Source organism: Moschus berezovskii, chromosome 20 (genome assembly GCF_049115385.1).
Source record: "Moschus berezovskii isolate FMDL1 chromosome 20, NW_MosBer_1.0, whole genome shotgun sequence".
In the NCBI taxonomy this organism is placed as follows: domain Eukaryota; kingdom Metazoa; phylum Chordata; class Mammalia; order Artiodactyla; family Moschidae; genus Moschus; species Moschus berezovskii.
In genome coordinates, this window is record NC_142479.1 from 17470015 (window position 1) to 17542103 (window position 72089).

The following is a 72089-nucleotide window of genomic DNA, read 5'->3' on the forward strand; positions in this document are numbered from 1 at the left end:
AATGTGACACAAAGGAATTTGCAAAAATCCCTCATTATGGAAGGAGGGAGAAAGGCAATTCCAGATGCTGTATTTCATTCCTCTTGGAGTTCACCATCTTGGAACCTATAGCTTGACTCATCAGTTTCTATTTTCTTCATTTCTGAGCTACCATCAGTTGGACAATGTGTGGTGATAGATCTGTGATACATTTTTAATGCATCTTTGCGTCCCTAGTATGTGGAAAGAAAGTGAGGACTTTCACATAGGTAGTTCTTCAAGGTAGTAGAGGAAGCACCCACAGGTCTGCTCAAGTGAAAAGCAATAGTCTCGAGATCACAGTCTTGATAATGTCAGAGGTGCCAATGGCTGGAAGCCAAAGTTCAGGGATTTCCTTAAGGGGCAAGTTCTTCTGCCTACATCCAAGCCACTGAATTCTGTAATGTAAGCACTTTTGTTTTAATCTCAAGGCAATTCTCAAGTTAATTAGATGCAATCATTAGCTCTCCTGCATGAGAATGCACAGTTACAGAAGCGGGAAATGAGGTCATCAGGGAGCTGCCCTTAGGTGTTCTGAGACAGCGAAGGGAGGAACTGCAGCTGACCACACTGACCAATTTAAGTCTCAGAAAACAAAAACCTACAACGAAAACCTACTCCCCAGTCCTCAGGAGCCAAAGAAGTGCAACATATAAGACAGATGCTGTACTTTCACAGTGTTCCTTCTTATATCTGCCTGCCTCCTGCAGCAGCGTCCCTGACGATGGTTCAGCGGGCAGAAAGAACAGTGGGGCTTGTCAGAAGCTCTGCATTTAAGGGCGTGCTTGCCTTTATCAGCTGTGGGATTTGGGGCCAGCCAGTTCCATCACCTGTTGCAGATAGAGATACCAATCTTTTAGGGTGTTGGGAGCCTTGTGGGTGAAGCACCTATGACCATACATAGAGTTTGACAAATGCAGATTGAGTTCATGCTGGTCTCCGCCGTAGTTTGGCTTTCTGACTGAGCTAGCATGGGATTTGCATGGCCCTACCTTTGTGCCTTCAAGAAGATACTACTATTTTCCAGGATCGTCTTCACTATTCTAGCAATGTTCCTAGCTACATGTCTAAATTTGCATGCTTTCAGGGAGCATTGTAAGAGGGTGTATAAGGGTTTGGGAGTTCTATTTGTTTTTTAGGGCTGCTGTAACAAAGTACCAAAACCTGGATGGCTTGAAACAACAGACGTTTATTGTTTCATATTTCTAGCTGCTCGAAGTCTGACATTAAGGTGCCACCTGACGGTGCTCTCTATGATGGCTCTAGGACACGATCTCTTCTTACCTCTTTTATCTTCTGGGGTTTGCTATTAGCCCTTGCCATTCTCTGGCTGTAGACATATCATTTCAGCCACGTGGCTGTCTGCTCTCTCTGGGTCTCCATATCATCTTCCCTTTGTGTTGTCTTCCTCTGGTTTCAAAGTTTCCCTTCTTATAAGGATATTAGTCATGTTGGATTAGGGACCACTCTAATGAGGTTATTTTAACTTGATTACCTGTATAAAAATCCTATTTCTATATAAGCTGAGATAGTGGGGATTCGGACCTTAACATAACTTTTGGGAGGCATGCAATTCAACCTGTGATAGGAGCCATGGATACCTGTGTTCAAACCTTGGTCCTGCCATCTATTAGATATGATCTTGGTCGAGTTATTTATCCCACTAAGTCTTGTTTCCTCATCTGTGAAATCAGGACTATATTATTAACCACCTCATGAGGTTGTTTTGCTGCTGCTGCTGCTAAGTCGCTTCAGTCGTGTCCCAAATAGAAAAGCGCTTTTCAAGCATATTTCTTAGCATGGAATTCCTTTTTCAAGTAGATGCTTACAAAGAAGGCTAATATATAAAACATATTTCAGCCATAAAAAAAGTTGAGCACCAAAGCTGGAGAATACTCTTGAGAATCCCTTGGACTGCAAGGAGATCCAACCAATCCATTCTAGAGGAGATCAATCCTGGGTGTTCATTGAAAGGACTGATGCTAAAGCTGAAACTCCAATACTTTGGCCACCTCATGCGACGAGTTGACTCACTGGAAAAGACTCTGATGCTGGGAGGGATTGGGGGCAGGAGGAGATGGGGACGACAGAGAATGAGATGGCTGGATGGCATCACTGACTCAATGGAGGTGAGTTTGAGTGAACTCCGGGAGTTGGTGATGCACAGGGAGGCCTGGCGTGCTGTGATTCATGGGGTCACAAAGAGTTGGACACGACTGAGCGACTGAACTGAACTGAAAAAGAAATTACCTATTTTTTTATTGAAGGATAATTGCTTTATAGAATTTTGTTGTTTTCTATCAAACCTCAACATGAGTCAGCCATAGGTATACATGTATCCCCTGCCTTTTGAACCTCCCTCCCATATCCCTCCCCATCCTACTCCTCTAGGTTGATACGGAGCCCCATTAGAGTTTCCTGAGCCGTACAGCAAATTCTTGTTGGCTATCTATTTACATATGGTAATGTAAGTTTCCATGTATTCTTTCCATATATCTCACCCTCTCCTCATGTCAGTAAGTCTATTCTCTATGTCTGTTTCTCCATTGCTGCCCTTTCAATAAATTCTTCAGTACCACTTTTCTAGATTCTGTATATATGCGTTAGAATACGATATTTATCTTTCTCTTTCTGACTTACTTCACTCTGTATAAGAGGTTCTAGGTTCATCCACCTCATCAGAACTGACTCAAATGTGTTCCATTTTATGGCTGAGTAATATTCCATGTGTACGTGTACCACAACTTCTTTATCCATGCATCTGTCACTGGACATCTAGGTTGCTTCCATGTTCTAGCTATTGTAAATAGTGCTGCAACGAACAATGGGATACATGTGTCTTTTTCAATTTTGGTTTCCTCAGGGTATATGCCTAGGAGTGGGTCATATGGTAGTTTTATTCCTAGTTTTTAAAGGAATCTCAATATAGTCTTCCATAGAGGCTGTATCAATTTACATTCCCACCAACAATGCGAGAGTGTTCCCTTTTCTGCACACCCTCTCCAGCATTTGTTGTTTGCAGACTTTTTGATGATGGCCATTCTCACCGTTGTGAGTTGATATCTCATTGTAGTTTTGATTTGCATTTCTCTGATAAGGAGTGATGTTGAGCAACTTTTCATGTGTTTGCTAGCCATCTGTATGTCTTCTTTAGGGAAATGTCTGTTTAGATCTTTTCCCCATTTTTGATTGGGTTGTTTGTTTTTCTAGTATTGAGTTGTATGAGCTGTTTGTATGTTTTGGAAATTAATCCTTTGTAAATTGTTTCATTTGCTACTATTTTCTCCCATTCAGAAGGTTATCTTTTCACCTTGTTTGTAGTTTCCTTTGCTGTGCAAAAGCTTTTAAGTTTAATCAGGTCCCACTTGTTTGCTTTTGTTTTTATTTCCATTAGTCTAGGAGGTGGGTCATAGAGGATCTTGCTTTGATTTATGTCACTGAGTGTTCTGCCTATGTTTTCCTCTAAGAGTTTGATAGTTTCTGGTCTTACATTTAGGTCTTTAATCCATTCAGTTTATCTTTGTGCATGGTGTTAGGAAGTGTCCTAATTTCATTCTTTTACATGTAACTGTCTGGTCTTCCCAGCACCATTTATTGACGAGGCTGAACTGATGCTTTTGAATTGTGGTGTTGGGGAATACTCTTGGGAGTCTCTTGAACTGAAAGGAGATAAAACCAGTCAATCCTAAAGGAAATCAACCCTGAATATTCTTTGGAAGGACTGATGCTGAAGCTCAAATACTTTGGCCACCTGATGGAAAGTACTAACTCATTAGAAAAGACCCTGATGCTGGGAAAGATTGAAGGCAGGAAGAGAAGGGGACGACAGAGGATGAGATGGTTGGATGGCATCACCGACTCGATGGACATCAGTTTGAGCAAGTTCCAGAAGTTGGTGACAGACGGAAGCCTGGTTTGCTGCAGTCCATGAGGTTGCACATGACTGAGCGACTGAACTGAATTGATTCTGCTTGAAATGGGTTAGTTGAGAAGACCATCATGTCTGATGCATTTGCCTTATTCTTTTGCAGTGTCTTTTAAGACAGCTTTTTGGAAGTACTCAGCCACCTTGAAAGTTCAAAAACCATTGGGTTAAATATTCATTGGTGAGGATGTTACTTTCACCAAGAGTACATACTGGAATAGGTGTTTTTGTGCATATCACCTCATTTAAAGTTACGATGGGAATACTAATAACCCTATTTATTATAGAATGAAACTAAGGCTGAGAAGTAATTTGTCCAATTTGTACAGCTAGAAAGAGGCAAAACTGTGTTCAAAATCAGCATAGCAAGTGTAGGGTCTTGCTCCCAGCCAATAGGCTACATTGGCACACAACCAGATTTGTGCCGGAATGTGATCTGTATACACATCTAGATGTTGCAAGGATCCGAATGCCTGCCTGTGGTTCTAAGCAATGCTATGGAGAAGGTCAGTTCTGTTCATATGCCTTCGGGTGTTGTATGGATACAGAATCCTGTGGGAACACTGTCTGGAAGCTTTGTCTATGCATCAGAAGACCAGGAAGTCTCTGTTCCCTGAAGTTAGTGCAGGATCTGCAATTGACTCAATGTCTAGGAGTAATGTGGGGACCCTGCTATTCCACTGGGAACAGAGAGTGCCTCTCTTTGGGGAAATGGAGCAGGTTAGAATTCAGAAGAAATCACAGAGAAGGAGGCTGCCCACTGGTCTGCAGGCCCTGGAGGACTGGCCTGTGGGCTTCCTTTTTACTATAGAAAGGTTCCATTTTCCTTCCCAGACTCAAGATCAGATAAAGTCATTGGGGGAAGGGTTGAAAGCAGCATCCTCACCAATGAACATTTAACCCTGTGGTTCTTTGACTTCCAAGGTGGCTGAGTACTTCCACAAAGGTGTCCTAAGAGACACTGCAAAGGAATAAGGTACATGCACCAGCAGGTGGGCCTTCAACCCCATCATATACTTTGAGTTCCTAGCTGAATCACTGACATAATTTTTACTGTAAGCCTTACCCTCGACCTTTTGACCCTTCTTTCAAAAACATGATCATTGCTGAAAACTTCTTGACTTTTCCTGTGAGGCAGGGCCTGGCTAGTGGGAATGTCCTATAGTAACCTCATCACCGTGTCCAACTGAGCACAGCAAGCAGAGGGAGAACAGAAAGAAACTGGGCGGGATCTCGGGCCTGCCTAGACTGTCTGTTGTTTTGGCATCAGCACGGGTGAAGGGGCTGAGAAGTACACAGTGAGCTGCACAGGAAAGGCAGGGGCAGGAAGAAGGATGTGCTGGGAAAAGAACAATGACCTGAAGACTATCTACAGCCCAGCCTGAGAGCTAAATGTTTGGGAACACAAAGGCAGTTTGGGTTTCTCATAAAATCAAAACCCACTGGAATAATGGTATTGTTGCTCTTATGGAGTTGGATTTAAGGGGGAAAATCTCTCCCAAACTTCTGGTCTCAATCCTAGATCTGCTAAAATAGACTCAATAATGGGACCTGAGCATCCGTATTTTTAATAAACTTTTCAGGTGTTTCTGCTTAGCTTGCTCTTTAAATGGATTTTTGGGATGCATAACTCACAACTTTTGGTTAAATCCCCCCAATCCATGTGGTTTAGAAGCACAGAGGTGCAAGATTTCCTTTGATTTCTAATAATAATTATGTGGGTAGCATTTCATAGTAGTTGAAAGAACTCTGGTTTGGGAGCTGGAGACCTCAGGTCTAATCATCATTTTCTTTCAATTTCCAGCGATAATTTGCACTAACCACTTAACTGCTGTTTCTTAGAGATAATGGTTGCTCCTGGCACTACCTTATAATCATCACAGAGTTTGTGTAATAGCAGGGGCATATCTCTTATATGCAATGTTACAAAATTTCTTCTCACTTAGATTTTTCAATACTTCTCAATTTCTTTAGGCAAATTATAGACTGTAGCATTTCACATATCTTGAACTTAGCTTGTCACACGATCGCAATAAATGACTGTAAGGGAAAAGCACATTTACGTGTGCACATGCATACAGGCATCCATTTTCTTTCTCTGTCTCTGTTTCCCTCTCCCTCTCTCTCACACACCCCTTTAATTAAACGGCCAGACCAGATGGCACTAAGTCTCAAGATACTTTACATGCGGGTAATCCTCTTAGACCCTTACTCAGAGCTTATTTACTCTTACTCTATGTGTAATTCTAACAGAGCTTGGTGATCTGGCCACTAAGCCTCGTGTAGAATAGAAGCAGCGAACAGAACAAGCGTGGGATGAGATAGGTGGGGATGCTGAGACCATCAAAATCTGAGTGTTGTATGCGCACAAGAAAAAAAAAAAAAAAATGATAACAAAGCAATTTGGAGCCACTGAGTTTAGCCACATAATTCCTTGTGCCTCCATGGAGCCTGGCAATGCTGTGATACAGCACAGTCTGATCCTTTCTGTTTCTGAGGCTGACTCTGATCATAAAGGTGGCTAAATTAAGTTCTGTATTTTAGGCTTGAGAAACACGAACATGGGTATTCTAGCTAAGAAAGATGTATATCTAAAATGTTAAAAGCCTCCAGAGAAGATTTGGTTTCTGAGAATCATTGAAATCACCTAGTTTTAGAACTGAAAAGTGTCATAATCATAATAAAATTATAACTTATTAAGTAATGTTTTGACAACAATCTTCACAGTTGAGCTGACTGACCAGATATGACGTACTGTCGCCTGATAGTAGAAGTTGGTGGGCTAGACAGAGGAAGTCTTTTTGCCCTCTTTAGATGAATCTTAAGATCCTCGCCAAAAGTATAGAAAAGGAAGTTAGAAGTAAAGAATTTAAAAAGTGCTACATGAGCAGCACATGTCCAGACATCCTTCCTACTTCTTCCCTTTGAGAACCCTGTATTCCCTAGCACACCTACATACCGTCTGCTCCATCCTGGCCACCCCTGTGTGTGTGCGTGCTCAGGCGCTCACTCATTCTGACTGTGACTCCGTGGACTCTAGCCTGCTGGGATCCTCTGTCTATGGGATTTCTCAGGCAAGAATACCGGAGCAGGTTGCCATTTCCTACTCGGATCCCTAGGTTGGATCTTCTGATTCCTAGGTAGGATTTTCCAGACCTAGGGATCAAATCTGAATCTCTCCCATCTCTCGCACTGGCAGGCAGATTCTTTACCACTTAGCTACCTGGGAAGCCCCTGTCCACCTACCCACCCAAGCACAAATCTATTTCTATTCCTTAGTCTAGCTCAGCGTCACCTCCTCCAAGATGCTGTCTGGAATTTTCAGTTGAAACTGATCTCTCCTTCTCTGAATTTCCATGGTATGTTACTAATCTCTCTCATTGTACATTTCAATTTCTATATTGTAGCACTTTGTTTTTAAATTATGGCTTCTTCCTCTTAAGAAGTTGTAAATTGCTTGAGGACAGAATCTGGATTTGGTTCATTTCCCTGTCTCCCAAAGTGCTTGGCATCGTGTTTCACAAATATGAGGCATTTGATAAATGCTTATCGAGTAAATAAATGAATGAATCAAGCCAGCCAGATATCTGTCATTTGCATTTGTCAATGCTACATTGCTGTCTTACAGAAATAAATCAGGGACTCTAGGGGAAACATGAATTTACAGACAGAGGTATTAATATGGAAAATTAGTACACTGATTCTTTTTCCTGTAGGGAAGTAACAGCTTTCCCTTTTCTTAAAGTATGGGCTGAGTGGTGGTCTCTCTCAGGTGAAGAGAAAGTCATTGATTATCATCATATTGTGGCCTTGTACTTATGGCTGCAGCTTTAAAGTACTCTTGCTAGACACTCTGTGATCTCTTGGCTGTTAACAAAAGCAGTCTAATAATACCTTATACTTGCATAACAAAGAGTTTTCAAAGTGCTTTAATAAACATAATTTCTTTTGGCTGTTATGACAAAGCGTAATGGCAGGTAGGACAGATGTTACTATCCTTAATTTTCAGATGATGACTCTGAATCTCAGTGAACTAATATAAATCACAGAAGAGAAGCTACATGAGAAGTACCACAACTAGTGCCTTTCTTGCCAGCTGATCAGTCTGGCACCTAAGCCAGTAGAACACACAGCAACAACTGATCCAAATCTTTCTTGTTTGGTTCAGCCCAAGTGTTCCTCTGCATCTGTGAACACCCACAGTAAGCACTGCTTGTGCCACTCATTTTGCATTTCCTAACTTATATTGCTAGTGCTTTTTGTTGTTTCATAGAGGTGATATGACAGTTAATTTTATGTGTCCACTTGACTACGTAGGCCATGGTGCCCGGGTATTTGGTCAAACATTAAAGTCTATTGCTGTGAAGGTATGCGTTTTTAGATGACATCAATATTTAAGTCAGTTGGCTTGGTGTAGAACATATTGACTCCCATAACGTAGGTAAGATTCATCTAATCAGTTGATAGCCTTAAGAGAAGAAGAGGTTTCCCTAAGAGAGGATCTTACCTCCAGAAGCCTTAAACTTGAGTTGTAACATTGGCTCATTTCTGTCTCTTCAGTCAGCCTTCCTGCTCTGCAAATTTTAAACTTGCCAGGCCCACAACTGTGTGAGGAAACTCCTTAGAGTAAATCTCTTTCTCTCTCTACATACATACATATGCAGTTATATACACACACACACATTCACTAGTTCTATTTCTCTGGAGAACCCTAATACTGACAATTCCTAATTTATGAAGATAATTCGTTTTATAAATATGTTTAGATTTAACAAAGAAGAACTCAATGAATTCATAATGACACAAACATTTAAAAAAATGAAACAGATATCTTCCCATCTGAAAGCAAACAAACAAAAAACTTCAACAACAACAACAAAAATGCCCCAAAACTCTGGGCAGTATTGGAAGAGTTTCATCTCCTCACTCTGAAAATCGATCATCACAAGGAAAGGGTTCAGTGTTTATTCTGTCCTTCCTATATAAACCGTACTGAAAGTAACCCATCCCTAACCAATGAAGGATATTCTTCTTTTTATTTTTCTCTTCTTGACTTAAATTTTTAATTTTTATTTTGTATTGAAGTATAGCTGATTGTCAATGTTATGTTAGTTTCAGGTGAACAGTGAACGGACTCAGCTGTACATATATATGTATTCATTCTCCCCCAAACTTGCCTCCCATCAAGACTGCCATGTAACATTGAACAGAGTTCCATGTGCTATACAGTAGGTCCTTGTTGGTTGAGATATACTTCTTTGCAAAACAATTCTAGTTAATACATGTGGAAGGAGTGATGGAGCTAGAATTATTTCTAACTCCTAACTCATGACTCTATTTCTTTTCATTGATAGCTGAGGAAGGCTTTATCTCTCCTTGCTATTCTTTGGAACTCTGCATTCAAATACTTATATCTTTCCTTTTCTCCTTTGCTTTTCTCTTCTCTTCTTTTCACAGCTATTTGTAAGGCCTCCTCAGGCAGCCATTTTGCTTTTTTGCATTTCTTTTTCTTGGGGATGGTCTTGATCCCTGTCTCCTGTACAATGTCACAAACCTCCGTCCAGAGTTCATCAGGCACTCTATCTATTAGATCTAGTCCCTTGAATCTATTTGTCACTTCCACTGTATAATCATAAGGGATTTGATTTAGGTCATACCTGAATGGTCTAGTGGTTTTCCCCATTTTCTTTAATTTAAGTTTGAATTTGGCAATAAGGAGTTCATGATCTGAGTCACAGTCAGCTCCTGGTCTTGTTTTTGCTAACTGTATAGAGCTTCTCCATCTTTGGCTGCAAAGAATGTAATCAATCTGATTTCGGTGTTGACCATCTGGTGATGTCCATTTGTAGAGTCTTCTCTTGTGTGGTTGGAAGAGGGTGTTTGCTATGACGAGTTCTCTTGGCAAAACTCTATTAGCCTTTGCCCTGCTTCATTCCATGCTCCAAGGCCAAATTTGCCTGTTACTCCAGGTGTTTCTTGACTCCCTACTTTTACATTCCAGTCCCCTATAATGAAAAGGACATCTTTTTTGGGTGTTAGTTCTAAAAGGTCTTATAGGTCTTCATAGAACCGTTCAACTTCAGCTTCTTCAGCGTTACTGGTTGGGGCATAGGTATTGAATGATATTCAATATATTGATACAGATATTCAATGATATTGAATGGTTTGCCTTGAAAATGAACAGAGATCATTCTGTCGTTTTTGAGATTGCATTTCAGACTCTTTTTTTGACTATGATGGCTACTCCATTTCTTCTAAGGACAGGGAACAACAGAATGGTTCCAAATAGGAAAAGGAGTACATCAAGGCTGTATATTGTCACCCTGCTTATTTAACTTATATGCAGAGTACATCATGAGAAACACTGGGATGGAAGAAGCACAATCTGGAATCAAGATTGCTGGGAGAAATATCAATAACCTCAGATATGCAGATGACACCACCCTTATGGCAGAAAGTGAAGAGGAACTAAAAAGCCTCTTGATGAAAGTGAAAGAAGAGAGTGAAAAAGTTGGCTTAAAGCTCAACATTTGGAAAACTAAGATCATGGCATCTGGTCCCATCACTTCCTGGGAAATAGATGGGGAAACAGTGGAAACAGTGGCTGATTTTATTTTTCTGGGTTCCAAAATCACTGCAGATGGTGACTGAAGCCATGAAATTAAAAGATGCTTACTCCTTGGAAGGAAAGTTATGACCAACCTAGACAGAATATTAAGAAGCAGAGACATTACTTTGCCAACAAAGGTCCGTCTAGTCAAGGCTATGGTTTTTCCAGCAGTCACGTATGGATGTGAGAGTTGGACTATAAAGAAAGCTGAGCTCTGAAGAACTGATGCTTTTGAACTGTGTGTTGGAGAAGACTCTTGAGAGTCCCTTGGACTGCAAGAAGATCCAACCAGTCCATCCTAAAGGAGATCAGTCCTGGCTGTTCATTGGAAGGACTGATGCTAAAGCTGAAACTCCAATACTTTGGCCACCTGATGTGAAGAGCTGACTAATTTGAAAAGACCCTGATGCTGGGAAAGATTGAGGGCAGGAGGAGAAGGGGATGATAGAGGATGAGATGATTGGATGGCATCACCGACTTAATGGATATGAGTTTGGGTGAACTCCGGGAGTTGGTGATGGACAGGGAGGCCTGGTGTGCTGTGGTTCACGGAGTCGCAAAGAGTCGGACACGACTGAGTGATTGAACTGAACTGAACGCATGACTTAGTGGCTGAACAATGCAATCATTCAGGCAATAATCAGCAATGAATGAAACCATGAGACGAAAGGTCGATGGAGAAATTTACAATGGCTTGACCATGTGGACACCACTTGAATCCACTCATCAATTTGCTTATCACTAAAAGTGGGACAACCAGACATTGTATATCTCTTGATATGAGGCAATATATAGCAATCAGAACCTTCAATGAAGAACTCTTGCCAAAAAAGTTTTGCCTGAACAAGCCTTTGACTAATTTCATTGTATAGGAAATACAGCAGCTAGAAGAACAAAAAAGTAAATAATGAAACAAGTGAATTAACTCCAAGTGGGTCAGTCAGTTCAGTCGCTCAGTCGTGTCCGACTCTCCGCGACCCCATGAATCACAGCATGCCAGGCCTCCCTGTCCATCACCAACTCCCGGAGTTCACTCAAACTCATGTCCACAGAGTCGGTGATGCCATCCAGCCATCTCATTCTCTGTCGTCCCCTTCTCCTCCCGCCCCCAACCTTTCCTAGCATCAGAGTCTTTTCCAGTGAGTCAACTCGTCGCATGAGGTGGCCAAGTGGTTAGGGGGACCAAAAACAGAAGGGTGTTATTCATAATTATGCTGGGACAAAAGACATAAACTGTACCAGGCAAAGCTGGAAGAATGACCATCATAAAAACTGAGTTTTCTGATTGCAATGACATGGCCCAATTTTGCTCACCTATTTCCTTCTTTTGGTGTTCAAATAACACTCAAAAGTCTGTCTCCTGAGTCAGACAAAGATACAAGTTCTACGTCTCCTGAGTCTGCAGTGAAAACTGCAAAAACATGCCCACTTGACCCTTGGAGGCTGGAAGAACTTGCATCTCATCTGGCCACCAGGCAGAGTCCCCATGCCAGTCTGTGGGCATGGGGCTGCGTTATGAAATGCTCACACAATGCCCTTCTGTCCATGGGCCTCCAAAAGAGTTGGACACAGCTTAGCAACTGAAGAACTACAATGACTGAGCTTCATTGGAGTAAAATGGAAAAATGCATCTAAATACAAAGAAGAAAATTTTCACAATTTCCCAGGTGCAAAACTAATATTAGGTTGCTGCAAAAGTAGTAATAGTTTTGCATTGTTGAATTTTGCTGGTTGATATTGAAATACATTCTTAAATAAATGTGGTTATGCATCATTTTAATGCACAATTCTTGCTTTATATGTATATTTTTGTTGATGACTTTTTACTTTCTATTTATTTTATATTTATCTTAGATAGGGAAATATTAGAAAGCAAATTTGAGTGGTTTTCTCATTCCAGTTCAAAATGGGTCAAAAAGAAGTGGAGACGACTCGCAACATCAACAACACATTTGGCCCAGGAAATACTAACGAATATGCAGTGCAGTGGTGATTCAAGAAGTTTTGCAAAAGAGATGAGAGCCTTGAAGATGGGGGGGGGGTGGCAGGCCATAGGAACTTGATAATGACCAAATGAGAGGATCACTGAAGATGATCCTCTCACAACTTCATGAGAAGTTGCTGAGGAACTCAACATTGACCATTCTAAAAGTGGATTTTATTCGACAACTGACAATGGCTAGCTCAGTGGCTGGACTGAGAAGAAGCTTCGACGCACTTCCCATTCTTCTTTCTCAAGACTGCTTTGGCTATTTGGGGTCTTTTGTGTTTCCATAAGAATTGGTGGAGACACCTGACAGAATGTGGTCCACTGGAGAAGGGAATGGGAAACCACTTCAGTATTCTTGCCTTGAGAACCCCATGAACAGTATGAAAAGACAGGACACTGAAAGATGAACTCCCCAGGTCAGTAGGTGCCCAATATGCTACTGGAGATCACTGGAGAAATAACTCTAGAAAGAATGAAGAGACGGAGCCAAAGCAAAAACAACACCCAGTTGTGGATGTGACTGGTGATGGAAGCAAGGTCCAATGCTGTAAAGAGCAATACTGCATAGGAACCTGGAATGTTAGGTCCATGAATCAAGGCAAATTGGAAGTGGTCAAACAGGAGATGGCAAGAGTGAATATTGACATTTTAGGAATCAGTGAACTAAAATGGACTGGAATGGGTGAATTTAACTCAGATGACCATTATGGAGTGGGTTGCTATTTCCTTTTCCAGGGGAATCTTCCTGACCCAGGGACTGAACCCAGGTCTCCTGCATTTCAGGCAGACGCTTTACTGTCTGAGCCACCAGGGAAGCCCGTAAATCAATGAGATGCACTGAAAACTACAATGCCTGCAGCCAGCAATGATCAATAGAAAGGGCTCAGTTATTCTCCACGACAGAACCTGACTGCATGTCGCACAACCAATGCTTCAAAAGTTGAACGAATTGGGCTACAAAGTTTTGCCTCATCTGTCACATTCACCTCAACTCTCATCAACTGACTACCACTTCTTCAAGCATCTCGACAACTTTTAGCAGGAAAAATGCTTCCACGCCAGCAGTAGGCAGAAAATGCTTTCCAGGATCTCACAACACAGATTTTTACCCTACGGGAGTAAACAAATATTTCTCATTGGAAAAATTGTAATGGTTACTACTTTGATTAATAAAAATGTGTTTGAGCCTAGTTATAATGATTTAAAATTCATGGTCCAAAACCACACACAGTTACCTTTGCATCAAACTAATAATACTTAAGTACATGTGATTTTAGGCAGATATATGTATAATTTTTGTACCGTAATGGAACCATATTGTATATGCTATTTGGAAATTTGCTTTTATGCACTTAATATTATATCATTAATATATTACCATGTCAATAAATTCACTGCTACAATGAATGCCTACTATTCCATTGTAACGATGCACCATAATTTGTTAAACCATTTCTGCTTTTAAACATTTAGCTTGTTGCCAACATTTTGCTCCTTATTCATCTTTGTTATATATTTACTCAAATGTTTCCCTAGAAGAAATTTATGAAAGTGGAACTGCTGGGTTAAGATGCTCTCAAATTTTAAAGGTTTTTGGCATATGTATCTGGTCAAGTTGTCCTACAAACAGTTTGTATATATGTATACGCTCAGCAAGAGCATGTGAGCACTTGCCCGCCCTCCCTGCAACATCATCATAACAGCTAAGGTTTATCGAGCTCTTAGTATGTGCCTGACAATGTTCTAAGCATTTTATTCATAGCAATTCACTTAATTGTCAAAATTTCTGTGTGGTAATTACTAGAATTATTCAAAACGTATGATTATACATAATTGTATTTTAAAAACAGAAGTGTGTATGGGACTTCTCTGGTGATCCACAAGTTAACAATCAGCCTGCCAACCCAAGGGACATGGGTTTGATCCCTTGTCTGGGAATGAAGATCTCACATGCTTCAGGCTAACTAAGCCTGAGGTCCGTAAATTCTTAGCCTGGACGCCCTGGAAGCCGTGCTCCACAACAGGAGGAGCCACCGCAACAGGAAGCCCAGGCAACCGAAACCAGAGAGTAGCCCCCAATCCCTGCAATCAGAGGAAAAAACAGGCCCGGAATGGCAACAAGGAGCCTGTGTGCTACAAGGAAGAACCAGCAGAGCGAACAAACGAACAAAAACCCCAAACTGAACAAAATACCAAAAACGATTAAAAAAAAACACAACAAACCAAAACCCAGAAGTGTGTGAGTAAAAGCAAGGAAATAAAAAGCTATTTCCCCTTCTTAAAATCCCACTCAATTGAATAACCACCGTTAAAAGTTTGTGTGTATTTGTCTAGGTATTTTCTAAGCATACGAAACATGTGTAAGCATACTACTTTGTTTTTTAAACACAGAAGAGATCATGCTACATATACAACCAAACTCCTCTGCCATCAGCACTTTCCTCCTAATGATATATGATGGCCACTTTCCCATGGCAGTTCCCACAGCACGACATTCTATTGTACGAATGTGCCATATTGGCTCATGTCTCTCATCTGTCTGACCAGGCTGTGAATTCTATTATCTATAGCACAACTTTTTGTCACTTAGCAAGATTTTAGCTCACAGAAAGTGAGCAATGGATGGAAAAACTGTAGAGTGTGTATTTTTCTCTGAAAATCCAGGTATATGAAATGGAATAGCCCAATCCGAGAATCGTCACCTTAAGCAAGTTACTAAACTCTTTAAAGTTATTTTAAAGTTAATGCCTTTAGCAACTGGTTGTATTTGGTTGTGTATTTTTTGTGACTCATAACATCTTTGAAGTTTACCAATCAGTTGCACCATCCAAAGCATCTCAGAAGATTGGAAAATCACTAGAAAGGCACTTGGGAGGCCTGGGTTTTGGTACTGAACGTGCCATGTGATCTTGAGCAGGGCACTTTTCCTTTCTGCTTCTCTGTACTGTTGCACTAGGGTTTGGGACTGGACCCCTGAGATTCTATGATTTACAAGTCAGAGCACTACCCACCTCTGTGAGCCATGCAGTAAGAATAGGCATGACGGCTCACGTTCCCTGAAGAGTCATGTTACCTCTTGGTATGTACACTTGACTTTTATTAGGAAGGAAAAGTACAGAAAGGAGAGCATATGACACAGTCTTAGAATGAGAGTGAGAAGTAAGCCACATCTGCCGTACGGCTTCCCGGAAGCAGAGCCAGAGAAAACCAGCCTGTGTTATTCACTCTCTCCTACTTCAGGCACCTTCCAAACAGCTTTGCAACAATTTGAAATGCTGTTAAGAGGAAGACACTCAGCAGGGTCATATGTAAATTCACTTATTTTATTTTATTTAGAACGCAAATACAAATATACACCTTATACATACACACCCTCTGATTACTAATATGAAAAATACACACAAAAGTGGCAGAAAATGCAGCAAAATAGTATAGTGATTATCTCTGTGTTGTGGGTGATTCCTATTTTATTTTCTACACTTTGCTCAAATTTTCCCTAAAGGATAGATAGTCCTTTTGCAGTTGGAAAAATGCAATCAGCAATGCACAAATACTAGTAAAAAAAAAAAACCACAAGCATACAATTACACTAAATACTACTGGAGATCACTTCACTTTAGTTCAGTTCAGTTCAGTCGCTCAGTCGTGTCCGACTTTTTGCGACCCCATGAATCACAGCACGCCAGGCCTCCCTGTCCATCACCAACTCCTGGAGTTCACTCAATCTCATGTCCATTGAGTCGGTGATGCCATCCAGCCATCTCATTCTCTGTCGTCCCTGTCTCCTCCCACCCCCAATCCCTCCTAGCATCAGACTCTTTTCCAGTGAGTCAACTCATCGCATGAGGTGGCCAAAGTATTGCAGTTTCAGCTTTAGCATCAGTCCTTCCAGTGAACACCCAGGATTGATCTCCTTTAGAATGGACTGGTTGGATCTCCTTGCAGTCCAAGGGACTCTCAAGAGTCTTCTCCAGCACCACAGTTCAAAAGCATCAATTCTTTGGCGATCAGCTTTCTTCACAGTCCAACTCTCACATCCATACATGACCACGGGAAAAACCATAGCCTTGACTAGACGGACCTTTGTTGGCAAAGTAATGTCTCTGCTTTTTAATATGCTATTGAGGTTGGTCATAACTTTCCTTCCAAGGAGTAAGCGTCTTTTAATTTCCTGGCTGCAATCAGCATCTGCAGTGATTTTGGAGCCCGAAAAAATAAAGTCTGACACTGTTTCCACTGTTTCCCCATCTATTTCCCATGAAGTGATGGGACCAGATGCCATGATCACTTAGGGTAGTTGAAATCATCATTATCTTTCTTTTCTGTTTCCAGAGTTTTTAAGCTTACCTTAACAAACAGGTATTAATTTGAGAAGGAAAAACAATCCCACTAGGGCTGTTGACTACACCAAATTCATTCTCTCCCTTTTCTTTTCTAAAGAAATTCTGATTTGGTGGGGGTGGGGGGAGAATATCAATGTACCCGCAAAAACCTCAACTTCCAGACTCCTTTGCACATTGGGGAGACATTAGGTTAAGTTCTAGCCAATGGAATATGAGTAGAAGTTGCTGAGTGGGCCTCTTAGCTTATTTGACTGGGATCATGAGCATGATGCCACTTTGCCCTTCCCCTCTTATTCCTCTCTCTCTTTGCCGGGAACTCAGATGAAAGGTTTGGCAATGCAGTGGCCGTATTTTAATAAGAAGACAACCTCAGAGTTAGAAATCATGAAGTAAAGCTGGTGGGGAAAAATAAAGGTACCTGGGCCCTTGAGGGTATCTTGGAGTCATTGTACTTGGTTGAACCATCTCCCTCCCAACTTCAAGATGCAGGAGAGGTAACAGTCTTCATTATGTCTCGACCACTGTGTTGTGTGTCATTGTTAGTCCTAGCTGAGCACAATTTCTAACTAATACATCCACTTAAGAAAAAACATTTTAATTCCTAACCACTGCGACTATCTGAAAACGAGTTTTTAGGGGGAAGGCAGTTGAATTCACTTAGGATGGAAATAAAAGGCAATGTTCTACTAAAAATTAAGGATTGTCTCCGAGGCTCCAATAAATCTAATCTGTTTCACATTGTCAGTGTTTCACGCTTGGCAGTAAGTTCATTATTTTTACATTTGGGGACAATAAGTTTGTTAATATATCCCAGCAACTAGGAAATCAATGCATCACCATATGCCTAAACTGAGACCATTCGTCACAGTTTATGCTCCTTCCAAAGAGTGAAAAACAGACCTTTACTTGAAGAAGCACCAACGTGGGGGTAGTTACTTGAAATGTCAGATGGAAAACATGTTCGAAAATGGGGTGTGTACACGACTCCTGTGAAAGAAAAGGACTCAGCCCTCCATTAAGCCTCCTTTGTGGCTCCCTGACCAACAACAATGCCCCAACCAAAGGCAAATTTTCAGGACAAATCCTCCTATCTGTAGTTGTTTCATTCTAAAATGCCAGGAGAGAGGAAAGGTCAGGAGAAAGGAGAGATGTGGGGTCAAAAAAGCCAGAGTTGGAAGGACCTTGGGTGGCCGTTAATTAACTTCAGTGCTTTCTTCTCTAGATGAGCAAGTGGGGCCTGAAGCCTCCCAGGAAGTGAGTGGCTGGGTTAGAACTGGAAGCCAGGTCAGCAGCATTTCTGGTGAATTTAAAGTTCTTGCTTAGACACAAAAGAATTTAGAGAATAAAGTGATAGATAAAAAGTGGATTTAGTTAGAAATACACTCCACAGAGTGTGGGCCATCTTGGAAGGCAAGAAAGGCTTGAAAGATGGTGTGGTTAGTTTCTACAGGCTGCGTAATTTCATAGGCTAATAAGTGAGAGGATTATTCTGATTATTTTGGGGAAGGAGCTAGGATTTCCAGAAATTGGGCCCCTGCCCACTTTTTGACTTTTTATGATTAGCCTCAGAACTGTCACAGTCCTGGTGGGCATGTCACTTAGCATATGCCAACTTATTAAATGGAGAAGGAAATGGCAACCCACTCTAGTACCTGGAAAATCCCATGGACGGAGGAGCCTGATAGGCTACAGTCCATGGGGTCGCAAAGAGTCGGACACAACTGAGCGACTTCACTCACTTAATGTATTAAATGAATATCTGATGATGCTCAAGGTCTACTGGAGTCAAGCCTTCTGCCATCTTGGACCCAGTTGGTTCTAACCAGCCTTTGTCGTGTCCTATGGCTATATCATTCTTTCAAAGGGTGTAGCCTGCTCCCTTTACTCTTATTTCAGCAGCAGAGTCGACATGTGGCAGAAAAAAGTCCAAGAGAACTTTCTGTCATTTTCCTGTGGTTCAGTAGAGGCATCTCCGTAGAGGAGAAATCAGAGGGAAAGAGGAAGTTGGGTGGTTTGGTGGTGCCGGAAATGGATGGAGAGGTGGAGGGACTCATCTCCACTGCTCTGGTTGCCCAGCCTCTTTGCCACGTGCCTGTTGGGGAGTGGAGGGCAGCGGCCCAGCATCATCCCAGCTGCTTCACTCATTACAGGATTACTTACTGCGTGGGGACATCAGAGCAGCCCAGCCACCTCCCTTCTGCGTCTGGGGCTTTGTTTCCATGGGATAGTTATTCCTATTCTACAATTGAAGTAAAAAGTCTCCCTTTCTCCAATAGAATGAATATCTCCTGATGTGTTTGGTCCTTTCCTGGGCGCTGGAGGAACTGAGATGGGCACACTGGACTCTTTTGTTGGAGATGTTTAAGATCCAGCCATGAATGAGAATTCAAAGTAAAGGAATAGGATTTACAAAGTAGAAGAACTTGCCTTTGCATATTAAAAAAAAAAAAAAAAACAACTCATCAAGGAATTTGCCAAAGCAGCCTTAGCTGTACAAAGATCTAGTCCAAACTTGAAAACTACTGTTCATTATTAAAAAAAAAATTTTTTTCCTAGATCAAGTTCTTAGACAAGTTTCCCAACCCCAATCATCCAGAGCAAAACCTAGAGTTAGGTGGGGAGAGATTGGAGGCAGATTATTCCCCTTACATATAGATAAAATCTGGGAGCAATGTGGTGGAATGGTGTGGAGCAGTGGTCTCCGAGGCAAAGTGAATAAGAAAATTTGTAATGCAATAAAATGTGCAAATACATATGTGTATGTATAAAGTATAGTACGTATATATAAAGTATAACTAGCTACAAATCTAGACTTACTTAAATAGGTATTTTAAATCAATTTATACTTATTTAAATATACACACAGAGGTGAATAATAATTTTTTTTTACTGAAAGGAACACAGGCTCAGAGGTGCTTGGAGGTCACTGGTTTGGAGAATGGGCTTTAGAGTCTTAGCTGCCCAAAATGCATAAGATTGGGAAAAGGTCAGTACCTCTTAGACTTACTAAGAGGTAACTTATATGAAGAGGCAGACAATATATGCAAAGTATTTAGGAGTTTTTCCAGCTACTTGGAAAGATTTGTGAGGACGGAACTTGCAACCGTTGTGTGCTTAATGTATTTCCTGGGCTTGGCACAAGGCTCGTAAAAAGTAGGTCAAATATTTGTCAAATAAATGAGTGATCAATAACCATAATATACACAATTGCTTCCGTGTTAGCTGTCACTGTGCTCGTGTCTGTGCTGCCCCAGCAATGACGTTGGAATACATGGAAGTGACAATGGCATTGCGATTGAGATTACCTTTCAGTTCAGTTCAGTTCAGTTCAGTCACTCAGTCGTGTCCGAATCTCTGCGACCCCATGAATCACAGCACGCCAGGCCTCCCTGTCCATCACCAACTCCCGGAGTTCACTCAAACTCATGTCCACAGAGTCGGTGATGCCATCCAGCCATCTCATTCTCTGTCGTCCCCTTCTCCTCCCGCCCCCAACCTTTCTTAGCATCAGAGTCTTTTCCAGTGAGTCAACTCGTCGCATGAGGTGGCCAAAGTATTGGAGTTTCAGCTTTAGCATCAGTCCTTCCAATGAACACCCAGGATTGATCTTTAGAATGGACTGGTTGGATCTCCTTGTAGTCCAAGGGACTCTCAAGAGTCTTCTCCAACACCACAGTTCAAAAGCATCAATTCTTCGGCGATCAGCTTTCTTCACAGTCCAACTCTCACATCCATACCTTTAATTCACCCCAAATTTAAAAATAGGTAAATCATTCACAAACTTAGGTAACTAATTTTAGTTAACAAATGACTTGTGGACACCTCATGACTGATGGTGATTCATAAATATGCTATCACTGTGATCACCAAACTTACTATATCCTGTGATCTAATCTGATTGGATTCTTTCATGAGACATGCTTATACAAATCACCATATAAACAGTGCTTTAAAAAAAGAAGTAAAGCTCAGAAAGGACAAATGAGAGAAAACGGTGGTAAAGTATAAGAACAGAAGAGATTTAGGTTAAATTAGGGGAGACTTTCTTGTTGTTTAAGAAACCGATTGTTTCTTTAACTGGACCTTCTGGTTTTCCTCCTGATTATGTGTCTAATGACTGTTACATAGAAATTCTTCTCCAAAATTCTGTTGTAATATTAGTTTTTCTCCCTTCCTTAATGGCAAACAACTTGTCACAGGTAAATTTCCATGGTAAGAATGTCCTTATCAATTCTGATAAACGGTTCAGACTCCAAATTCCACTGCCACGTTTCCCCTGCCGTCCTGTTGGCCAATTCTAAGCCTCCCCATGGAGTGACAGGCTTTTCTCTCCCTGGTCTCCTTTATCCTCACCAAGTCCATATTTTTCTAGTCTCTCATAAGCCTTGCACAGCTTTCAATCTTAGATCACAGTGAGACCCCCAAGCTATAGATGCACCTAACAGAGAACCAGCAGATCCTATCACATGCCTGGTGTTTAATTTAATAGCAGTTATGGCAAGCCACTCCAGTACTCTTGCCTGAAAAATCCCATGGATGGAGGAGCCTGGTGGGCTGCAGTCCATGGGGTTGCTAGGGGTCGGACACGACTGAGCGACTTCACTTTCACTTTTCACTTTCACACATTGGAGAAGGAAGTGGCAACCCACTCCAGTGTTCTTGCCTGGAGAATCCCAGGGACGGGGGAGCCTGGTGGGCTTCCGTCTATGGGGTCACACAGAGTCGGACACAACTGAAGTGACTTAGCAGCAGCAGCAGCAGCAGCAGCAAGTACTGAGAAGCTTTGAACGAAAAATAAGTATGTGCAGACAATTTCCCACTATCTTGGGAGGATGTGAAATAGCTGAGATCTTTCTTAATCTTAGTGTCATAAACCCTTATCTGGAACAGTGACAGCCCCGAAAGGTCAAAGTCGAGATGAACTGTTACAGCAGGGGAAGGCACTGTTCTCAGGGAGGATGAAATAATGAGAAAAGGCGTCCCTGGTGCTCTTGAGCAACGCTGGACTGTGTCCCCTAGTTTTCAGTGGCTTTTGCCCTCATCAAGAGGACTGTCTTACTGGTGTTCCCTGAAAGTAAAGGCCATGAAAGACTTACTGCAAAAGTGTGTGGTCTGTATACCCAGGATGCTCTGCTGCTCTGCATAGACTCTGAGCTGCTGTGAAGCTATAGGCAAACTAGGGGCTGAGTCAGGGTCCCAGGGCTCCGTGCATCCCATTCTATCCCCTAAAGGTTCAGACAAGACAATCTGAAATTCCCTTGTCCCTAAACTAAGAATAATGGGTTCCTCCTCCTACAAATTTTCTGGCAGTGAGAACAGTGAGCATCTGGCACTCACTCAGTGGCTTTTGAAGTAGCGATGGCCTAGTTGGAGGGACGTGGGTTCTTTAGGGCTGGTTCTGAGGGCTAGTTCTTGGTTTCTTTCCTTCCTTCAGCCTGGTAGGTTTGCCCCTGGGCTCAATACTATCTTTTCTTTGTGACTGGTCCTTCCAGTTTATAGAAGTGAGGGTTCCTTACTCTTAGGCCTCTCAGTTAGCCTTTACATTCTATGAAGCAAACCACAGCACGTCTTCTTTCTAAAGACATTTCTCCTGTACTCTACTCTCCTTAAAATCACAGCAAATGACTACTCTGTGTAGGTCGATTTCCCAGGTAACTGTGATAAAACTTGGACGTCTAGCTTCTGCCCAAGGCCCTAACTCAGCATGGTATCATAGCCAAAAGAATCATGTCACTAACCCCAAAGGATCCATTATGTGTTGCAAACATTATCTTTAGAGACTATATTCGTTTACTAAACCTATCCTAACAACTTACCACAAACCAAGTGGCTCCAAATTTGGCTCAAATGGTAAAGAATCTGTCTGCAATGCAGGAGACCCAAGTTCAATCCCTGGGTTGGGAAGATCCCCTGGAGAGGGGAATGGCAACCCACTCCAGTATTCTTCCTTGGAGAATCCCATGGACAGAGGAACCTGGTGGGCTACTCCCCATGGGTTCACAAAGAGTCAGGTGTGACTGAGTGACTAACACTTTCAAGTGGCTTAAACAACAGGAATTTATTGTCTCACAGTTCTGGAGGCAAGAAGTCTGAGATCAAGATGTTGGCAGGATCATGTTCGCTTCAAAGGCATGGGGTAGGATCTGTTCTGGACCTCTCTCTTACCTCTGGTGTATATGTTAATAACCCAGTCGTGTCTGACTGTTTGCAACCCCATGGACTGTAGTCCGCCAGGCTCCTCTGTCCATGGAATTCTCCAAGCAAGAATCCTGGAGTGAGTAGCTATTTCTTTCTCTGGGGGATCTTCCTGACCCAGAGATTGAAGCCGGGTCTCCTGCATTGTAGGCAGGTTCTTTACTGTCTAAGCTCCTTGACAAGTGGTAGAACAGTCTTCACAGACATTCTCCTTATGTGTATGTCTGTGTCCAGATTCCCCCTTTTCAGAAGGACACCAGTCATGTTGGATTAGGGGTCTACTTGGCTCCACTATGATCTCCTCTTATCTAATTACACCAGCACTGATGCTGTTAAGAAAACAGGATCACATTCTGCAGTACTGGGGGTAAAGACTTGTCACAGACACTTTCTCCTATTTCCAAATTCCTGCTGTGTGTGGCCGGAGAAGGCAATGGCAAGCCACTCCAGTACTCTTGCCTAGAAAATCCCATGGATGGAGGAGCCTGGTAGGCTGCAGTCCGTGGGGTCGCTAAGGGTCGGACACGGCTGAGCGACTTCACTTTTACTTTTCACTTTCACACATTGGAAAAGGAAATGGCAACCCACTCCGGTGTTCTTGCCTGGAGAATCCCAGGGACGGGGGAGCCTGGTGGGCTTCCGTCTATGGGGTCGCACAGAGTCGGACACGACTGAAGTGACTTAGCAGCAGCAGCTCTGTGTGGCAGCTCTCCAACCCCATCCTGCTTCTCCTTGAAGCTCCGCCTCGGAGTGACGAGGCTCCCACCCAATTTCACCTTCTCAGTTGGTATTATAATAACAGTGGCTTTCATTGTGTTGAAATCCTACCATATGCCAGATATCTTATGGATATCACACTAAACATCACCAACATTAACATTATATTTAATGGCTTCCCTGATAGCTCAGTTGGTAGAGAATCCACCTGCATTGCAGGAGACTCCACTTTGCTTCCTGGGATGGGAAAATCCATTGGAGAAGGGATAGCCTACCCATTCCAGTATTCTTGGGCTTCCCTTGTGGCTCAGCTGGTAAAGAATCCGCCTGCAATGTGGGAGACCTGGGTTAGATCCCTGGGTTGGGAAGATCCCCTGGAGAAGGGAAAGGCTACCCACTCTAGTATTCTGGCCTGGAGAATTCCCTGGACTGTATAGTTCATGGGGTTGCAAAGAGTTGGCCACGACTGAGTGACTTTCCCTTCACTTCATTGTGTTGAAATCCTACCATATGCCAGATATTTTATGTATATCATTCTAAAGCTCACCAACATTAGCATGGTTGAGCTGGGAAAGGTTTCGGCAGTGACAGCAGGTAGTGACAGAAGGCTCTGAGCTTGGCATTTCTGGTACAGAGCTCTGCCTTAGGCCACTCCATCTCAGTGTCTTTCGGAACATCAGAAAATAATGTTCTGGCCCAATTATTGTAATTTATTTTTTCTTTGCTGGAAACCGCAGTCATCCTATTCAGAAGAGAAAATGTGAAAAACCATTAGACTGTTTAACAAATTTTAGTGAACAGCCTCCCAGGTATGTGATTCTAGTATGGGAGAGAGGAAAGGAAGAACAAACACGGGTTTACCACTGTTTTTGGATGGCTGAAAACACATCGAGAGCAGAGGCGACACCCCGAGAACTGAGCTCAGATGCTGCCTCCCACACAGACCAGCTTGTGGCCTTGCATGAGTTCTAGTGTTTTCCTGAGCCTCCATTTTCTTATCTTTACCCTTAACTGTGTCTGCTCGCAGGGGAGGGAGAGGATTACATGAGATGTGAATAAAAGTATCTGTTATGAAGTAGATTCCTGATAAACCGCCATTCTCTTCCTCCTTTCCTTCGCCTTGAAAGTGTTTTGTGTCCTTCTCATGGCTGTCATCCAGATAAAGCCAAAATACTGCATTTGCTTTTATAAAAATTGTGCATGATGGGAGAATAATGTTAAAATTAAAAGAAAGTGAAATAAGGGAGCCTTAATTCCAAAATGAAGCAAAAATAAGGCTGTAGAATTTGACTATAAAAGGAACTCCTTGGTTCTAGCTGGCATCCATTTCACCAGGCTTTAAGACATTAGTTACCATTTCATAACTGTGCAACTAAAAATTCCACTGGGAATTAAAACTTCATTTAAGAAATAAGAAATAAATCATAAAGTTTTAAAATACAAACAGGTAAGAGATCATGCTTACATGAAAGACGACTGGAGGACAAATAAGGGAGGGAACAATGGGATCTTTGTGTCTGTCCTGAAGCCAAGTGTTTTTGGGGAAATCTTCCTTCTGGGCTAGTTTCCTCATTGGTAAAATTCTTAAAGATACTTCTTGTAAGGTTCTAAGTGTGCATTGCCATACAGCAAAGATTGTTTTAAAAGCTGAAAAGCTTGCTCCTTTTGGAGCACACAACTCCAAATGAACCACAAATCAAATGAAACGAAGACTTGGAAAAAGCTTCATACCCTTTATTCCAACCTTCACCTTACGGTGTCTTTAGTTTCCTCCTCTCCTTCTTTTTTCTCTCCTCTGACTTTATTTTTATTCCCTTTGCTATTGTAGTTGTTACTTTAACTATTTGGTTTTCTGATCTTCTCCTTCTTTCTCTTAGAATTTATTTTTCTTTCCTTCTGTCTGTTAATTTTTTCTCTTCAACCGACCATAATATGGAATTGAAATATAATTGAAAGTTATGATTACAATTATTATTTTTGTCATCAGTTTTTTGTGGCCCATGGGCTTTTTTCTTCACTGATGTACTTTTGTCTCCACTAATTAATATGCATATCCCCGTGATGGGGACATAAACAAGGTTAGTCCAGGTGAAGTTCACACAGTGAAAGGGCCTGTGAATTTACTCTCTTTTCCCATTCATTTTATATTTTTACTATTAAAGATGATTTTTGACTATAAAAGAAAAAAGTTCTTCTGAAAGATTTTCAATATAATTTTCAAATCACACATTTAAAAGAAAATAAGATTTTATGATAAAATACAAAGAAAATTTAAAAAATATGAAAATGAAATTACTGGGGTTTTCTTTATCCAAAGGCCCATTGCTGAAGCTAACAGGGCAGACTGGGACAGTATCTCCTCTTTAAGCTTTCTATAAGTTAAAATGAAATTTAATTTCTCATTTTTTCCTCCCAAGTTTTGGAAGCCATCCAACTATCACAATCCGTGAACTTTCTAATCTCTGTCTGTACCACCTGTTCTGTCTAAAATGCCATCTCCTGTCCTACTGAGAAGGCCCCAGCACACTTTTGTCCTCCTAAAAAATGGTTGCTTAATAACTTTCAAGACAAATCATCTTGTCTTTGAATCCTGAGTCTAAGAAGATATTGTCTACTTAACACTGTTCAAATGTTTCCTGAACCCCTTCTGTGTGCTAGGCACCCGTGACTCCTCAGACTCCTGAGCTCTGGGCAGACTCCTAGTAGAGGCTTGGCAGTGCTTTCCTGTCCTTCATCCTCTGAGTCATGCCTGACTCCTCCTTTTCCTTTTAGGCAGCAAAGACCAGAGTGGGGGTCACAGCACACTCGTTTCTTTGTATTTCCGACAGGGCCTGACTAGAAGAAGGGGTTTAGTAAATCAACAAGTGAACATGTAAGTTGCTCTGAGCTCAGAGAAGGGAGAGTTAATAAAAACACATATATACAATGGAGATGTTAATTAAAAATTGTGGAAATAAACGAATGAGTAGGAAAATAAATTTATGGTTAATAGCAACAAAGAAAGGGGACAAGAAGATAGCAAGTAGTGCTGGGGGTATTGAAACACCAAGCCATAGACCCTGATAACTTTTGCAGAGTCCTCAGTAACTTTGCGTTGGGCCAGGTCAGACTTGCTGCTGCTGCTAAGTCGCTTCAGTCGTGTCTGACTCTGTGCGACCCCATAGACGGTAGTCCACCGGGCTCCCCCGTCCCTGGGATTTCACAGGCAAGAACACTGGAGTGGGTTGCCATTTCCTTCCCCAGTGCATGAAAGTGAAAAGTGAAAGTGAAGTAGCTCAGACATGTCCGACTCTTAGTGACCCCATGGACTGCAGACTATCAGGCTCCTCTGTCCATGGGATGTTCCAGACAAGAGTACTGGAGTGGGGTGCCATTGCCTTCTCCGGGTCAGACTTGAGGACTGAAGATTAAACATCTTGATGAGAGGGGTGAAAGGGAATAATGCTAACATTCATCAAAGCAGCTCACCCTATGTCCCAAGCATCGTCTCCAGTGTTTTCAGTGAATAAACTTGTTTAGATAACCCTAACAACCTGGAAGTCTGACCGCTACCTCTGAGGCACAAACAAATGGCTCTGGTCGTACAGCTAGTAAGTGGAGGAGGCAGGGTCTGAATCAACTTTATGGTTAATCACCACATTCTTCAATTACCGTGTTCATTTTATTGACCCACAGTGAGAAGTAGAATATGAAGAGCTGGTATTTATAGAAATAGTTATAATCTTAAGTCTGGGAAAGCTCAATGGTTGCCTTGAAAAGAGAAGATATGCAAAGTATGTGATAGAGTTGAGCTAGTTCCATTTCTCATCACACACACACACACACACACACACACACACACACACACACTATTGTATTCTCTTCTTTAAATCCTTACTCAAACATTAGTATCTCCTAGAAGTTGCAAAGACAGCTTCATCAGGAATGTGCCTGTAACCAGCTTTGACTAAACAATAGTGTTGCTAAGATTTTGTACCTGGAGGCCTTGACCAAAGGCCTGTGGGCTTCTTACCTTAAATAGTTGCTTTATCCACAAGGAGGATGATGAGAAAGCAGAAGGGAAGGCAGAGCTCCCACTTGCATAGGCCAGCAAGATGTGGGGACCCTCTTGTCCACAGCGTCTGGTGTTCTCTCCCAGTATCCCCCAGACAGCCTCACACCACGGTGCTTTTCTTCCCCAGTGGGGCGGGATTCCCAAAGTGGAGGCTGGACCTCCGTGCCCAGGGGGCCCCCGGGGAGCCTTGCTGCATCACCACTAGGCGGATGGAGGGCTGGGCATCCAGGGAGGCCTCGGGCGCGTCCTCCTTACTGGGGTCCTTGCCTCGGCAGTCATAGAGCACGCAGGAGATGAGGAAAACCAGGAGCAAGATGACGTAGCTGGCGACTAGGATGATCAGGTTCAAGGTGACAGGGTCGATCTCCAAGTAGAACTCCATCACATGGTGCACGGTTGGGAAGTGGGTTTAGAGCGGGCAGTGGGGCCAGTTGAGGGTTCTGGGAGCAAACCCTAGCTCGATGGAATAGCTACACTGGCTCTGGAATAAAAATACATTAATCCCTACTGCTCCAGGAGACTTCACAGATTAAAGCTGCCTGGTTTAATAACTTAAGCTCTTCTGCTAATACTACAGCCACCAAAGCACAGACACTGTCTTTCATCTCTTCACCTACACAGAGAGAGAAAGAGAAAAAGAGTTCATATGCTGCCCAGGAGTGGTGTGTAAGCAGGAGGCCCATTCAATGTCCACACAGTTTTGGTGAGCTCAAGAAAGTCAGTTCAGTCACTCAGTCATGTCTTTGCATGACTCTTTGCGACCCCATGGACTGCAGCACGCCTGGCCTCCCTGTCCATCACCAACTCCCACAGCCTGCTCAAACTAATGTCCACTGAGTGAGTGATGCCCTCCAACCATCTCATCTCGTCTCCTTCTCCTCCTGCCTTCAATCTTTCCCAGCATCAGGGTCTTTTCCAATGAGTCAGTTCTTCACATCAAGTGGCCAAAGTATTGGAGTTTCAGCTTCAACATCAGTCCTTTCAATGAACACCCAGGACTGATCTCCTTTAGCATGGACTGGTTGGATCTCCTTGCAGTCCAAGGGACTCTCAAGAGTCTTCTCCAACACCACAGTTCAAAAGCATCAATTCTTTGGCGCTCAACTTTCTTCACAGTCCAACTCTCACATCCATACGTGACCACGGGAAAAACCACAGCCTTGACTAGACGGACCCTTGTTGGCAAAGTAATGTCTCTGCTTTTTAATATGCTGTCTAGGTTGGTCATAGCTTTTCTTCTAAGGAGCAAGCATCTTTTAATTTCATGGCTGCAGTCAGCATCTGCAGTGAATTTTGGAGCCCAAAAAAATGAAGTCTGTCACTGTTTCTATTGTTTCTCCATCTATTTGCCATGAAGTGATGGGACCGGATGCTATGAACTTAGTTTTCTGAATGTTGAGGTTTAAGCCAACTTTTTCACTCTCCTCTTTCACTTTCATCAAGAGACTCTAATTCCTCTTCACTTTCTGCCATAAGGGTGGTGTCATCTACATCTCTGAGGTTATTGATATTTCTCCTGGCAATCTTGATTCCAGCTTGTGCTTCATCCAGCCCGGCGTTCCTCGTGATGTACTCTGCAGATAAGTTAAATAAGCAGGGTGACAGTATACAGCCTTGACGTACTCCTTTCCCAATTTGGAACCAGTCCGTTGTTCCATGTCTCGCTCTAACTGTTGCAGAAGTAAGTACATACTGTTAAAACTTGGGTTGTTCTGTAAAAATTTTGAAGTATGGTCATCTTTAATATAAGAGAGGCTTATTAATTTTATTTTCAAAGTGAAAATATAGTTTATTTACAATATTATATTAGTTTCAAGCTGCACAACATACTGATTCAATATTTTTATAGCTCATACTGTTTAAAGTTTTATAAAATATTGGTTATATTTCCTGTGCTATTTATCTTATTCATTTTATACATAATAATTTGTACCTCTTAATCCCCTACTCCTGCCTTGCTCCTCACTGCTTTCCTCTCCCCACTGGTAACCACAGGTTTGTTCTCTATATTTGTGAGTTTGCTTCTGTTTTATTTGCTTCATTTTTTTAGATTCCACATATAAGTGATAATATTATTTGTCTTTCTCTGTCTGACTTACTTCACTAAGCAAAATACCCCCTCCCCCCCCCCCCCCGCAGGTCCATCCAATTGTCAATGTTGCAAATGACAAAATTTCATTCTTTTTATGGCTGACTAATATATGTATTAGTCAGTCACATCTTTATCCATTTATCTGTTGACTGACAGACACTTAAGTTTTGTCCTGGCTATTATAAATAATGCTGCTGTAAACACTGGGGTGCATATATCTTTTCAAATGTTTTCATTTTCTTCAGATACATACCCAGGAGTGGAATTGTTGGATCATATGGTAGTTTTATTTTTAATGGGGTTTTTTTTTTTTTTTTGGTTGAACCTCCATACTCTCTTCCATAATGGCTGTGCCAGTTTAAAATTCCCACCAACCGTGCACAAGGGTTCCCTTTTCTCCACATCCTTGCTAACATCTGTTATTTTTGGTCTTTTTGACACTAGCCATTCTGAGGTGTCAGGGGCAGTCTCACTGTGGTGTTGCTTTGGGGTTTTCCTGGTGATCAACCGTGTTGAGCATCTTTTCATGTGCTTGTTGGTCATCTGTATGTCTTCTTTGGAAAAGTGTTTATTCAAGTCTTCTGCCCATTTTTAAATCAGGTGGTTTGGTTTTCTTATATTGAGTTGTATGAGCCATTTATATATTTTGGATATGAACTCCTTATTTGACCTATCTTTTGTAAATATTTTCTCTCATTCAGCAGGCTGTCTTTTTCATTTTGTTGATGGTTTCCTTTACTGTGGAAAAACTTTTAAGTTTAATTAGACTCCGTTTTGTTTATCTTTCCTTTTGTTTCCTTTTCTAGCTAAGGGATATTTTAATGCCAAGTATCCATCTTTGGAATGATTTGAGTCTTGAGAATGGATGTTTTTATTTAATAAAACGACCATACTCGGCCCTTGAGGTTTTCACTCTTTTTGCCTTTGTTGGTGGTTTTCATTCATTAATTAAAAAATGAATTAAAGCTTCTAGTATGTTCTAGGTACTGTGCTAAGCAATAATAAGACAGAAGTATTTAGTCTAGCAGGGGAGACAGACATTAAACAAATAATTGCAGAAGTCCCCATTTAAGAACGGTGGGAATTAGTTTATGAAAGACAAGGAGAGGGTGGTAGGAGAGTGTGTCCCAAGGTGAGTGTGAGAAAGATTCCATGAGAAAGAGACATTTAACCTATGACCTGAAAGAAAGGCAAAATTTAGCTGGGTTAGGACAGGGAGGGAAGATTCTTCAAGCCACAGAGAAGAGCATGCATGAAAGTTCTGAGCAGAAAAAAGCCTGGAAAATTAGAGGAATGGAAACAAGGGCAGCTTAACTGTCGTACAGAGAAAGAATGGGGAGCGTAATGAGAGAGAGTGGCGGGGGTCAGAATGCAAAGGGACGTGTGTGCCCTGCTCAGGGTTTTAGAGTGGGTGCCAGAGCGACGGGTACCCCTGGATCAGCTGATACAGGGGAGGGAGGGGCCGGCTGGACCCCAAAGGGCTCCCTTTAGTCACTGTGTGCATGCAGGAAAATAAGCAAAATGACAAGATCAGATAAAAATACAGGTATCCCTTGACTCACAATCATCTTCCTGCCTTAGTGTGGCGTGTGTGCTAGTTGGGCCTGACTCTTTCCCACCCCACGGTCTGCAGCCCACCAGGCCCCTCTGTCTGTGGCCTCAGTGCTAGCCTGTCCCAATAGCCCTTCAGAGGAGAGACTGAATAGACTCCCAATAGACGTCACAGGCGTGGGACCTGGGCAGTTGCACAGACCCCCTGCTCAGAAAAACTCCACACTTAGTTTAGTGCTTTGCTGTCTCCATCTTCAAATTTTTAATAATTTTTTTATTGTGTGTTGGGCTCACAAATTATGTATCTTGCTTGGTCTCATATATAGTTTTGGCCGGACAAGGCCATTTCTCCAAGAGCTAATGGGACTCTTTTGATGCTGCTGGTTAAAGGTCAAAGGTCCTGGAGATCTTCTGTCTTATCATCGCAGTTAAGCTTTAATGTCCTAGCAGCTTCAGTCTATTCCTTCATTCTCAGCCTATCTGGGAATGGGAGGGCTCAGGGTTGCTATAGAAAAGCATTGTTATTGATCTGGAGACCTTTCTCAAATAAAATATTTCATGAATCTGTGGTTCTGGATGAGGCTGTGGAATTTTACTGAAGGAGATAAGTGGTTCTCAAACACTGCAGGTGTAGAGCCACCCTAACCGTCATCAGCTGAGCTTCTTAGGAATACAGAGTCCCAGATCAGTGCCAGATCTATTGAATTAAATCTTTGGGGCTGGAATCTGTGAATCTGCGTCAGTAACAGTCTTCATGGACAATTTTGATCTGTGCCCAGGATGGAGAATCAGGGCTACAGACATGTGAAAGAAGAATGTGCAGAAAATGGGCCACCAGAGTAGTTGTTGGCCACTGAGATGCCAGAGGAGGCGTACAGCACAGACATCACACTGTCCAAACTCTGAGTCAAAGAGGCTCGGACAGTTCATTTTGTCAAGGGAAAGCCCTTTTCCTGGTGGTAATTCCCATCTACCAAGCTCACAGGAGACTGATGTTCAAAACAGAATACCAGTTTATTCAGTTACAGTGAAAAGTACACCTGTCACAAAGTTGGGAGGTCTTGTGCTGAAATGAGATGAAGTTCATTTATAATAGAAAGTTTCTTGCTGAGCACAGAATCTCAGCAAGTAGGGTTGTCTGGTGCTTCTGTAAGTCACATCGGTGATCCCAGACCACAGGAAGGCTATTTAAAAGCAAGTATATACCAGGTAGTTACTTAGTTTTGTCCACACTGAACTCTAGATTCCTAACTTCTACAGTAAACCTACCTCCACACAGCACAGGCTCTTCTACATAATACTATTTGGAGTTTTTCTTTTTTTTTTGATAACTTTAAACAAATGATACAAAAGATTGCTAAAATTGAGAAGTACATGCAGTTTGTGAGACTGAGCCTACTCTTTGCTACACCATGGATCATAGCCTGCAAGGCTCCTCTGTCCATGAAATTCTTCATGCCAGAATACTGGAGTGGGTTGCCATTCCCTTCTCAAAGGGATTTGCCAGCCCAAGGATCGAACCCAGGTCTCCCGCATTGCAGGAGGATTCTTAACCACCCGAGCCACCAGGGAAGCCCATATACAGTTTAGTCCACATTAAATTAAACTGAAATGCATGTAGCAGGTCTGCCACATGTAGTGGAGTTTCCAAGTCAGCTCCACATTTCTCTGTGCGACAGTGATGGCCAGCAGTCACGGCGGCTGATCCGGTCTGGCCACCTCTCTTACACTGTCTCAGTTTCACCGATTCTCTTGTGATGTCCCAGAATATTTTGTTCAAGGCTCTTGTCTTTGGATCAGTATCTTATTGCTATCTCCAGATAGCACTTTTGCTTTTGTATCTACCGGTGCCCAGAAGGTCATTTCAAATCCATCCTTATGAAAGTTTTGCTTCCTTACAATGTGTTCCGTGCAATGCTGGCTACCTGGTTTGTTCACCCCAGGGATTGGATGCCTTATTCCTACTGCAGCCCAACATCTCCAAAGCATCGTCCCGTCATGCCTGATCGTTAAAGAACTTTCCTTTTGTGCCATCTAGTGGCCAAAGCAGAGACTGCTAAATAAAGGAAAAACTTTGCAATGTCAAGCTGGAAGGACTTTCTATCAGCAGTAGAGGGTGACAGAGCCACAGTTCAGAACAACCCCTTAAGGTAGTCAGGACATAGTTGTTCTTTCACTCATTTACAAACATGTATTGTGCACTTACCCTTTGGCAGCCTGCTTGACTCTGTGATGAATGCAGAAGCTGGAGGGAGAATGCTGGTGAGCAGGGAGAACATCAGCTGCATCTTAGGAATGAAGAAACTGAAGCTCACAGAAGCAATGGAGTTCAAATTAGCTCATTCTTGTTTCCTTTCTCCCTCTCACCCTTTTGCCCCTCTTTACTCCTGCCGAAATATAAATCAATTATCTACATAGAATACCCTATGCTGTGTGTTCTGGAGTATTCAAAACCCAATCAGATAGATTTTCCCTGGGCTCCAGGTTATGTACAAACTTTGACTTAGCAGCAGCAGCAGCATTCATAATCTAGACCATTCTGTCTGCTGACCTAGAACATCACCTAATAATGCCAGACAAATGTGTTCCATTTAAGTTTGGGGGAGAATGGATACATGTATACATATGGTTAAGTCCCTTTGCTGTTCACCGGAAACTATCACAGTATTGTTAATGGGCTATAACCCAATACAAAATAAAAGTTTAAAAATGTGTGTTCCATGTAAATGCATTTCCAGGCAGCTAGTGTTTATTTCCTTTTTAAAAAAATTTATTTTGGCTGTGCTGGGTCTTTGTTGCAGCATGAGAGAGATCTTTGGTTGTGGCCTGTGAACTCTTGGTTGCAGCTTATGGGATCTAGTTTCCTGACCGAGGATCAAATACAGGTCCCCTACCTTGGGAACATGAAGTCTTAGCCACTGGACCACCAGAGAAGTCCTAGAATTTATTTCTTAAAACTCCAAAATATTTTTGTATTTTAACTATGCTGGATAGGAGTTTAACTCCGATATTTACACTGCCTTGCTTCTTTAATAAAATACAGGATTCCAAAAGCCTTGCATGCAAGCTAAGTTGCTTCAGTCATGTTTGACTCTTTGCTACCTTATGGACTGTAGCCTGTCAGGCTCCTCTGTCCATGGGATTCTTGAGGCAAGAATACTGGAGTGGGTTGCCATGCCCTCCTTCAGGGGATTTCCTGATAGGGATTGAACCTGTGTCTCTTATGTTTCCTGCACTGAAGGCAGGTTCTTTACCACTAGTGACACTTAGGAAGTGTAGTTCCAATTTTTAATAACTTCAGAAGTAAAAAAGTCACAAACTTACAAAACAGTCATTGGATGTCTAATTATTTTACAGTTGAGGACAGTGAAGCTCAGGGAAGTGATTTGCCTTAGAGCCAAACAGATGGTAAAGGATAGAATCAAGACTTAAAGCCTAGTTTTGAATTCTAATCTAGCACTTTTTCACTGGAGTTATTGACTAGGTAGAGAGGAAAATGAAAGAGGTCTAGCTGTATTAGACGCTAGAAAAGCAAGAATGGCAATTATCATACAAGCCAAATGATAGCTACCTATATTTTCAAAAGTCTGCTTGACCTAAACATTTTCCCTGAGAGATCGTAACTCTACCTCAAAACCACGGCCCCTCTCAACTTTCCAGTCAGAATCTGCTACCTACTGGGAAAACACTGCCACAAATTATCACAGCAAATTTTCAATATTTTCCCCCCTCAGTTCAGCTCAGTTCAGGTCAGTCGCTCAGTTGTGTCCGACTCTTTGTGATCCCATGGACTGCAGCATTCCAGGCTGCCCTGTCCATCGCCAACTCCTGGAGCTTGCTCAAATGCATGCCCATTGAGTCAGTGATGTCATCCAACCATCTCATCCTCTATCATCCCCTTCTCCTCCTGCCTTCAATGTTTCCCAGCATCAGGGTCTTTTCCAATAAATCAGTTTTTCTCATCAGGTGATCAAAGTATCCGAGTTTCAGCTTCAGTATCAGTCCTTCCAATGAATATTCAGGACTGATTTCCTTTAGGATGGACTGGTTGGATCTCCTTGCAGTTCAAGGGACTCTCAAAAGTCTTCTCCAACAACACAGTTCAAAAGCATCAATTCTTCGGAACTCAGCTTTGTTTATAGTCCAACTCTCACATCCATACTTGACTACTGGAAAAACCATAGCTTTGACTAGATGGACTTTTGTTGGCAAAGTAATGACTCTGTTTTTTAATATGCTGTCTAGGTTGGTCATAGCTTTTCTTCCAAGGAGGAAGAATCTTTTAATTTCATGGCTGCAATCACCATCTGCAGTGATTTTTGGAGCCCAAGGAAATAAAGTCTGTCACTGTTTCCATTCCCATGAAGTGATGGGACCAAATGCCATGATCTTAGTTTTCTGAATGTTGAGTTTTAAGCCAACTTTTTCACTCTCCTCTTTCACTTTCATCAAGAGGTTCTTTAGTTCCTCTTCCGTTTCTGCCATAAGGGTGGTGTCATCTGCATATGTGAGGTTATTGATATTTCTCCCGAAATCTTGATTCCAGCTTGGGCTTCATCCAGCCTGGCATTTCTCATGATGTACCCTGCATAGAAGTTAAATACACAGGGTGACAATATACAACCTTGATGTACTCCTTACCTAATTTGAAACCAGTCTGTCGTTCCATGTCTGATTCTTCTGTTACTTTTTGACCTGCATACAGATTTCTCAGGAGGCAGGTCAGATGGTCTGGTATTCCCATCTCTTTAAGAATTTTCCATAGTTTGTTGTGATCTACATAGTCAAAGGCTTTGGTGTAATCAATAAAGCAGAAGTAGATTTTTTTTTCTGGAATTCTCTTGCTTTTACTATGATCCAACAAATGTTGGCAATTTGATCTCTGATTCCTCTGCCTTTTCTAAATCCAGCTTGAACATCTGGAAGTTCATGGTTCATGTACTGTTGAAGCCTGGCGTGCAGAATTTTGAACATTACTTTGTTAACCTGTGAGATGAGTGCAATTGTGCGGTAGTTTGAACATTTTTTGGCATTGCCTTTCTGTGGGATTGGAATGAAAACTGATCTTTTCCAGTCCTGTGGCCGCTGCTGAGTTTTCCAAAATTGCTGGCATATTGAGTGTAGCACTTTCACAGCAACATCTTTTAGGATTTGAAATAGCTCAACTGGAATTCCATCACCTCCCCTAGCTTTGTTTGTAGTGATGCTTCTTAAGGCCCACTTGATTTCACACTCCAGAATGTCTGGCTCTAGGTGAGTGATCACACCATTGTGATTATCTGGGTCATTAAGATCTTTTTGATAGTTCTTCTGTGTATTTTTGCCAACTCTTATTAACATCTTCTGCTTCTTTTCAGTCTATACCATTTCTGTCTTTTATTGAGCCCATCTTTGTATGAAATGTTCCCTTGGTGTCTCTAATTTTCTTGAAGAGATGTCTAGTCTTTCCCATTCTATTATTTTCCTCTATTTCTTTGCATTGATCACTAAGGAAGGTTTTCTTATCTTTCCTTGTTATTCTGTGGAACATTGCATTCAGATGCTTATATCTTTCCTATCTCCTTTGCTTTTCGCTTCCCTTCTATTCACAGCTATTGGTAAGGCCACCTCAGACAGCCATCTTTCTTTTTTTGCATTTCTTTTTCTTGGGGATGGTCTTGATTCCTGTATAATGTCACAAACCTCCATCCGTAGTTCATCAGGCACTCTGTCTATCAGATCTAGTCCCTTAAATTTATTTCTTACTTCCACTGTATAATCATAAGGGATTTGATTTAGGTCATACCTGAATGGTCTAGTGGTTTTCTCCACTTTCTTCAATTTCAGTCTGAATTTGGCAATAAGGAGTTCGTGATGTGAGCCACAGTCAGCTCCTGGTCTTGTTTTTGCTGACTGTATAGAGCTTCTTCATCTTTGGCTGCAAAGAATATAATCAGTCTGATTCCAGTGTTGACCATCTGGTGATGTCCATGTGTAGAGTTTTCTCTTGTGACTAAGCACCATAGCACTCCCCAAAGATGAAACTTTATACAAGAAGTTGTTGAGCTTCTTTTTATTGTCAAGATTGGATTTTCATCACTGGCAGAAAAAGAATCTTCTGAACTAATTTATTGTACTAACAGAGAAATGAAGTAAAATAAAAAATGAAGATTTGTATACTTGAATTATGCCTGAAAGTTATACAGGTATTAAAGTAAGATTGAAAGATAACATAATACCAGAGTTTGGCAGACTCTTGACTAACCATTAGGTAGAGGGAGCTGTATTTATCAGTATTTAAACAGTCGTCACTGCAGGGCATAACCAGGGCATTATGGAATGAAGAATGCTTCAGAATAGTTGGACATTTGTCCAACCAAACCCCCTATCTGGCCCTGTCCCATAGATCTGGGACACACAGGACTTTATTGCTCTCCTCCCATCCTCAGCACCTTCAGTGCAAGGGGAGCGAGTGTGAAAGGAGGGGTGGTGGTGCTGACTAACAACACGGGCACCCGTTCCTCACAAGCTAAAGAGAAAGGAGTACGATGGGATGATCTGACACGACTTATCGATAATGAATATCTCAATAAAGCTGAAAAAATAAAAATAAGAATAAAGAGAACAAAAAGATAGCAGGAACCCTGAGAAAAGGCACAATGGGCAGAAGAAATCTCCGTCTCTACAACAAAGCTGTGCCAGGTTAACGCAGGGTCAGGCCACAGAGGACGCGGTAAGCTCTGCTAGAGAATTTTGATTTTACTCTAACTGCCACAGGAAGCTATCAGAGAGATTTCAATAGGTTGACAGTGATCACTCTTAATCTTGGAGAAACTCGCTAGGGCTGATCTTCAGAGAGTGAGTTATCAAGAAACAAGAGTAGGGGAAGAGGGATGCATAAAGGAGGCTGCTGCAATGCTGCAGGTGAGATGTGAAGGCACAGACTAGAATATCGATGATGCTGAGAAGTGGCTTGGCTGTGAGAAATACATGCTGCACTTGCTGAGGGTTGGGTGTAAGTGATGACTGAAAGAGGATTTTGGCCTGAGCAACTGAATTTAGGGTGGTACCATATGTGGGGACTCAGACACGACTGAATGACTAAGCACAAGTAAGGTGATACACATATATTGTGTTAGGCTTCCCAAGTGGTGCAGTGGCAAAGAATCTGCCTGCCAGTGCAGGAGACACAAGAGATGCATGTTCAATCCCTGGGTTGGGAAGATCCCCTGGAAATGGCAACCTTCTCCAGTATTCTTGCCTAAAAACGTCCATGGACAGAGGATCCTGGTGGGTTATAGTCCACGGGGTGGCAAAGAGTCAGACATAAGTGAGCAACTGAGCACAGCCCAGCACATATATGGGATTACCACTTAATTTCATGCTTGTGGCTGGCGGTTCTCCTTAGGATTATTTAAACATTCGACACTGAGGAGGTAACGGTATATACGGGTCTGGACCTTAGTGGGAAGACAGCGGTGTAGGTACGCATTTTGAAGTTGGCAATATGTAGGTAGTATTCATAGTGACAGAACTGGACAATATGAGATTGGAAGAAAGTGTAGATAGGGAAGAGAAGAAGGCTAAGGATAGGACCTAGAGCAGTCCAACATTTAGAAACTCAGCAGAGAAGAAGGAGCCAACAAACGAAACGGAGGAGTAGCCAGTGAGGTAAGGGGAAAAGTCAGAAGGTGGCCAGATGACTGTGAAAGGAAGAGGTATCTGGTGGTCAAGTCTGATGGATAAACGGTAAAGGTATGGTTAGAAATAGAATTCAGGGTGACAGTTTTCATGGTATCAGAGAAACCCAGGAAAAAGTGAGGATGAAAAAGAAGTAGCTAACTGGGTTAAAAGCTGCTAAGTGATTGGGTAATACGAGAATAGGGAATGACCATTGGTTTTTTGAGACTTTAATAAATACTGTAGGAGTTTTTCATGAAGGGGGTGGGGTGAGGAATAAAACCCCCAAAAAGTAGATTGAGAAAAGAAGGTAAGAAACTGGAGATAGTGAGTATAAACACATTTTGAGGAATTTGGTTGTGAAAGCTTGCAGAGAAATGGGAAGTAACTGGAGACCAGTGTGGGAGTAAAAAGGAAGTATTTGTTTAAAATAAGTTTTTTAGATGAATGATATCAAGACATGTATGTGAGTCAGTGGGAAAAGTCCAGTTATGAGAGGGCAGTCAATAATACAAGAGAAAAGGGAAGACTATAGGGTCAAATTCCTCGAGCAGGGAAGAGACCCAGTGCAAACGTGGAAGAGTGGGTCCCAGCTGGGGGCCGGGACAATTCTTCCGTTGTATCAATAGAGAAGGAAAAGTGGGCTATGAGTAGCTTTAGTGGTAGGAAGATGAGGTTAGTTTCATCTGATTCCTAAGTTTTATTTTGTTTTCCACTGAAGAATGAGTCAAAGTCCTCAGCAGAGATTGAGTGAAGGACATGTGTGTCTGTTGAAAAGGAGAAGTTTTAAAATATGTGTGTTGGAGAAAGAAAACAAATATCCTAGGGAAGTGGGGTAAGAGTGTTGGGCAGTGTTGAGATTAGTCATTGTGAATTTAAAATGAGACATTTAAAATAGTGTATATTAATGCACACACATGGAACCTATACAAATGGCACTAATGAACCCAGCTGCAGGTCAGGAATAGAGATGCAGATGTAGAGAATGGACTTGTGGGCATGGCGAGGGCAAGGAGAGGGCGGGACGGATTGAGAAAGCAGTACTGCCATACACAGTACTGCGCGTAAAGTAGACAGCTAGTGGGAAGCTGCTGTAAAACACGGGAGCCCAGCCTGGCGCTCTGAGACGATCCGGATGGGTGGGGTGGGGGAATGGGAGGCTCAAGAGGGAGTGGATATATATATACTTATGGCTGGTTCACGTTGTTACAAGGCAGAAACAATACAACATTGTAAAGCAATTACCCTCCACTTAAAAATAAATCTAAAAAGATGAATTTTAAAAAATGAAGTGAGATGTTTGGCTCAAAGTAAGTAAATGGTTTGGATAAGTAGATTGGAGGTTTAATCAGACGAACAAAACAGGGGGTAGGACCAATAACGGAGTTGAAAAGGGAATGATTCTCAGATGAAAGCTTCTTAAGATGGAGGGAAATGGAGGAGGCTGGAGTAGTGATTTACAGAAGGGTCAGTGTAATGGCAGCCCCAATGTGGCCAAGAGAGGGCTGAGGCAGATAGATGAGGCTTCACCGTGAAGGTTGGAGATGGTGGGTGGAGAGGAGCGTGACTTTGGAGGTTATAAGTTTACTGGTGATGATCTCAAGATTTTGGGAGAATCATGAGAGTGTGGATGCCTGAAGTGGAATGAAACGCACATCCTCTTCACTGAGTAGTAAAAAGTCTGCAAACGAGAAGATTGAAATTGCCAAGAAGGCTGAGAGGGTAAGAGCAAAGAGAATGAAGCCAGATGAGCACTAAAGCCCGTGATGAGCAGGGAGTGGTTAGGAGGTGGCCAGATGACAGTCGAAGGGAGAGGTGTCTGGTGGATGGGGGGAAAGATGTTTAGAAGTCGCACTCAGGGTAACAAACCATCTACTTAAACTGCAGCTATCAGGTAGGTGGTGTAACAAAGTAATACAAACTTTGTAGTTTGAGAAAACAGAAATCTATTCTCCCACAGTTACAGAGGTCAGAAGTCCAAAGTCAGTATTACTGGGCCAAAATCAGGGTGTTGCGCTTCCTCCAGAGACTCTAGGGGAGAATGTGTTCCTTGTCTCTTTCATACTTTGGAGGCTCCTGGCACTGCTTGACTTGTGCTTTACACCTTTCCAATTTTCAAAGCTACCACCTTCAAATCTTTCTCGGCTCTATCTTCATATTCCTAGACAGTATATTAAAAAGCAAAGACATCATTTTGCCAACAAAGGTCCATGTAGTCAAAGCTATGGTTTTTCCAGTAGTCATGTATAGATGGGAGAGCTGGACCATAAAGAGGCTGAGAGCCAAAGAACTGATGCTTTTAAACTGTGGTATTGGAGAAGACATTTGAGAGTCCCTTGGACTGCAAGGAGATCCAACCAGTCCATCCTAAAGGAAATCAGTCCTGAATATTCATTGGAAGGACTGATGCTGAAGCTGAAACTCCAATACTTTGGCCACTTGATGTGACGAACTGACTCATTGGAAAAGATCCCGATACTGGGAAAGATTGAAGGCAGGAGGAGAAGGGGATGAGAGGATGAGATGGTTTGAATGGCATCACCAACTCGATGGACATGAATTTGAGTAAGCTCTGGGAGTTGGTGATGGACAGGGAAGCCTGACGTGCTGCAGTCCATGGGGTCGCAAGGAATTAGACATGGCTTAGTGACTAAACAACAGCAATGTTTATATTACCCTCTCCTCTGTGTGTGTGTGTTAAATCTCTCTGCCTCACTCTTAGGATATGTGTGATTGCATTCTGAATTTACCCAGATAATCCAGGATAATCTCCCCATCTCAAGATCCTGAATTTAATGGCATCTGCAAAAATTGCCATACAAAATAACATTCCAGAAATTAGAATGTGGATCTCTTCTTAGAGTTCGTTTTTTAACCTACTACATGGAGTATGAAAAAAAAAATCAGCTTTTGTTTGAGAAAGCTGGGGGAACCAGTGTCTTCAGAGGTGGTTATTTTTCAATAAAAACGATACTAGTTAATAACAGTAATTGTGATAATTTTTACTCTAGAAAATCTGACTGGAACCTTTTTTATTTCAGAAATAAGCGCGTATATAACTTGTATGTAACTTGAGGTGGTTAGAATTTCTGGATTACTGAAATAAATTTTTTGTCAAAACACCTGTTTTGATAATCATACACTTAATTTCATTCATAAGAAATTTCAAAAGTAATTCTTCTGCATCAAAAATTTACAAATGACATGAGAGAGTTAAATAATGGTCTATGGAGTAGAGAAGGAAAATTATGCTAGGGGAAACTAACAAAGCATTCTCTCCATTACAGTCATGATTGATATAGTTCATGAAAAAAGTCTCACTTTTTGTTCTGTTTTTAGTGATTCCTCTGAGAGGCAATGTAAAAAAACAGATCTAAGGGGAAAAATTACTTTAATAATTTCAAGTGTAAAACAAACAGGCTTTTCTGATAAAAGCTTTAAGGCTTGAAGAGACGAGAAAGGCAAGCATGTATGCCTTTAAACATTGCAATAAAATTATCAGAAGTATTCAGCATATATTGCTTGTATGCTTAAAAAACCAACAATTTTCATGCTTTGAGCTTTTCTCCAAAGTGTTTTAAGGATATTTTGTTCTAGAAGTTTCAAAAATAAGAATTATACAAATATAATATAGAACTGGTGGCTCAGACAGTAAAGAGTCTGCCTGCAATGCAGGAGACCAGGGTTCAACCCCTGGGTTGGGGAGATGCCCTGGAGGAGGGCATGGCAACCCAGTCCAATATTCTTGCCTGGAGAATCCCAAGGACAGAGGAGCCTGGTGAACTGGGGTCCACGGGGTCCCAAAGAGTTGGACACGACTGAACACAACCAGTTTTAATATAGATCAGGAATTGTACATATGATTAACTTCGTGGGCTGCCTGAACAGTGTTGAACAATGAGAAGCCAAGCATGATTACATCTGTACTGTGAGGACAACCTGGAGAATCTCCTACGTCTTTGTTTTCTGTTTGGTGCTTCTGCTAAGTTCACGAAAATAAAGTCATCACTTTTTCCCAGATATCCAGAAGCCCTCCCCAGCTCACCACACTTATGTTAAGTGCTAAGTTCTAAGTGTTCGAAAAAAGACTGCAGATGACCCTTTACTTCTCTCTGGGCCCTTTACCAAACCCCTATATCACTTAGGACACTACTCATTAATATTCTACATTCAAAAAAAAAAAAAAAGCATAAGTACACAAGTTTGCTAAATTTCACTTAACCAAATCAATTTAAAAATAGAAATACTTAATTCCTGCATCATAAACCTTGGTTTTCACATTCATTACAACATTTCAATGTTGTTCACATTCATTAGATCATTTCAGTTGTATCCAGTTCCTTGCGACCCCATGGACTGCAGCATGCCAGGCTTCCCTGTCCTTCAGAATCTCCTGGAGCTTGCTCAAACTCATGTTTATTGAGTCAGTGATGCCACCCAACCATCCCATCCTCTGTTGTCCCCTTCTCCTGCCTTCAATATTTCCCAGCATCAGAGTCCTTTTCAATGATTCAGCTCTTTCCTTCAGGTGGCCAAAGTATTGGAGCTTCAGCTTCAACAGCAGTCCTTCCAATGAATATTCAGAGTTGTTTTCCTTTAGGATGGACTGGTTTGATCTCCTTTCAGTCCACGGGAATCTCAAGTCTTCTCCAACACCACAGTTCAAAAGCATCAATTCTTTGGCACTCAACTTTCTTTATGGTCCAGCTCTCACATCCATACACGACAACTGGAACAACCATAGATTTGACTATACAGATCTTTGTAGGCAAAGTAAAGTCTCTGCTTTTTAATATCCTGTCTAAGTTCGTCATAGATTTTCTTCCAAGGAGCAAGAGTCTTTTAATTTCAGGGCTGCAGTCACCATCCGCAGCGATTTTGGAGCCCCAACAAATAAATTCTGCCACTCTTTCCACTGTTTCTCCATCTATTAGCCATGAAGTGATGGGACTGAATGCCATGAACTTCATTTGTTGAATGTTGAGTTTGAAGCCAACATTTTGCTCTCCTCTTTCACTTTCATCAAGAGGCTCTTCTGTTCTTCTTCACTTTCTGCCATAAGGGTGGTGTTATCTGCATACCTGAGGTTATTGATATTTCTCCAGGCAATCTTGATTCCAGCTTGTTTTTCTTCTAGCTTGGCATTTCACATGATATACTCTGCATATAAGTTAAATAATCAGAGTGACAATATACAGACTTGCCGTATCCCTTTCCCTAGTTGGAACCTGTCCATTGTTCCATGTCTGGTTCTAAATGTTGCTTCTTGACCTGCATACAGGTTTCTCAGGAGGCAGGTAAGGTGTTCTGGTATTCCCATCTCTTTAAGAATTTTCCACAGTTTGTTGTAATCCACACAGTCAAAGGTTTTAGCATAGTCAATGAAGCAGATGTTTTTCTGGGGTTCCCTTGCTTTTTCTATGATCCAATGGATACTGGCAATTGGATCTCTGGTTCCTCTGGCTTCCCTAAATCTGGTTTGTACATCTGGAAGTTCTTGGTTCACATACTGTTGAAGACTCAGTTGGAGAATTTTGAGCATGGCCTTGCTTTGGGATGAAATAACTGCAATTGTGCCAGAGTTTGAACAATTTTTGGTATTACCTTTCTTTGGGACTGGAATAAAAAACTGACCTTTTCTAGCCCTGTGGCCACTGCTGACAGGTTTTCCAAATTTGCTGGCATGTAGAGTGCAGCACTTTAACAGCATCATTTTTTTTTAGGATTTGAAAAGCTCAGCTGGAATTCCATCACCTCCACTAGCTTAGTTCATAGCAAAAACAAGACTGGGAGCTGACTGTGGCTCAAATCATGAACTGCTTTTTGAAAATTTCAGAGTTAAAAGAAAATAGGGAAAGCCACTAGACTATTCAGCTATGACCTAAATTAAACCCAGTGGAAGTGAAAAATAGATTCAAGGGATTAGATCTGATAAACAGAATGCCTGAAGTGATGTGTTCCTAAGCTTTATTCATAGTGATTTTTCCTAAGGCCCACTTGACTTTGCACTCCAGGATGTCTGGCTCTAGGTGAGTGATCACACCACTGTGGTTATCATGATCTTTTTTGTATAGTTCTTCTGTGCATGCTGGGCTTCCCTGATAGCTCAGTTGGTAAAGAATCTGCTTGCAATGTAGGAGACCCCAGTTCAATTCCTGGGTCAGGAATATCTGCTGGAGAAGGGATAGGCTATCCACTTCAGTATTCTTGGGCTTTTTTTTGTGGCTCAGCTGATAGAGAATCTGCCTGCAATGCAGGAGACCTGGGTTTGATCTCTGGGTTGGGAAGATTCCCTGGAGAAGGCAAAGGCTACCCACTCCAGTATTCTGGTCTGAACTGTATAGTCCATGTGTTTGCAAAGAGACAGACATGTCTTAGCGACTTTCACTCTGTGTATTCTTGCCACCTCTTTTTAATATCTTCTGCTTTTGTTAGGTCCGTACTGTTTCTGTCATCATATTGTCCATCTTTGCATGAAATGTTTCCTTGGTATCTCTAATTTTCTTGAAGAGATCTCTAGGTTTTCTCATTATTTTGTTTTCTTCTATTTCTTTGCATGGTTTATTTAGGAAAACTTTCTTATCTTTCCTTGCTTCTTCAGAACTCTGCAGATTCAAAACTCTGCGTTTCCTTTTCTCCTTTGCCTTTTGCTTCTCTTCTTTTCTCAGCTATTTGTAAGGCCTCCTTAAACAATCATTTTGCCTTTTCTCATTTCTTTTTCTCGGGCTGGTTTTGATCACTGCCTCCTGTACAGTGTTATAAATCTCTGTCCATAGTTCTTCAGGCATTCTGTTTATCAGATCTAATCCATTGAATCTATTTGTCACTTCCACTGTGTAATTATGCTGCTAAGTCACTTCAGTCGTGTCCGACTCTGTGTGACCCCATAGACGGAAGCCCACCAGGCTCCCCCGTCCCTGGGATTCTCCAGGCAAGAACACTGGAGTGGGTTGCTATTTCCTTCTCCAATGTGTGAAAGCGGAAAGGGAAAAGTGAAAGTGAAGTCGCTCACTTGTGTCCGACCCTTAGCAACCCCACGGACTGCAGCCCACCAGGCTGCTCCATCCATGGGATTTTCTAGGCAAGAGTACTGGAGTGGCTTGCCATTGCCTTCTCCAGTGTAATTATAAGGGGTTTGATTTAGGTCATACCCGAATGACCTAGTGCTTTTCCCTATTTTCAATTTAAGTCTGAAATTTTCAATAAGCAGTTCATAATCTGAGCTACAGTCATCTCCTGGTCCCGTTTGTGCTGACTGCATAGAGCTTCTCCACCTTTGGTGCTGCAGAGAATATAATCAGTCTGATTTTGGTATTACCCATCTGGTGATGGCCATGTGTGGAGTTGTCTCTTGTGCTGTTGGAAGAGGGTGTTTGCTCTGATGAGTGTGTTCTCTTGGCAAAGCTTTGTTAGATTTTGCCCTGCTTCATTTTGTACTTCAAGGCCAAACTTGCCTGTTACTCCAGGTATCTCTTGACTTCCTGCTTTTGCATTCCAGTCCCCTATGATGAAAAGGACATTTTTTTTTTTTTTTGATGTTAGTTTAGAAGTTCTTGTAGGTCTTCACAGAACTGTTCAAATTCAGGTTCTTTGGCATTAGTGATTGGGGCATAGACTTGGATTACTGTGATATTGAATGGTTTGCCTTGGAAACAAACAGAGATCATTTCTGTCATTTTTGTGACTGCACCCAAGTACTGCATTTTGCTTTTGCTGACTATGAGGGCTACTCCATTTCTTCTAAGGGATTCTTGCCCACAGTAGTAGATATAATGGTCATCTGAATTAAATTCTCCCATTCCAGTCCATTTTAGCTCACCAATTCCTAAAATGCCGATGTTCACTCTTACCATCTCCTGTTTGACCACTTCCAAGAACATTTTCAAGTTACTCAACATGAGAACTGAAAATGTGTGTGTGCTATTTGGCAGAGAACTATGGAATTTATTCTCTAGATGAAAAAGCAGACCTGAAGCATTATGTTACTGGCACACTTGAAACATGCTCACAAGTTCTTTTTATTTTTTTAATTTTAATCAGAGGATTATTACTTTACAATATTGTGATTTTTTTTTTGCCATAGGTACAGATGTGTCCCCTCCATCCTGAACCCCACTCCTGCCTCCCTCCCTCCCCTCTCCCTAAGCCTTTGGGTCCTTTCTTCATGCATTGAACTCACACTGATTATCTGTTTTACATATGGCAATGAGTTCTTACCTTTTTTTTTTTCTCTAGATACTTTGAGACTATCCTGTTCCCTATAATTGGTAGCACTGTCTCCTTTTAAACCTGTATTATTTATTTATTTACTTTTGTCTGTGCTGAGTCTTCATGGCTGCATGTAGGTCTCTCGCTGTGTGGCTTCTCTCGTTGCCGAGCACAGGCTCTAGGTGCGTGGGCTTCAGTAGTTGCAGCTCGCGGGCTTGCTAGCTGCAGTCTGCAGGCTCTGGAGAGCAGACTCAGTAGTTGGGTCACACAGGGCTTCATCGCCCCATGGCACGTGGAATATTCCCAGACTATTGGTCAAACCCGTGTCCTCTGTATTGACAGGAGGATTCTTAGCCACTGGAGTACCAGGGAAGTCTCAAATCCTTATCTTCTAACCTTCAACAAAAGCTGCTTGCACAAACTATTTAATATCTGCCCCTATTAAACAAGCAGAATATTTGATGTATTCGGAAGTCAGAAGCTGGTCACTTCACTTCTTTCTGTTGCCTCCAGTTGCTAGAATACTGGCAACTCGCATAAACATGTTTACTGGCACCAGGTAGATTGCCAGCATCAGACTGATGGGATCAGATTTCAGAGCCCCATACACCTATATGACTTCTGCATGCTTGATTACTTTCTGTTTGTCATACAAAAGAGACATGCTGAAGAGAATTAATCCATCATCAATTGCCACTGAGTACGGAGTGGCAGCAGCTGCAGTGGGAGGTCGAAAAACATAGATCCCAGTGAGGACACAAGAGCAGAACCAGGCCCACCCACCGGGCTCCCATTTTCAGAAACTTCTCACTGGGCACACATACCTGTGGTCACAGGGAAGAGGCCTCCCACAACGCCAACTGTGTACCACGCAGCTCTGAGAAAAGGTCCCCTTAATATTGTCAGAGGAGCCACCACTGCACACATCACACCAGGATATGGTAACCACGCAAGATGCTTGGGGCCTGGGCTCTAGTCATATGATATCAGCTATACCAACACTTCAGCTTCAATCATCGCTGTGTGACAGCAGGTGCCATTGAAAGCTGAACCCATTGTTACCCGAGCCTCTCATCGTGAAGCTCATGAGAGCAGTTCTGCTCACTGTCAGAAAAGACGAACGCTGTGAAACCGATACTGCTGCAAAGTACATGTAGGTGGAATGAATTCTATCCTTTACGTACTGAGGCCAAATTACAGTCTATTCAATAGCTCCAATCTCATTAGACATTCCGAGCCCATAGTAACACAAAGCTCATAGACCAACATCTTCCCATCAGATCTATTTAAAATATTTTTTCCAACGATGGTTCCAAAGCTGCCTCCATGAGTTCTTGGCCAGTTTCCCCATGCTGGATACCAATTCTTGTCTTTGTGGCATATTCCCTGCTGGGCATTAGGAGCTACTGATTCTTTGTCATGGAATTATTATTATTTTTTTTAAAGATTAGGTTATGTTGCAATTCTTTTTTATTGTTTCCAATTCTTTACATAGAAGTAATAAGTTTGTATAAACAACAAGGACCTACTCTATTGCACAGGGAACTATACTCAATATCCTGCAGTAACCCACAGTGGAAAATAATCCGAACAAGAATACATACGGAAAAGAATCTGAACAAGAATACATACATATATCCATATATATACACATATATATAACTGAATCACCTTGTTGTATACTGGAAATCAGCTATACTTCAACAACAAAAAAGAATAAGTCCATGATTCAAATTAAAAAAAAGCTATATTTAAAAGTATACTTTGTGAAGTCACTTTACTTCTGTGCTTGTTTAGTCTATTCCCTACCCTTACATATATATATTTATTTATTTATTTTGCATATACTCTTAGTATTTCTTATTGCAGGTATTGGCAAATGCAAATATATAATTATCTTCCCTAATTCTTTACTCAGAGGGTAGCATACTGTAAACACTTTTTCATACTTTCTTTTTGTAAAGTTCATTTTATTGAAGCATAGTTGATCTACAATGCTGTGTTCATTTCATGTGTTGTTGCTGTTGTTTAGTCACTCAGTCGTCAAACTTCTGCAAAGTGATTTAGTTTTTAATATATATGCATATATATTCTTTTTCATGTTATCTTCCATTGATGGAATTCTTCACAATAGGGAAGATGAAAGCTGGGTAGAAAACCCTGGAAGGTGGTGCCCGCAGACACACAAGTCTTGCAGCCAGCATGGTCGTGCACCAGGCATATCTGAAATGCTCAGTCCCTGGTCACCTCAAGAGCTCAGTTTCCCTTCAGGGCTGGCAAAACACAACCACACACATGTCCTGTGCCCTTAGTCCACCTCTTACTCTATAATTTTAACTTAATAAAAATTATCTTGAGCTAAGATCTCAGACAGTGTGAACAAAAATCAGGGAAGGAATAAATGAGTAGAACTATGCTAAAGTCTTCATCCTAAATAAGAAAAATTGCCAAGAAGGGTAGTACTAAAGAATGTGCTAACTATAGGAGAGTGATACTCATCTCCCACACTAGTAAGGTCACGTTTAAAATCTTGCATGCTAGGCTTCAGTGTTATGTGAACCAAGCACTTCCAGATGTTCAAGCTGGGTTTAGAAAAGGGAGAGGAACCAGGGATCAAATTGCCAACATTCACTGGATTATAGAGAAAGCAAGGGAATTCCAGAAAAACATCTACTTCTGTTTCATCAGCTACACTAAGGTCTTTGTGGGGATCATAACAAACTGTGGAAAGCTCTTAGAGAGGTGAGAATACCAGACTATCTTACTTGTCTCCTGAGAAACGTGTATGCGGATCAAGAAGCAATAGTTAGAACCCTGTGTGGAACAACAGAATGGTTTAAGATTGAGAAAGGAGTATGATAGTGCTTCTGCTGTCACCCTGTTTGTTTAACCTGTATGCTGAGCGCATCATGAGAAATGCCAGGCTGGATGAGTCACAAGCTGGAATCAAGGTAGGTGGGAGAAATATCAATAACCTCAGATATGCGGGTGTTCCCACTCTAATGGCAGAAAGTGAAGAAGGAACTAAAGAACTTCTTGAGGGTGAAGAAGGAGAGTGAAAGAGTCAGGCTTAAAGCTAAATATTAAAAAAAAACTAAGATCATGGAAGTGAAAGACAAAGGAGAAAAGGAAAGATATACCCATTTGAATGCAGAGTTCCAAAGAATAGCAAGGAGAGATAAGAAAGCCTTCTTCACTGATCAATGCAAAGAAATAGAGGAAACTAATAGAATGGGAAAGACTAGAGACTGCTTCAAGAAAGTTACAGATACCAAGGGAACATTTCATGCAAAGATGGGCTCAATAAAGGACAGAAATGGTATGGACTTAAAAGAAGCAGAAGATAAGAAGAGGTGGCAAGAATACACAGAAGAACTATACAAAAAAGATCTTCATGACCCAGATAACCAGGATGGTGTGATCACTCACCTAGAGCCAGACATCCTGGAATGTGAAGTCAAGTGGGCCTTAGGAAGCATCACTACGAACAAAGCTAGTGGAGGTGATGGAATTCCAGTTGAGCTATTTCCAATCCTAAAAGATGATGCTGTGAAAGTGCTGCACTCAATATGCCAGCAAATTTGGAAAACTCAGCAGTGGTCACAGGACTGGAAAAGGTCAGTCTTCATTCCAATCCCAAAGAAAGGTAATGCCAGAGAATGCTCAAACTACCACACAATTGCACTCATCTCACATTTTGAGCAGAGTAATGCTCAAAATTCTCCAAGCCAGGCTTCAACAAGTATGTGAACTTCCAGATGTTTAGGCTGGATTTAAAAAAGACAGAGGAACCAGAGACCAAATTGCCAACCTCCACTGGATCATTGAAAAATCAAGAGAGTTCCAAAAAAACCCCCACATCTACTTCTGCTTTATTGACTATGCCAAAGCCTTTGACTGTGTGGATCACAGTAACCTGTGGAAAATTCTTAAAGAGATGGGGATACCAGACCACGTACCTGCCTCCTGAGAAATCTGTGTGCAGTTCAAGAAGCAACAGTTAGAACTGGACATGGAACAACAGACTGGCTCCAAATCGGGAAAGGAGTACGAGAAGGTTGTATATTGTCACCCTGCTTCTTTAACATATACGCAGAGTACATAATGAGAAACGCTGGGCTGGATGAAGCACAAGCTGGAATCAAGATTGCCGGGAGAAATATCAATAACCTCAGATATGCAGATGACACCACCCTTATGGCAGAAAGTGAGGAAGAACTAAAGAGTCTCTTGATGAAAGTGAAAGAGGAGAGTGAAAAAGTTGGCTTAAGGCTCAAAATTCAGCAAACTAAGATCATGGCATCTGGTCCCATCACTTCATGGGAAATAGATGGGGAAACTATGGAAACAGTTGCTGACCTTATTTTTCTGGGCTCCAAAATCACTGCGGATGGTGACTGCAGCCATGAAATTAAAAGATGTTTACTCCTTGGAAGGAAAGTTATGACCAACCTAGACAGCATATTAAAAAGCAGAGACATTACTTTGTCAACAAAGCTCTGTCTAGTCAACGCTATGGTTTTTCCAGTGGTCACGCATGGATGTGAGAGTTGGACTATAAATAAAGCTGAGCACCAGTGAATTGATGCTTTTGAACTGTGGTGCTGGAGAAGTGTCTTAAGAGTCCCTTGGACTGCAAGGAGATCCAACCAGTCCATCCTAAAGGAGATCAGTCCTGGGTGTTCACTGGAACTGATGTTGAAACAGACTCCAATACTTTGGCCACCTGATGCGAAGAGCTGACTCATTTGAAAAGACCATGATGCTGGGAAAGATTGAGGGCAAGAGTAGAAGGGTACATCAGAGGATGAGATGGTTGGATGGCATCACTGACGCGATGGACAGGAGCTTGAGTAAACTCCAGGAGTTGGTGATGGACAGGGAGGCCTGATGTGCTATGGTTCATGGGGTCGCAAAGAGTCAGAGACAACTGAATGACTGACCTGAATGAGACAGTGTGTTGAAAACCAAAGACATTATTCTGCTGACACTGGTCTGTATAGTCAAGAGTATAGTGTTCCCAGTGGTCACTTACGGTTACAACAGCTGGAATGTAAAGATGACAGAATGCCAAAATATTGATGCCTTGAAACTGTGGTGCTGGGGAAGACTCCTGAAAGTCTCTTGGACAGCAAGGAGATCAAACCAGTCAATCTTAAGGGAAGTCGACCCTGAATGCTCAGTGGAAGGACTGATGCTGAAGCTGAAGGTCCAGTGTTTTGGTCATCTGATGTGAACAGTCAAGTCATTGGAAAGTCCCTGATGATGGGAAGAATGAGGGCAGAAGAAGAAGAAGGTGTCAGAGGATGAGACTGCTGGATAGCATCACTGATGCAATGGACATGAACTTGGGCAAACTTCAGGAGATGGTGAGGGACGGGGGGCCTGCTGTGCTGCAGTCCATGAGGCCACAAAGAACTGGACATGACTGGACAACTGAACAACAAAAAAGATCTCAGTCTATCTGAGAAAATCATGGAAGGAATAGATTAGTAGAGTATGCTAATGCCTTCATCTTAAATAAGAATAATTCAAGATACAAATTCTTACTGTCAGCAATTGGAAAGCAATTTTGTAGCTTGCTTTTTAAAATATTGACAAGAACTGTTGCATCATTCTAGTCACTCACTTTAGGAACAGCACATTCTATCACTTACCTGGTCTGCCTTCCTTTCTTCTGCTCTCTTTTCCCTTTCTGATTAGGAATGTGTCACAGGCATGATGACATTCTATACATTTTTATCCAAATATCATACCAGCTGGAGGCATTCTGCATTCCTTTTGGCTTTGGACTTTTCATCACCTATGATCAGAGTATAGATGGTTAAAGATGGCTGCTTTATCCAGTTCCCTAGGCAGGATTTATGTACTGTTGTAGTGCTCATTTATTTTGATATGGAGATTGACCTTGGGAGGATTTGCATTGATTTAAGCTGTATACTTGTCTCCAGGATACAGAGAATGCTCTGATGCAACTAAAACTTTGACAGTGCTGATTGGCAGGATGCCAAATGCAACCTGGAGGGCATCATAAGCAGCCGATGGAATAACAGAAATTCCTGGTGGTTTTCCTGTGGAAATACATCAAGAATCTAAACCTTTCTCACTAATTTCACTATTTCTACTTTACTGTTACCTCCCAATGTAATGATTGTAACTAGTTGGACACTCACCATTCCCCACTCCCTGACTCAGTCTATTCTCAACATGATAATCTGAATGATCCTTTAAAAACATGAATCAGGCCATGCTCAAAACCTTCTAGGGATTTCCCACTTCAGCAAAAGTCAGCATTCCTACAATGATAGATCGGGGCCCGACATAGCTCTCCTCTCCTTTCCAAGCACTTTCCTTCTCACCTGTTCTGCCCCAGCCAAATGGATATTCCAAGCCACTCCCGCCTCAGGAGCTTTTTTTCCTAACTGGAAGGAGGTTGCTTTACAGTGCTGTACTGGTTTCTGCTGTACACAGTGTGAATCAACCATCGTTGCTGTAGAGTCACTAAGTCACGTCTCACTTTTTGCTGCAGCATGCTAGGCTTCTCTCTCCTTCCCCATCTCCCAGAGTTTACCCAAACTCGTGGTCATCGAGTCGGTGAGCCCATCCAACCATCTCATCCTCTGTCATCCCCTTCTCCTCCTGCCTTCAATCTTTCCCAGCATCAGGGTCTTTTCCAAAGAGTCAGCTCTTTGCATCAGGTGGCCAAAGTATTGGAGCTTCAGCTCAGCATCAATCCTTCCAATGAACATTCAGGATTGGTTTCCTTTAGGTTTGACTGGTCTGATCTCCTTGGGATCCAAGGGCCTGCAGCACCACAGTTCAAAAGCATCAGTTCTTCAGAGCTCAGCCTTCTTTGTGGTCCAACATCCTTACATGACTACTGGAATAACCATAGGTTAGACCACACAGACTTTTGTCAGTAAAGTGATGTCTCAGCTTTTTAATACACTGTCTAGGTTTGTCATAGCTTTTCTTCTCAGGAGCAAGTGTTTCTTTTTAATTTCATGGCTGCCGTCACTGTCCTCAGTGATTGGGAGCCTAAGAAAGTAAAATCCACCACTGTTGCCATTAAAAAATGGAAAGCCCCATCCATTTGCCATGAAGTGATGGGACCGGGTGCCCTAACCTTCAGTGTTTGGATGCTGAGCTCTAAGCCATAAATATACACATGTCCCCTCCCTCCTAGCCTCCCTCCTGTCCCCCAGCCCCCTCGAGGTTGTCAGGGAGCACCTGGCCGAGCTCCCTGTGTTGTCATTTGCTTCCCACCAGCTATCCACTTTACACATGGCAGTGCTCCCACTCTCTCCTTCCCCCGCTGTGTCCACAAGTCTGTTCCCTGTGTCAGCATCTCTATCCCTGCCCTGCAGATAGGTTCATCAGCACCATTGTTCTAGATTCCATATTTATGCATCAATATATGGTATTTGCTTTTCTCTTTCTGACTTACTTCACTCTGTATAACAGGCTCAATCTTCTTCAACCTCAGTTCCCCCTCAGAGTCTTAGAACCTGATGTTTTCTGGGCTTGAAATGTCCTTCCTCCAATTATCCACATGACTTGTTTCCAGCCTTCCCCATGTCATTGCTAAAACATGACCACAGGAGAGGGACTTTGCATGACCACTCCTTACAAAACAGTCGCTCCCCTGCAACCCGTTCAGGAGGCTCCCCTTCTCCTTTATTTTCTTTCCTATTCTCCATGGCACTTGTTCACATCTGACATACTCCGAGCCCTGTTACATATTTTGTTAAATGTAGATCTCCTGGAATGCAAGCTTCATGAAGGCAGGCAGTTTGTTCCACGTATGGATGGACCCCGGCTCACCACCCAAAGTGTGGCGCAGCAGGTGCTGAGTATGCATCTGGGGATGGCCATCACAAGCACACCTCCTGGCTTTCTTGGTAAAGTTTCACATTGCTTATTATGAGATAACGGTCATAAAAAGAGACCTCCTAGACAGGGGACTGGAGACAATATCATACAATGAGGGGAAAGGTCGGGTCTGGTGTTGTGGGTTGAATTGTGTCCCCTCAAATTCATATGATGAAGCCCTAACCCCCAGTACCTCAGAAGGACAGCAGTTGGAGACAGGTCCCTTAGAGAGGTGATTAAACTAAAATGAAGCCTTATAGTGGGTCCTCATCCAATATGGTTGCTGTACTTATAAGAGAGGAAATTTGGACATGCAGGGAGACACCAGGGCTGTGCACACAGTGGCACGGCCATATGAGGATTCAGTAAGAATGTGACCTTAGGAGGAACAAAACCGGTCAAGACCTGGGTTTTGAACTTCTGGCCTCCAGAATTGTGAAAAGAAAAATTGGGTTGTTTAAATCACTCAGTCTGTGGTATTTTGCTATGGTAGCCCTAGCGGATTAATAAGGCAACTGACATTTTTGAGTTGGACTTGCAAATGTCTGGGTCTGCTTAAACACACGACACCAAGTGGGAAACACCAACTAATTGAAGGTTTCTAAAGGTCCAGTGATTCCAGGGAGTTCATAATCACTAACAGAGAAAGGTATCCTACTAGTAGAAATTGCACAGAGCTAGGTTGACTTCAATCTTGGGGTAAAAATGTCTCCCCTAATGGGTAGACCACCACCGCCATGTGCCAAGTCTTCTCCCAATGGATTTGCATGAACTGAGCCATCCGGTTCTCCGAACAACTCCAAGAAAGTTTGTCACCTCATTTTTCATATGCGAACAGTAAGGCACAGACAGGGTGGCAAAGTTGGCCAAGGTCATAGGCTTTAAGTGGCAGAACCAAGGTTCAAATTAGGTGGTGGCTCTGGAACTTGCACAGAACTTGGAACTCCTACATTCCACCTCCTTTTATGTATCTTCCCATGCCTGCAAGAGGATTTCCCCCCACATTTAGATTTGCTAGTCACTGGTCTATAAGGACAAGCTTTCAGTTTAGCTTTCTATTAGCACCAACCTACCTTTTCAGCTTAATTTCTTTTGCTCATATACATTTAGAAAAACCATATCATCCCTTTATCTCTCAGCCTTTCCCTCTCCGCTCTTCTTCCACCATATCCCTGCTTTCTTGGTCTCTGCCCCCCTCCTTTGTGATTTTGAGGTCATTCTAGCTTCCTATAGAGCCTTCTGTCCTCATTCTTACCTCTTATCCTTATCTAGAACCTACTCTTAAGACCAAATCTAAATCCCAACTCCACCATAAAGTCTTACTTTCTTCTCTGAAAATTTCATTGTATATACAGCTAATTTGAGAATTAATCATGTACTTTTTAATTAAAATTCTTCTATATTTGGCTCAGTATTATGTATAAGTATTCTCAAAGCTTAACTCTTCACCAGTTTTATGTCTCATCTTCAAAATAGACTTAATTCATCGAGGACATGGATGAAATACTCCCTATGATAATCTGAAAATAGAGACATTGATCAGCTTTGATATGCAAAACAGTCAAGATAGAAGGAGATAATAAACGCGGTCATTCTAACTGACAGCTAGCACCATGTTGAATGCATTACATATACTAGCTCATTTATTCCTTACAGTGTATAAGTATCATTATCGCTCTATTATAGATGAGGGAAATGAAGGTTAAAGGTCCTGTGTAGTTTTGATGTTCAAGCAGGTTTTAGAAAAGGCAGAGGCACCAGAGATCAAATTGCCAACATCCGCTGGATCATGGAGAAAGCAAGAGAGTTTCAGAAAAACATCTATTTCTGCTTCATTGACTATGCCAAAGCCTTTGACTGTGTGGATCACAATAAACTGTGGAACATTCTGAAAGAGATGGGAATCCCAGACCACCTGACCTGCCTCTTGAGAAACCTGTATGCAGGTCAGGAAGCAACTGTTAGAACTGGACATGGAACAACAGACTGGTTCCAAATAGGAAAAGGTGTACGTCAAGGTTGTATATTGTCACCTTGCTTGTTTAACTTATATGCAGAGTACATCATGAGGAACGCTGGGCTGGAAGAAGCACAAGCTGGAATCAAGATTGCTGGGAGAAATATCAATAACCTCAGATATGCAGATGACACTACCCTTATGGCAGAAAGTGAAGAGGAACTCAAAAGCCTCTTGATGAAAGTGAAAGAGGAGAGTGAAAAGGTTGGCTTGAAGCTCAACATTCAGAAAACAAAGATCATGGCATCTGGTCCCATCACTTCATGGGAAATAGATGGAAAAACAGTGGAAACAGTGTCAGACTTTGTTTTTTTGGGCTCCAAAATCACTGCAGATGCTGATTGCAGCCATGAAATTAAAAGACGCTTGCTCCTTGGAAGGAAAGTTATGACCAACCTTGATAGTATATTAAAAAGCAGAGACATTACTTTGCCAACCAAGGTTCGTCTAGTCAAGGCTATGGTTTTTCCCGTGGTCATGTATGGATGTGAGAGTTGGACTGTGAAGAAGGCTGATCTCTGAAGAATTGATGCTTTTGAACTGTGGTGTTGGAGAAGACTCTTGAGAGTCCCTTATACTGCAAGGAGATCCAACCAGTTCATTCTAAAGGAGATCAGTCCTGGGTGTTCATTGGAGGGACTGATGCTAAAGCTGAAACTGCAATACTTTGGCCACCTCATGCGACGAGTTGACTCACTGGAGAAGACTCTGATGCTGGGAAAGGTTGGGGGCGGGAGGAGAAGGGGACGACAGAGAATGAGATGGCTGGATGGCATCACCGACTCTGCGGACATGGGTTTGAGTGTACTCCGGGAGTTGGTGATGGACAGGGAGGCCTGGCGTGCTGTGATTCATGGGGTCGCGGAGAGTCGGACACGACTGAGCGACTGAACTGAACTGAACTGAACTGAACTGTAGTTTCTCCAAAGTGATACAACTTGTAACTGTTATGCTAGAATTTGGAATGCTGTGATGGATTAATATGAAGGATTCATAATAATAAGGAATTTAAATAGTGTGAGTTATCAGAAAAAGTAGAAAGTGAAGTCTCTCAGTCGTGTCTGACTCTTTGCGATCCCATGGACTGAAGCCCACCAGGCTCCTCTGTCCATGGGATTTTCCCAGGAAGAATACTGGAGTGGGTTGCCGTTTTCTTCCCCAGGGGATCTTCCCGACCCAGGGTTCAAACCCCGTTCTCCCATCTTACGGGCAAACTCTTTACCATCTGAGCCACCAGAGTTATCAGAAGGGACGATGCAAATTGACCTCAGAAGTTCTGGTAGCCATAGCCTAGAAAATTTGGTTGTCCATCAAATTCTCTGTTCTTCTTGAGCACACAGCTGGACCACGGCAGTTAGGTGTGGATTTATGTCTGAACTTTAGCCAGTGGGTTTGAGCACAAAGGATGGAGGCTGTCTCTGAGCTTGTCTCTTCCAGGACAAGATGCAGATGCTGCTGCTGTGACCCTGCAGGTGACAGAGGCACGCGATGGAAGGAACCTGGGCCCCTCAATCACCACATGGAAGCCTGTTGTTAGGGGGACACCACCTTGATATTGTGACGTGAGCAAGAAAAGAGCTTATTGGAGGGACCTACTTGTTACTGCGGCTTCATTGACCTAACTGCTGCAATCTAGGAACTGGCAAGGGAGCTGGAGAGCTCTCAGCCTTGAACTAAAAACTTGCTGTGGAATGTAAAGACCGTCTTAGAATACCTCTCATTCACAAATTGGCAGCCTCTATTTCACAGATGGTGGGGTAATACCAGAAGTGTCTGTTCATTAGTGGCAGCCTATGGTCGATTGGAGAAGGGCCTGGCAACCTGCTCCATTATTCTTGCCTGCAGAATCCCATGGACAGAGGAGCCTGGCAGGCTGCAGTGCATAGCGTTGCAAAAAGTCGGACACGACTGAAGCAATTTAGCATGCATGGTCCATTGTGCCACAAAACAGTTTTAAGTAGAATGAAACAAACTGGAGAATAACACCTCTTATAGTGATGAGGAATAGACATTTTCCATCTGCCCATAAATTGAAAATTCCCTGATTCAGGCATAGCAGTTTCTAAGGTTTCTGAATTTAAACTGTCCAAACACAATACCTTATAGAACAACTGAGAATTTATAAGGCTCTATAAAAATTCAAATTACAATACTTCTTGTCAGTGGTTCAAACATAAAGAATTTAAAAAAATATCTGGAGGATTGATACAGTTTATGAAATCTTTTAAATGAGTGACAGAGTTAGACACACGGGTTCAGACGACGCGCTGAAGGGAGACAGTTCTGGCCACTGAAGGTCTCTCTTTTGCCCTCACTACCCTCTGTCATCCATCCAGTCTCCTTTGGACTCCTATTTGATGTCAAGAGCTGCCTCTGTGAAGCATTTCTAGGCATTTCATCCAGGAAATCACCCAGCTTTGTGGGATTCTGAAGAGCGGGGCTCTCCACTGGGTACGGCCTCAATCCTGGTTCCAGCCTTGGAAGGAACTTGAGAATTTTCTGTCCCCTCTCTCCCTCTCACACTCCTGAATTCTTACCATTTAACAGTGTGTTGATCCTCAGCCCAAGGACTTGTCTTGCTTCTCGCTTCCTCGGGGCAGGCGGCTGCAGTCTCCCTCTCCGACAGTAGAGGGCGCAAGAAGACCACAACCCCTTGGAAGTCAGGCTTACGGGCCAGTTTTCCTTCCCACGCGGAGCAGGAAATGGTCACGTGGTTTTCCGCCTCTTTATATCGCCGGTGACATTTTTTGGCAGAAGCTGAGAAAATAGACTAATTTTTCCCACATGACCACTCATTGTTTTCATCCATTCCCCCTTCTCTCTCCTCTTCATACTGTCTTCTCCTCTTCCAAAAGCTGTTTTTGCTCCGTAATGCATCTGTTAGATTATCTGTGGGGACTGTCCAAATCCCAAGCTGCCACAAATTTTGAAGCTCCCCTCTGTACTTACCTGAGTTGGTTGGCTCACTTAAGCTCATCATATGGAAAGCCCCCAAAATGGAACTATTAAGGAAGAAGATATCCTCTGAATCCTGTAATACATTCAAAAAGTGTCTTTTGGTTGCTGTGTGGTTTGGCAGATTTGCAGATTAATATGGTGGTTGGGCTGTGTTTTAGGGATGGATCGGGATTCTGCTGTATTTGTTTACTGTTTCAAATAGGCATTTTACTGCCAAAACAACGTGAGGAGAAGGAAAAGGAAAAACTGTTGCGCCATTACCCCTGACTGCTATGGAAAATTCAGAGACCAAAGCTGCATCAGCCATAAACGACATTTCTTCCCAGTAGGGATTCTCTGGTTTATGCAGAGTTATTAATTCCTGAAACTATAGTCCAAGTACAAGCATTCTGTGTTCATCCAGGATACAATGAGCCATATTTTTCAGAAGTCAGAGAATGCTGGAGAAAGGAGAGGCGAAGGTCGTCTGAGGCAGTTTACTCACTTTAAAAACAGCTCTAAAGTCTGAGGTCACTTAGCCTGTTGGATGTTAATTTTCTTTAGTCTGTGTCTCTGTCTCCTACGTCTTATCTTATTGTTGACTAAGGTAACTTGTCAGGGAAATTGTATTTTCTCAGATTGTCCTGAGGCTGAGGGCAGGCAATTATTTACTATTTTTATTGAAGTATAGCTGATTTATAATGTTGTATGGGTTTCTGCTGTATAAGAACGTGATTCAGATATTCTCAGATTGCTGCTTATCCATTCTATGGCTGCTAGCTTACATCTGCTCAGTCCAACCTCCTACTCTTTCCCTTCCCCAAACTTCTCCCCCTTGACAACCACAAGTCTGCTCTCTATGTCCATGAATCTGTTTCATGGTTAGGTTCATTTATGCCATAGTCTAGATTCTACATATAAGTAATACAATATGGTATATCTTTATCTGACTTAATTCACTTAGTGGGATGGGGCTTCCCTGGTGGCTTAGCTGGCCAAGAATCCGCCTGCAATGTGGGAGACCCCTGGGTTCAATCGCTGGTTGGGAAGATCCCTTAGACAAGGAAAAGGCTACCCACTCCAGTACTTTGGCCTGGAGAATTTCTTGGATTGTGTAGTCTATGGGGTAGCAAAGAGTCAGACAGGACAGAGCGACTTTCACTTTCACATGTCTTTCTCTATCTGACTCAGTTCGCTTAGTGTGATAATCTCTAGTTGCTTATGTTATTACAAATGGCATTATTTGGTTCTTTTTAATGGCTAAGTAGTATTCCATGGTATATGTTTACCATATCTTCTTTGTCCATCAGTGGACATTTAGGTTCTTTCTATGTCTTGGCAATTGTGAATAGGTGCTGCTATGAACATAAGGGTACATGGACCTTTTTGAATTAGAATTTTGTCTGGATATATGCCAAGGAGTGGGATTGCTGGATTGTCTGGTAATTCTGTTTTCTTTTCTGAGGAAACTCTGTATGATTCTCCATAGTGGCTGAACCACTTTACATTCCCACCGACAATGTAGGAGGGCTTCCTTTTGTTCACATCCTCTCCAGCATTTGTTATTTGCAGAGTTTTTAATGATTTTGATTCGTGTGAGGTGGCACCTCATTGTAGTTTTGGTTTAAAGGAGGCAATTCTATTCAGAAATATTTATCTATCTACTTGTATATCTCTTGGAAAGAAATGCCTCATGTGACCTCTTACCCATAGAGGGCACTCTCTGAGCAGGAAATTTCCCTCCTAGACTATTTTATAGTCAGAAAAAGTTGGTCAGTCCTAACTAGATCCCTGGAGATGGGAACTACCAACACAGGCTTGAAAACCTTGTATCTAACCTCAGAACGCACTCACCTTGTGCGGGGCCAGCAGGAATCAGGATCTGCCTACTCTGGCCCAGAAGGCTGTCACCCGTTTCCTCCTGAGTCTGCATCTACACAGCTTCACATGTGTGCTTCTGCTTGCCTCGGCCTGAGATGCTTTTTCTTTCTTCGGCCTCTGGAAAATTCCTAGCCATAGGTCAGAGTCCTTCACTTAACTTTTGTCCCTTCACTTTTCAAACCTTCCCTCCTCTGTATTCCAGAACTTTTCACATCCTAGGATTAGAGCACATATTAACCGTTATTTTAGTGTGTCTTGCTTTCTGGACTTTGAAACCCTTTTAGGAGCTTCGACCATGTTATCTTGGTGTTATCCTCAGTGTCTGGCCCTGTGTAAGGTCCATAATAAATGCTTGAGAAGTGTTGTTGAATATATGAACACATAAATCAATGCAATTATGAATTTTTACTAACTAGGATATCATCATAGATGAGTGGGATTATCTGAGGCAGTCTGAAGCCTACAGCTTAATTGGTTTTATTTTTCTTGCTAAGGTATTTCAAAGAAAATATATTTTGCATGTACAAAATGTAGCAAAAGAAAAGGACTGTTATCCAAAATATACAAAGAACCCTTAAAACTCAAACTAAGTAAACGAACAACCAATTGAAAACTGGATCAGAGATCTTAAGAGACACCTCACTAAAGAAAGCACAAAGATGCCAAATAAGTGTATGAAGAGATGCTCCCCGTATATCCTTAGGGAAATGAAAGTTAGAATAATGAGATACCAATATACACTTATTAAATGGCCCAAATCTGCATCAATGACAACCCCAAATGCTGGTGAAGATGTAGCTAATAGGAACTCTCATTCATTGATGGTGGGAATGCAAAATGTTACAGCTACTTAGGAAGACAGTTTGGCAGTTTCCCACAAAGCTAAACATATTCTGAGCGTGCATGCTAAGTCAGTTTGGTTGTGTTCAACTCCGTATGACGCTATGGACTGTAGCCTGCCAGGCTCCTCTGTCCATGCAATTCTCCAGGCAAGTATACTGGAGTGGGTTGCCGTGCCCTCTTCCAAGGAATTGTTCTGACCCAGGGATCAAACCTGTGTCTCTTATGCCTCCTGCATTGGCAGGCTGGTTCTTTACCACTGCGCCACCTGGGAAGCCCATTCTTAGCATATGGTCCAGTAATTGTGCTCCTTGCTATTCACCCAAAGGACCTGAAAAGTTATGTCCAAATGAAAACCTTTATGTTTATAGCAGCTTGATTCATGATTGCCAAAACTTGGAAGCAAGCAAGATGTCCTTCAGTTGTCGAACGGGTAAATAAACTGGTGCATGCAGACAGGGGAGTATTATTCAGGAGTGATGTCACCAAGTTGGCAATGCAGGTTGTTCCTGACTTCATTCCTCATCACAAGAACAGCTAACAACAATTCATGGACAAGTCACCGCCGAGAGACTCCTAGAACACAGAGCTGAGGTTGGAACGGCGCTGATAGCTCAGAGACCAAGACAGACGCCTTTGAAGGGTGAGAGGAGCCTCTGCGGGCTGACTGCAAGGTCCTGCCGCAGGCTGCCTCCGCGTTGCTCCCAGTCGCCCCTGAGCCTGTGACTCCAGCGGGTAGAGCGAGCCTGGCAGTGGGGGGTCATCCAGACCCGTCATCTCGGGAGCTCCCATGGGGACTGCAGGGAACCTGACTGTGATGGAGAAGGGGGCGGGGCTTGCAACCACCAGCCCCGGGATCGGGTCAGACCCGGTTCCTACCTGCAGAGCCCAAGCGGAAGATGCAACCAGCAGCTCTGCCCAGCTACAGAGCCAAGTCAGCGGCACAGTCTGAGCAGGGGGCCGTGGTCAGCCGGGCCCATTTCTGAGTGTAGCTCTGGAAGGTTATTTAGGGCTAAAAAGAAATGAGCATTTCATGACTTGATAAAGCCGTGAAAAGGCAAGCAGGAAACTGACAAGCATGTTACCAAAGGAAAGAAGCGGATCCGAGAAGTCTGCATACGATGTGATTTGAACTATATGACATTCTGGAAAAGGCAAAACTATGGAGACAGTGGAAAGGCTTAGTCATTATGAGGGGTGGGGGCTGGGGGAGGAATGAACAGGCAGAACACAGAGGATTTTCAGAGCAGTGAAAATACTCCCTACGATGTTATAATGATGGAATGCATGTCATTATGTATTCATATAAAACTGTAGAATGTATAACACCGAGGATGAATCCCAAGGTAAACAATGGACCAGTGGACTTTGGGTGACTATGATGTGTTAGTGTAAGGTTTATCCTTATTTATTCTTACTAAGAAAATGTACCACTCTGGTGAGTGATGCTGATAATGGCACAGGTTCTGCCATGGGACAGCAGGGGAATATGGTGCATCTCTGTACTTTCCTCTGAATTTTGGTGTAAACCTAAGACAAATAAATAGCACCTTTTTTTTTTTTTTTTAAAAAAAAGAGCTGTAGCTAAAAATATCTGGACCAAGACACTTGGGTAGAGTTCAAGTTCTGCCACATTCTTCCTGTGTGACCTTGGGTGTCACTTAACCTTTGTGGGTTTCTGTGGCCTCACTTGCACTTGTAAGGGATTCCTTTGGATGCTTTTCCTGAGTCTTTCTAGCACTAACTTCTTAAAATTGCCCAAAGGAGAACTCATAGATATTAATATTCATTCTGAGGAAAATGAGGAAGTTTTGATCATCCTTTTCAGGTTTCCACTAATTGCAGTATACACAGATGTTAAAAAGCAGAATATGGTGTGTTATAAAAAAGACATAGTATGTTAAGAAATAAAATAGTCTTTTTAAAAGGCTAGCTGGTTTTGAATATCATCAGTTGCATTTCACCCAGCAAGTCATGGCTAATTTTCTATTAAAAGTATTTTATACAATACTTACACTTAAATTTTCCTCCAAAATGAGTCAATGCATGTAAATACAATCTAGCTACAGCACATGAGTCTTCATTGAGGACATCCTTGTACACCTTGTTGAGTCAGCTGAGACTGTTTGCATTGTCATTCATAAAAGACTCCAAGACAGCCCTTTGGGGAGGAGGTGTATAACTGGTAACTTACCATCAAATTGAAAGCTAAGCTCTCTCTCAAAGCCAGAGAGAAGGAAGGAAGAGAAGGAAAAAAATGAGAAATCTTGGTCTAAAAACAACAAAGTTTCACAAATCCTTCACAAGAATCCCGACAACTCCACTGGGATTTGGCAAAAGATTATTCGGAGAGGTTGCATGTAAAGATGGTAGGAATACAGCATGGCTTTCTCAAGATTGTCTGGGGCAGTAGAGGTCAGTGGTGGTGATCTGATGAGACTGGTGAGGATTGTAACTCACTCCATCTCAGGGATGCAGAGCTAGCGTTGCTTGCTGAGTTCAGGACCTCAGACCTGAGTTGATTTCATCCCTCCACTGCCATCTACAGACCAAGTCCTGGACTCCTCTCATTAGCCATCTAAGTCTCACTGGGCGTTTAGGTTGCTTCCATGTCCCGGTTGTTGTAAATAGCGGTGCAGTGAACACTGGGGTGCTTGGTTCTTTTCTTTGTTTAAAAAACTGTTTATTTTGAATTGGAATATATCTGATTAATAACAATGTTGTGATAGTTTCAGGTGAACATTGAAGGGACTCAGTCATAAATACACATGTATGCATTGTCCACCAAATCCCCTCCCATCCAGGCTGCCTCCTAACATGGAGTTCCCTGTGATATGCAGGAGGTCCTTACTGGCTACCCACTTTATATATATCAGTGTGTACATGTCAAGTCCGCACTCCTTAACTAACCCATTCTCTGACCTTTCTCCCTGGTAACCTTTAGTTCATTCTCCAAGTCTGTGAGTCTGTTTCTGTTCTGTAAGTAAGTTCATTTGTATCATTTCTTTAAAAATTCCACATATAAGGGATTCTCTTTCTCTGTCTGACTTACATCACTCAGTATGACAATCTCTAGGTCCATCCATGTTGCTGAAAATGGCATTATTTAACCCTTTTTTGGTGGCTGAGTAACATTCCGTTGCATATATGTACCACATCTTTGTCTGTTCCTCTGTCTATGGACATTTAGGCTGCTTCCATGTCTTGGTTGTTGTAAGCTGGGTGCATGTAGCTTCTCTTTTTTTTAGACTTTAAATTTTGTATTGGAGTATAGCTAACTAACAATGTGATGATTTCAGGTGAACGGCGGAGGGATGTGGCCATACACATTCATGTATCCGCTCTACAGCATGCTCCCCTCCCATCTAGGTTGCCACTCAGCACTGAGCAGAGATCCTGTGCTGGACAGCAGGTCCTTGCTGCTGTTCATTTTAAACATAGCAGTGTGTACATGTCCATCCCAAACTGCCTAACCACCCCTTCTCCCAGGGAACCATAATTCATTCTCTAAGTCTGTGGGTATGTTTCTCTTTTGTAAGCTCATTTGTATCATGTATTTTTAGATTCCACATATAAAGGATGTCATACAATATTCTTCTCTGTCTGACTTACTTCACTCAATATGGCAATCTCTAGGTCCATTCAGATAGCTGAAAATGGCATCATTTCACTCTTTTAAATGGCTGAGTAATATTCCATTGTATATATGTACCACATCTTTACACACTTCTCTGTCAGTGTGATGGACAGACATTTGGGTTGCTTCTATGTCTTGGCTGTTGTAAAGACTGCTACAGTGAACACTGAGGCACATGTATCCTTTCAAGTCATATTTCCCTCAGAATATATGTCCAGGAGTGGGATTGCAGGGTCACATGGTAGCTCTATTTTTAGTTTTTTTAAGGAAACTCCACACTGTTCTCCATAGTGGCTGGACCAATTTATATTCCCACCAACACTGTAGGAGGGTTCCATTTTCACCACATTCTCTCCAGCATTTTTTATATGTATATTTTTTGATGATGGCCTTTCTGACTCATGTGAGGTGATACCTCATTGTATCAAGTTTTGATTTGCATTTCTCTAATAATGATGTTAAGCATCTTTTCTTGTGCCTTTTAGCCATCCGTGTGTTTTCTTTGGAGAAATGTCTATTTAAATCTTCTGCCCATCTTTCGATTGGGTAATTTTTTTTTATATTGAGCAACATGAGTTGTCTGTGTATTTTAGAGATTACTCCCTTGTCAGTTGCTGCTACATATGAAATAGATAAATAATAAGGACCTACTGTATAGTATAGGAAACTACTCAGTCCTCTGTAATGGGAAAAGAATCTAAAGAGTGAATATATGTATATGTACAACTGCTTGACTTTGCTGTGGATGTGAAAATAACACTGTAAATCAACTCTACTCCAATAAAAACTAAAAAATAAAGAAAACAACAAACAACAAAACAAACCATCCTAAAAAATTTCAAACCAAAAGAAAGAGTTAAACGGGAAGAATGGGTTTCAATAAAAACTGATGAAACAACGACAAACAAAAAATAATATAAATCTTAGTGGGAGCAGAAGGCTTTCTTTTCTTCTTCTTTTTTAGAGGGTTTTCTGCTTAGAAATCAGGACGGAAATCTAAGAAGCTGTAGAACTAATTAATGGGGATGGTTCCAGGAGGCACTTAAAAATGCAGAAAAAAATTGCTTGGATGTAGAATTGCTTGTATGTAATTTGGGAATTATCCAGGAAAAAAGAAAGAAAGATGACCTTTCCCCTCCACCCCACTCCTTCTTTAGGCAAGTTTAATGGTCGATGTAGGCAGCCAGGCTCAGAGAATAAAGTAGAGGCATCCTGTTTAGGCCTGGTGAATAATAAGGATTTAATGTCCTTGCTTCCCCCCACAGTCATTATCATAGTTCAGGTCTTCTGGAGTTCCAGATTCTATTTCTATTTCCTTCCAACCCTCTCTTTTATTTATTGTTAATTGGAGAATAAATATTTTATAATGCTGTGTTAGTTACTGCTGTACAACAGGGTGAGTGAGCTGTAGGTATACATATGTCCCCTCCCTCTGGAGCCTCCCTCCCAACCCTCGGTCATGACAGAGCCCCGAGCTGAGCGGCCTGTGCTCTACAGCTCTTCCCACTAGCTCTCTGCTTTACACACCGGACTGTGTATGATTCAGTGCTACTCTCTCAGTGCATCCCACCCTCTCCTTCCCCTCTGTGTCTGCCTGTCTGTTTTCTATGTCTGGGTCTCCTCTGCCGCCATGCAAATAGGGTCAATAGTACCATTTTTCTAGATTCCAAATATATATGATAATATACGATATTTATTTTCCTCTTTCTGACTTACTTTACTCTGTATGACACACTCTAGGTCCATCCACAGCATTACAAATGATCCAACTTTATTCCTTTTAATGACTGAGTAATATTCCATTGTGTATCATTACTTCTTTATTCATTCATCTGCTGGTGGAAATCTACAATCCACCCTTTTAAAGCAATGTATCCTTTTTATCTGGAGAAGGCAATGGCACCCCACTCCAGTACTCTTGCCTGGAAAATACCATGGATGGAGGACCCTGGTGGGCTGCAGTCCATGGGGTCACTAAGAGTCGGACATGACTGAATGAATTCACTTTCAGTTTTCACTTTCATGCATTGGAGAAGGAAATGGCAACCCACTCCAGTATTCTTGCCTGGAGAATCCCAGGGACGGGAGAGCCTGGTGGGTTGCCGTCTATGGGGTCACACAGAGTCGGACACGACTGAAGTGACTTAGCAGCAGCAGCAGCAGCATCCCCTTTATCACTCTGGTCTTTCTCAATCTGGATCTATGTCATTCATGGATTAAAGGCAGAAGATCTCAGTCATGCAAGGACTTTCAGAATCCCAACACTGCCCGCCTTTCCCTTTTCTCCAGCAGATTGATTTCGCTACACACGGAGTTTCTCATGTTTCCTTTTGGAGTGGTGGTTGTTCACAAGTTCATGCCCTTTCCTGCAATGCCCTTTCTCTCCTATTGTCTTGGTGAACTCCCATGAATTCTTCAAAACTTGCTCCAGTGGTCACTTTTTCTTGGGCTTTTTACACCTCCCCGAGCCAGGGTCCTTCAAACCTGCTGACATTTTCTCTGTGTGCTATCCATGCAGACCTCCGCTTTTGCTTTCACTTCTCTTCCCCTAACTAAATGGTGACCATTTAGTATTTGTATTTATGACTTTGCCTCCTAGCACTATCAGTTGTACCACTGAGGGCAATAAATCTTTGTGGGATAAATACATTTCTTGGTACTTAACTCTGGTCTCAGTGAAGTGGGAATGTTATTTCACATTGGCTACATATTGAGAGAAATGAATGCAGAAGGAAAAAAAAACACACTTAAATTGTTTTTCCTTTGAAATCCAACCCTATTTTGTATGGACTACTTTTATTGTGACTGCGTATCTGTACTCAATCACTGTTTTACGTAAACATGGACCCACAATAGACGTAATTGTTTAAGAAATGGAGTGTAACCATAAAAATAAGCTAAGGGAACACAATAGTCCTGAAGGGGACCCGAGTAGGAACTAAACAATCAGACAATGGTAAGATAAAGTTAAAGACATCAAGATGACGTTCAGAGATATTTGCCATCATGTGGAAGATGTATTTCTCCATTGTGTAGGGGTAAGTCATTCATATGCAACCCCAGTGTCAGCTGTGTGTATGACCTAGTCCCCTCACCTTCTGAAGTCAACTTTTATTTTAGAATCCAAATAATCTGTTGCTGTGGAAAACCCCAGCTGTGGGTTTTTGTAGAGTTTACTTGTCTTCATCTGTGCTACAGTGTGCTTCCTAAATACTGTTCTTGGTTCCTACTGCTATTCTCCTTTTCTTATTGAAGTTTTGTGGGAACTGAAGGGATTACAGCATAGCATCAGGTAGACAGCAACTTAAAAATGAGCATTAGATTCATTGCCCTAAAATTACCCGTTACTGGCTGCTTATAGGGAGGTGGTGTGGAGGGCTGACCTTCCTTCTTGCGGCCCATGCCTTCAGCTTATTGTTCCTATTGCCCTGCCTGGGTTGCCTGCTGAAATTCATAGTTCTTCTCACTTAATTGTGAAGAGTGATTCACTTCTAATCTGTTCATATCCTTCCAGATTATGGCTGGAGGTAGGGTGGGTGGACATTCACAATGAGGTTCAACACAATGCACGTATTTTTCTAAATGAAGAGCATCTCTTATGATCTGATGCTATTCTGCAGGTGAGCAGAAGAGACAGTCTGTTCTAACTAGTAGTTTTCTACTTCTGGGTAACCATAAAAATAATTGCCTTCTCAGTTCAGTTCAGTTCATCACTCAGTCATGTCTGACTCTTTGCCACCCCTCGAACTGCAGCATGCCAGGCTTCCCTGTGCATCACGAACTCCCGGAGTTTACTCAAGCTCATGTCCATTGAGTTGGTAATGCCATCCAACCATCTTATCCTCTGTTGCCCCCTTTTCCTCCTGCCTTCAACCTTTCCCACCATCAGGGTCTTTGCAAATGAGTCAGCTCTTAACATCAGGTGGCCAAAGTATTGGAGTTTCAGCTTCAACATCAGTCCTTCCAGTGAACACCCAGGACTGATCTCCTTTAGGATGGACTGGTTAGACCTCTTTGAAGTTCAAGAGACTCTCAAGTGTTTTCTCCAACACCACAGTTCAAAAGCATCAGTTTTTTGGAGCTCAGCTTTATTTATAGTCCAACTCTCATATCCATACATGACTACTGGAAAAACCATAGCTTTGACTAGATGGAACTTTGTTGGCAAAGTAATGTCTCTGCTTTTTAATATGCAGCCTAGGTTGGTCATAGCTTTTCTTTCAAGGAGTAAGTGTCTTTTAATTTCAAGGCTGCAATCACCGTCTGAAGTGATTTTGGACACCCCCCCCACCACCAATAGTCTCTCACTGTTTCCATTGTTTCCCCATCTATTTGCTATGAAGTGATGGGATTGGATGCCATGACCTTAGCTTCTGAATGTTGAGTTTTAAGACAATTATTTCACTCTCCTCTTTCACTTTCATCAAGAGTCTCTTTAGTTCTTCACTTTATGCCATAAGGGTGGTGTCATCTGCATATATGAGGTTATTGATATTTCTCCCGGCAATCTTGATTCCAGCTGTGCTTCCTCCAGCCCAGTGTTTCTCATGCTGTACTCTGCATAGAAGTTAAATAAGCAGGGTGACAATATACAGCCTTGACATACTCCTTTTCCTATTTGGATCCAGTCTGTTGTTCCATGTCCAGTTCTAACTGTTGCTTCTTGACCTGCATAACAGGTTTCTCAGGTGTCAGGTCAGGTGGTCTGGTATTCCCATCTCTTGAAAGATTTTCCAAAGTTGCTTACTGGGCTCAGAATTTTCTAGAGCTGAAAATGTGGGAGCCCAGAACATCTGTTATAAACATTATAACTCAGATGAACAGGATATATCTATGTCTTTTATTTTCCTTTGTCTGTATGTTTTCAACAATTTTCCCTAATGATGTGAAATCCAGTAAAGGCTATATGGTTCGCTACTCTCATTCCATCAGTTTTGGTAATGACTCCCAAGTGAGTCAGGTGCTTGGTGTATGTGTTTCAGATGCTCAGTTGTGTTCAATGCTTTGCAATCCCATGGACTAGAGTCAGCCTTTGACTGTGTGGATCACAATAAACTGTGGAAAATTCTGAAAGAGATGGGAATGCCAGACCACCTGACCTGCCTCTTGAGAAAACTGTATGCAGGTAAAAAAACAACAGTTAAAACTGGACATGGAAAGACTGGTTCCATGGAAACAAGAGACTGGTTCCAAATAGGAAAAGGAGTACGTCAAGGCTGTATATTGTCACCCTGCTTATTTAACTTATATGCAGAGTACATCATGAGAAACGCTGGGCTGGAAGAAGCACAAGCTGGAATCAAGATTGCCAGGAGAAATATCAATAACCTCAGATATGCAGATGACACCCTCTTATGGCAGAAAGTGAAGAAGAACTAAAGAGTCTCTTGATGAAAGTGAAAGAGGAGAGTCAAAAAGTTGGGTTAAAGCTCAACATTCAGAAAACAAAGATCATGGCATCTGGTCCCATCACTTCATGGGAAATAGATGGGGAAACAATTGAAACAGTGAGAGACAATTTTTTGGGGCTCCAAAATCACTGC

At 42.1% G+C, this 72089-nt stretch overlaps 1 protein-coding gene and 1 pseudogene across 1 annotated transcript; both read right to left on the reverse strand.

The window, feature by feature from the left end:
* Positions 1–27952: 27952 nt before the first annotated feature.
* SMIM36 (small integral membrane protein 36) lies at positions 27953–28234 on the reverse strand. The gene has a single exon (XM_055395381.1). It carries the CDS (start codon positions 28232–28234, stop codon positions 27953–27955), a length of 282 nt encoding a protein of 93 aa, XP_055251356.1.
* A 19618-nt stretch (positions 28235–47852) lies between these two features.
* LOC129536429 (growth hormone-inducible transmembrane protein-like) lies at positions 47853–49566 on the reverse strand (annotated as a pseudogene).
* Positions 49567–72089: the final 22523 nt, after the last annotated feature.

Coding starts and splice junctions, on each gene's coding strand:
- SMIM36 (XM_055395381.1), bottom strand. CDS start 28,234: ATGGAGTTCTACTTGGAGATCGACCCTGTCACCTTGAACCTGATCATC.